The sequence below is a fragment of the Lepisosteus oculatus genome, chromosome 14, assembly GCF_040954835.1.
Source record: "Lepisosteus oculatus isolate fLepOcu1 chromosome 14, fLepOcu1.hap2, whole genome shotgun sequence".
Lineage (NCBI taxonomy): Eukaryota > Metazoa > Chordata > Actinopteri > Semionotiformes > Lepisosteidae > Lepisosteus > Lepisosteus oculatus.
The window spans coordinates 20,889,329-20,961,193 of record NC_090709.1 but is presented as its reverse complement, the minus strand read 5'-3'; the positions used below and the strand labels follow the sequence as shown (position 1 = coordinate 20,961,193).

The window sequence follows — 71,865 nt, the reverse complement described above, 5'->3', positions numbered from 1 at the left end:
CTGTAATAAAAACACTTTGGAATCCTTAGGTTGTTGGTTCAACTCCGGCTTGAAGGAAGGTGCTTCTTGTGTATTTTAATCAAAGAGTTAAAATAGTGAATCTGTTTAATTCAGTCGTTGATCAAAAGCTCAATAAACGACGGAGCAGAGGCTCCTGTTCCGAATTCAGCTCCTGTCTGATTGTCTTGTTTTGGCCAAGATCTGATCTATGAATTAAAGGACTACTCTGTCTGCTTTGTAATTCAAAAATACATTTTGTAATGCAAATGTCAAGTTTTTTGTAGATATAAAGGTGTTCTCTGTTTTCAAAGGATAGCTACTTAATTGGCTTTATGATTTGGTATTGATTTTGTATCGTTGTATTATTAACTTTGTGCTTTCTGTGTTTTTATCGTATTGTGGACTTCTTTTTTAAACAAATGTTTACAAAGGCAGACACGGCACACATCTGTTTATACCAGCGGTGAATTGTACATTTTTATTAAGTACAATCTACTGTGCATTTTTGGGAGTATAACAGGTTCGATATAAAGTGGCAAAAATCTAAAAGGGGAAAATACCCCAGACTGCGTGTAAAGCCCTTGTTGTGGCTGTTGTTTTATTTTTAGATAAAAATGGCGTAGTGTGCACGAAATGTTATAGAAACACAATCTAATATTTTAATAACTGTTATTTTAATAATTTGATAAGTATGAGGCCCCAGATCCAAATCTTCGGTTCTGATTTTTTAAACATGATATCTTCCCTTCCTCTCGATGTGAGCAATTGTTTTTTTTTTCACGTTGTGATCTAAAGAGCCTCAGACGCACAGTCTAACAGTAACCAAACCAGAATGGATTCTGCTGGGAGCCGGACTGAGCTCATTCTCACTCCCTGTGTTGAAAACAGAATTATCTCTTCCCCGAACATCGTCTTCAGATCACTTGTGTTCTTTTAACCTTCTCGCAGCTACAGGCGAGACTTAAGCTGGAGATGTGAAGGCACCCGTTGGTGCATCTTCTCCAAATTTCACTTCTCTTTTTTTTTAAAGTAGATATAGCCCTGAAAAAAGCATTAGCTTTATCAGTTTTTACATTAATCGATTTTGAAACAAATATTATATTTTTATTGCAATTTACATAATAATAATAATTATTATTATTATTATTATCATCACTTACACTTATATAGCGCTTTTCTGGACACTCCACTCAAAGCGCTTTACAGGTAATGGGGAATCCCACTACCGCCACCAATGTGCAGCCCCACCTTGATGATGCAACGGCAGCCATACTGTGCAAAAATGCTCACCACACATCAACAATCAGTGGGGAGGAGAGCAGAGTAATGAAGCCAGTTAATAGATGGGGATTATTAGGAGGCCATGACTGGTAAGAGCCATTGGAAAATTGGGCCAGGATGCTGGGGTTACACCCCTACTCTTTCAAGAGACGACCTGGGATTTTTAAAGGCCAGAGAGAGTCAGGACCTCAGTTTTACTTCTCAGCCGACGGGCGGCACCTGTTTACAGTTTAGTGTCCCTGTCATTATACTGGGGCATTAGGACCCACATGGACCACAGGGTGAGCGCCCAGCGACAGAAACCAGATGGTACTGTGTGTCGGGCTCGGCTGCAAGCAGGACAATGATGGCACAGGGACAAAGTAGAAAAAATCAAAACGGTTCTGTAAAAGACCTGTATCAGCTGTTGGTTCGCAGTCTGGACTCTAAATCCATCGATCTGATTTCAAATCTCTCTAACACCTGAGCTGTGGCTTCTTTTGAGTAGTTATTCAGGAGAACATTATGTTAATAGATGAAACGTTTAATATATTCAGGTGAATAGCTACTTCAGCATGCATATCTGCAAAGAAACAAGTAATATTGTAGGTTTAATCCATGCTGAAAAGAGAAGAGAGAAAACAAACCTGAAGAAGTTTTCATAGCTGAAACATTGTGTTTTCTCTCTTCTCTTTTCAGCATGGAATAAACCTATTACTTGTTCCTTTAAAATATTGTTCTGTTGAATTCAAAATGCTTTACTACTACAAGAGAGGATTATAGTATGGAGGATGAGACAAATTTATGATTTCTTGGATGAAAATGGTTTTACTTTGCATTCAAAATGAATCAAAACTTTTGCGTGACACACAAACCCTTTGTCTTTTTTAAAGATATCATATTTTTAAACATTTTAAAAAGTTTTTTTTTACTTAGAAATTTTGGATGGGGGTGATGCATTACTAGTAGTGGCACTGAGGTCACTATGGTGCTGTTGAGCACCATAAGGTTAGGGCCAGTGGTGTAATGTATAATGCATCTGACTTTGGATCAGAAGATTGTAGGTTTGACTCCTGTCTGACTCATGTTGCTTTTAAACCAGTAGTAGATTTTCTTTATGTAAATTAACTGCAGCTGAAAGCTATAGAAAACACGTTGGGTAAATTGCAATTAACTGTCGAACTGTTTTGCACGAAGCTGCAGACTACTTAACACGGTACTGTCTGAAGATCAGCTCCTGCTCTGAGCTCAATAGCAATGCAAAGCTGTACGTAACAAAGCTGGCGAGCAGCTGAATTTTATTGCTAAATAGTCAGTTTGGTGATGAGGGTTCAGTACTGGCGTTGTTCTAATTAGCACGAACTGCACAGGCTGAATCAGACAATTTCAAATAGTCTGATCAGTGTAGGACAAGTTAATGAAGAATTATTACTTTGTCTGTCTCTTGTTTGTATATAAATGAATGTCTCTGACAACTTAATGTTAGTTTTTAATTTAGTTTTAGTTTTACGATGTAGGTCAGGCGTTGACATATGCACAAACACACGAAATGTCTCACTCCTGATTCAGCTCATGCTTCATACGAGTGAAGCGATTCCTCCTGCTTCTCGTACAACCATATCAGAACAGAAGCCCGTGTCACCCAGCTCTGATTCAAGAGTGACTCACATCTTGACAGGGTGCTTGGCATGAAGGGGGGGTACTGTCACGCCCTCTGCAGCCAGAGGGCGCTCCTTCTCTGTTCCTGTCCCTAGTTTCCAACCTGCTGTCCTTCCTGTCCCTCTCTTTCCCTTGGGCTATATATTTCCGGGTCTTGCACTCTGTCGTTGCTCAGCATTGACGTTCGGATGTCCTGAGACCCGCCTAGCACCAGGGCGCCCCACGTCCGCTCCCTGAGGGCATAGGTTTCTATATGGCATTCCTGAACTCTTTGCACTAATGAGCCCGGGCCTTTTTCCCGTCTCGCCGCTACGCATATGGGTCTTTTTCCGCTCTCCTACTCCCCATGGTTAGTCCCTTTGGACGTCTGTGACAGGTGCCCCTTTGGAATAGTTTTCAGAAAATGTGAGAAAAGGAAAGTTATGTACAGTAAGCTCTCACACACAGCTCTCAAACACAGCATTAGAGATTGGAATCTGATTGTAAAAAAAAAACTGCCCGTCTCCCCGCCATTTAACGTTGCTGTTGTTTTTATTTTACATATTGTTAGCATTTTAATGAATTGTTAAAAGATTTATACACAAATCGCTAAATACGAAACGTAAAAACCCATCTGTAAGCAATTGACCATTCATATTCCTGAATTTTAAATCCCTGTGTTTATCTGTGTCCAAGTGCCTGGTGCAGCTATTTTGAAAGCATACCTCAAGGAGGACTTTACACGCAGTCTGGGGTATTTTCTCCTTTTACATTTTTGCGATTTTATATCGAACCTCATATACTCCCAAAAGTGCACAGTAGCTTGTACTGTGTGCCCTGTTTGCCTTTGTAAGCATTTGTTTAAAAAATAAGTTCACAATATGATAAAAACAGAGAAAGCACAAACTTAATAATATAACGATTCAAAATCAAAACCAAATCATAAAGAAAAAGAGTCAATTTCCGCCTGCACTGATATCCCTTCAAATGTTTTATAAGAACTATTGACGTTTATAGAGTAGAAGCCTGGTCCATTTCTTCTACTAAACGAGACTATGGGAGTGAGTATTTTGATGTCGAACTGGGATTTAAATAAAGAGGAACACTACACTACATTGGGCTACGCGTGTGACAAAACGTTTATTTTAGACTTCTCGATAGCTCAGTTGCTAGCTCTTAAAACTGTAGAAAAAGCAGCGAGTATGTCTTATGTCCCTGGTCTGAATCCAGTTTGAAGGATGGTGTTTCTTGTTCCTTAATCAAAAAGTGAATTGCGAATTTGTCTTTCACTTTGACGTTCACCCGAAAGCTCAGTATACAAAGAAGTAGAGGCTCCTGTTCTGAATAATCCTTACGTCTGATTGTTTTGCTTAGACCTTTAAAATGTACACTGTGGACTATTTGCTCTTCCTAACACAATTAAAAAGCCGCCGGCAAACTTATCGATCGGGAGTTTAGTTCAGTGATAGCGCGCACTTAAGACGCTACGTTTTCTATCGCCGGCATCTCTGTATTCTTTTTAAACGCGATATTTTTTATTCTTCGTGTGTGAATTTCAGGGAGACTCATAAACCCTTTCTCTGTTTTTAAGATACATTATTTTAAACCAGACATAATGAAAGACGTAGTAATTAGACACACGTACAAAACACATGAATCTGAGAAACTTTTGACCGGGGCAATGTATTACTAGTAGCGGCTCTGAACTCAATGTGGTGCTGTATAGGAATGCAATACAAACGCCAATGGCACAATGGATAACGTGTCTGATTACGGATCAGAAGACTTTAGATTTCACTTTAGGTGACAATAAGTTTTTGTTTCTTTAACGTAACCTAACTTTTGCCTGTAAAGTTCACATTATTTTCTGTAGCCGCAAATCCCCAATATTTCTGCTGTCTCCCGAGAAACACAAGCGTGGAGTCAAATCATATTAAATAACACAACACATCTATTAATTTAACACCCAGATGTAACAGAACACATGTAAGACTTACACACAGCTTTTAATATGCTATAGTGAATTTGCAGGTATCCTGGGGAGGGAAGAGAACTGATATTAAGGAAATACATATTTAAAGGGGATGTAAGTCTTAAATGTGTTTTGTCACATCTGGGTGTTAACTGAATAATTTTCTAGCATTATTTATTGTGTTTTGACTCTATACTTGTGTTTCTCAGGAGACACCAGAAATATTGATGTTAACATTTATATTCACATTCCCGGTGATATTGACTTAGGTACTCAACTATTTACTTGTAGTTTGACTCGTGTCAAAAGTTGAAAAGCTCTCCAAACATCAAGATGGCTAAGGACGTGCAAAGAAACTCAATCACATTTAGAGAAGGTAATGTTTAGATCGGATTAATTCGAAGTGTGTCTCTGGGTGCATTTGATCTACGAACATTGTATTTAACTGAAGCACACCCTGATTGAGTGTGCCATAGAAACTGACACATGTCGTATTTTTCTACATTCACAGATTTTTGGCTAAAGTAAAAAAAAATCGTTGTCATTTTCTTGCCAGCTGGCAGTAATTCTTTTGCACTGATAACAAAGATGAGCATTTTATCTTTCGCAATGTGTGGATTTCTTGAAAAACAAGTTGTGCCAAAAACTAAATAAACACCTCCATTAAACTTAATGCAGAAGCATGTTGTCTATAACAATAAACAATGCAAGGAGACAGGAAGAAAGGCACCGCTGGGATTTAAACCCAGGATCTCCTGTTAACTAAAGAGGCGCTTTAACCATCTAAGCCACAACGCCAGGAGAATTCTCCTCTTTTACTGCCACTTGGACACACCGCTCTGAGACTCCTGCGTTCAGTAAGTCTGCTGGCTGAGCAAGCTGCCTCCTTTACACGGAACAGGAGCCCTGACTGTAAGAGAAACGAAGAGAAATGGCTTTTATTGGGCACTTTTCATGTCCAATGCTCTTCACATCTCCCAAGGACGACAGAGTTCATTTACGACACTTTTCCTTTCTTTCTTCTTTCTGAACTCTTTGATGAAACAAAACGAGAAATCATGTAAGGGAAAATGTCTTTTTTTCATGGAGAAAACATGCACCAGGAAATGTTATGTTTAGAAGAAGTGAGTTAACATGAAAATTGACCTTATTTACCAGAGCAAATGCTCACCTAGCAAGATCTGCTTTACTACTAGAGAGAAGTAGAGTGAAAGACATAAATATTTCACTCCGCTGTGGAACAAAACGCTTTTTTCTTGGAATTCTAAATCAATTAGAAATTCAGAGCGACAAATAAAGGCTTTGTCTGCTTAAAAGTGATGATTTTTAAAACTGATAAAAATGTAGAAAACACGTTTCTCACTTAGAAATTTAAGATGGGGGTGGGGTATTACTAGTAGCGGCACTGAACTCACCATGGTGCAATTAATTTACGTGACGGGCTAGTGGTTTAATAGATAACACGTCTGATTTCGGTTTATACGATTGTCGATTCGACTTCTACAGGGGTCAATAAGAAGATTGTCCCTGGGTGGGTTTGAACCACCAACCTTTCAATTAACAGCAGAACGCGCTCACCGATTGCACCACAGAGACTGATGAGAGAGGCTTTTCTCCATTCGCACCTTTCCGGTCAAAAAATAAACATTGCTTGCATTTTCTTGCCAGTCGGCAATATTCCTACTGCTCTGATAGCCAAGAATTACATTTCATTTTTCACAAGCAGTATGATTTTCTTGAAAAACAAGTTGTTGCAGAAAGGAAATGCATTCATGCTTTAAACTAAATCAAGCCCTATGCGGTTGTCCAAGATGGTAGTTTCTGCACAAAAAGACAGGAAGAAAGGCACAGCTGGGATGTGGAGCCAGGATCTCCAGTTAACGAGACAGGTACTTAAACCGACTCAGCTACGGTGCCGTCAGAATTCTCCTCTTTTATAGCTACTTGGACATACCGCTCTGAGCCATCTGCGTTCACGAAGCCCTGAGTCTGCCGGCTGAGCAAGCTGCCTCCTTTACACGGAACAGGAGCCCTGACCGTAAGAGAAATGAAGAGAAATGGCTTTTATTGGGCACTTTTCATGTCCAATGCTCTTGACATCTCCCAAGGGGGACAGAGTTCATTAATGACACTTTTCCTTTCTTTCTTCTTTCTGTACACTTTGATGAAACAAAACGAGAAATCATGTAAGGGAAAATGTCTTTTTTCATGGAGAAAACATGCACCAGGAAATGTTGTGTTTAGAAGAAGTGAGTTAACATGAAACGTGACCTAATTTACCGGAGCAAATGCTCACCAAGCAAGATCTGCTTTACTACTAGAGAGAAGTAGAGTGAAAGACGTGATCATTTCACGCCGCTGTGGAACGAAACGCTTTTGTCTTGGAATTCTAAATCAATTAGAAATTCAAAGCGACAAATAAAGGCTTTGTCTGCTTAAAAGTGATGATTTTTTAAAACAAAAAAAAATGTAGAAAACACGTTTCTCACTTAGAAATTTAAGATGGGGGTGGGGTATTACTAGTAGCGGCACTGAACTCACCATGGTGCAATTAATTTACTTGACGGACTAGTGGTTTAATGGGTAACGCGTCTGATTTCGGTTTATAAGATTGTCGATTCGACTTCTACCGGGGTTGTGTGATTCAAATCAGGCTCCTCAGAAATAGATGTCTGTTATGTAAATGAACCCCACCTGAAAGCAAACGTTGGGTCTGGGTTCCTTTCTTTCCTGCATGAAATAGCAAATCGTTACAAAAAAAAAACACCAACTAATGTCCAATAGTCCAATAGTTAGTCATTCAAGTAAACATGAATATACTGTAAGGTCTTGGTACATGGGAGTGGATTTCAACCACAATTAAAAGAAGGGCAAATTATAATTACAGGCTTCAGACACTTTTTCATACAAAAGTGACCAAACACTCCCTAACTTTCAGGTTTGCTTGAACCTGTAACAGAAAAGCGGTTTGAAACTTCCATTCTCTGATGTCACTGTCTCTAAAGTCGGACGTGATGTTTCGCGGATGTGCAGTGTGCCTTTTCTCTTGTCATGTTCAAGATGAAATGCTGCATAAGCTCCTGACTGGGTGTTCTGTACTTTTCTGTTATTTCGTTCGGATTACCTAGGTGGTGTACAGCTAAAACCCGACTACATGGTGTAAATTCCGGGTTCAGCACCAGCAGCACTTGCAAACACATCAGCTGACCTCGACGTGATTTGAACACGCAACCTTCTGATCTGGAGTCAGCTACTACTACGCACTACTGTTGTGCCTCGAGGTCACTTGCGACAAGTGCTTTTAATTCCCCAAAGAGAATAACAGTAATGCTAGAATAACAGTAGTATTAAAACTACTACTATTACTGTTAATTCTCTAACAGTAACACTATAATTATAATTAATTTTAACATGAATATGAACATTAAAACTAAAACTATCAGTAGCGCTATCATCATTAATACTCACATGAACACTAGCATTAAAACAATCAGTTGTACTCTCATTAATATTCATATGAATACACTAGTATTAGTATTTGTTGCTACCCATGACGTCACATCGCTCTTTGTGACGAACGCGATACACCTAGACGCGTACAGTGACACGGCGCCTGTCCCCGTGGTTACCATACTTATGATTTATAAACACGGGAAAAAATACATGTAAACTGTTACTTACATACATTTATCAACTTGGAATATGTATTTTTAGCTCTAGGATACAGTTACCTAAATAATAATAAGAATAATCATTGTTTAATTTCGGTTTTAACATTTTTCACACTAAACGCACTACGATAATTGATCGATACAGTCCTTATTGACTGTTTTCTAGATATTTAAAACAGGATCAAAAACAGAAAAAGAATCAATACTCACCAATCGGTGAAGTTAATAATTTATTCTACGGTTTTTCAATTGAATTAATTGGTTTTCGATAGATAAGTGATCAATAACTCCATGCATGCCCTCGCTCTCTGATCCAGGCGCTCAGGCTGGTGTCTGTGACATCACAGCGCTCTTACTAACAGAGCAGAGCGCGTCTCCGCTGGAAGAGACTCCTGTCTGGAGCCTGGGGGGCTTTTCTTGCAGATATAACATCCCCCCCAAAAAAGAACAGACAGGGCTGTGAAAAGAAGCGAATCATAACAGTTGTAAAAGGAGAGCAACAAACCAAGGAATGAAATTCATAAAACAGGAAAAAAAATAGTTTACTTCGCAGATTAATGTGTTACAAGGCGTACCCGTGTGGAGCAGTAGAGAACAAGCACAAGTCCCTGTAATAAGTGCTTTTAAATGTTTTAAACGAATCATCAGAGTATAGAAGCCAGGAGGATCAGGAACCTGATCCTGGAGGTTAAAATGTGTATCCTGGTTTTATTTCCAGCCTGCTCTCAGTTCCATAGGTAGTCTGATTATTTAAATTAACTGTATAACTGTTACAATAATTCATCTAATTGTAAATTTATAAGACTGTGAGACACCTGTAAGAGACATATGAGAGCTGGTGATTCCCTGGGCTGGTGTGGAATCACACACAGACAGGTCTTCTTCTGTGTGATCTGAGTCCCACTGCTGAGAGCTACAGACTGGTCAACTGGTCACTACTGTAGACACGGCCATCGGCCCATCGGCTACTAGTAATCAATTTACAGTGTACTGACCAGAGTGTCACTACTTGTGTTTATAACATAAAAAGATAATTCCACACTCACGTGTGTTATAAAACATTTATAAAACATGTTTGGAGACTGACATACAGTAAAGAAAGTAATACTGAAGGGCTGGAGGTCCTGGAAAGGGTTAATAGAAGCTTCTTGCTTCTGACCTGGAACAGAGTCCACAGCTGACAGATCAGTGAGTCTTGAGCCCAGTTCACAGAGAGGAGAACCAGGAGCTCTTCTCTGTCTCTAAGTGTCTGTGAGGAAGGAGAAAATGGGGAGATGTGACCTGAGTCCAGGCTGTTCTGTCTGATATTATTCATGTAACAGCACTGATTGTCTGAATGTCCTCTGGTTCTGGATTGACGGATAAAAAGAAGTATGGAGCTTCTGTCCGATCGTCTCTGAGCTGTGAATCTGACTGAGAAGAGAATAATGATTTTTTTATTCTGCCTCTGATAATTTTTCTCTTTGCCAAGTGGTGTTACATCCCCTTCAGAAACTCTGCACAGACTGTCAGAGTGAGAGAAAAGTAGAGAGATGGACAGATAAGAGCACACGCGGCGAGAGATACATACGTCTTGATTTACTTTGAACCAAGTGTTCATTTCCTTTGTGGAACAAGTTGTTTCTGAACTTCAAGAAATTCATACAACTTCTGAAAGATAAAATATAAGTCTTGCTAATCAGGACAGAAGAAATACAGCAAATAAATGTCAGTGATTTTTCTCCTTTTAACGAAAAGTGGAGAAAAACAACGGCAGTGCATCTCCGTCAGCTTGATTTAGCTTAATACAAGTATTCACTTCCTTTTCTGTGGATTACAGACTGCGAAAGATGAAATAAAGTTATTGGTTATTCATGGTCAGTGCAGAAGAAATACTGCTGGCTGGCAGGAAAATGTCAGTATTTTATAATTCTTTAACTATAAATGTGTTAATGGCAAAAAGCAACAGGAGTGTGTCTCAGTGTAGCTATTAAATGAAGGGCTGGTGGTTCAAACCCACTAAGGGACGAGCTTCAGACTGTTCCGCTGTAACCATAATCTCTGCTAAAACTTGATCGGGTTTCTTCGCAAGCCCTCTTGAAATTTGCAGGAAATATGTATTTTACTCGTGTGGAACTACAAGTAAACAATTAAGTACCTGTCAATGTCCAAGAAAACCATTTTCACGTGTGGAATTTTATCTTCAACTGGCTGTCAGGAGAATTCATTTATACACCCGTTGTATCCTTAGCAAAAATATTTTAAAATTAGAACACAGATTTGTTGGAGAACTTGACAATCCTTGACAATCATTATTAAATGAGCATTATACAAATGTGCGTTGATATTTTGTATATGTACCTTAATTGTAATAAACTTAAACATAATTGCTTTGATATGGATGTTCATTTGAAGGATTTGAGGAAACTATCAAGGATCTCAGAACAATCAAAGATACATTTGGGCATCTGCTATTGGTAAAGATTAAAGAGTACTGTAAGTGTGAAGCTTGCACACACACGAGAGAAAAATCTGTTTTAATGTACTTCATTAAACTGATGGTGTGCTTATCAATCGTGCATAAAATGTACATAGCAAAGGATGGTTTCAATCAGTCGATCTTTTGGTTATGGGTCCAGCACAGTTCTGCTGCACCACTCTGCTAACAGATGTCTTAGTGTGATTCAACACAACTACTCTATCTTTGCTTTCTAAAAGTGTGCCCAAGATGGAAAAGTCTAAACGGTAAACGCAGACGTCACTTTGAGCATTCGGTCTTTTATAGTACAAATCATCACACGCTGCCTTACATGGGTGTGTCTTCAAGATCGTTGTGAACCAAACCTTCTGCCAAACTGAATCTTTCGTCGTTAATTCCCAAATCTTCAATGAGAATCAGTGAAACGAAAACCAAGCCCATGTACACAGTTGCGTCCCAGCAAAAATGATGTAAGCATTTGAGAAATAACGAGAGTAGTCTGAACATCTCCAGCCTGTCAACTGCTCTACAAAGAGATCGCTCCCTCTACACCCACTTTATAACGCTGAAAATGATTCAGGAAGCACAGCAAAGTTCTAAAACCAGCGAATGCATCTGCATACATAAAATGTCAATTTTTCAAAAGTAAAATCTTCAGCTTTGAAAGATTGTCATCTATATATTTTCGTTTTTCTCTTTTTACATAACACGCTTTCGAAAAACAAACTGTCTTGTAATGAAGGCTGCATTAGAAAATGTGTATCTAGCTTTGTTAAATTAAAATCGGCACATCCCAGTGGACAAAAGATGTAGAATATACGACTATTAAACGCATACTTTAGACGTATAAATGTGCTCCCTAACTGGTCTAGAATGAAATTCTAATATACGTATATCGTTATATGTCAATTAGACATCTATGATTATATGTTTATTATACATAAATGGTTGGAGTTCTATTATACGGATAAATTTAGAGGACTAATATACATATATAGTTAAAGGTCTATTATACATCAAATAAATATTTTATAGGTGTAGAAACTAGTAAATAAAGCCAATGATTTGTTTTAGAAATTGATTCTTAAAATATACAATTATTCACACCTGAAAAATATGTAGTTCAAATTATACATTATATACAATATTGTAATCAACAAATGGCTACTCATCATAAAAACACAACTAGTAAACTTCAGTTACAAATTCTAGTAACATGGCAATATATATAGTAATGACAAACAAACTAATTACATGATCACGCTTATATTTAACTCAAAACCACATTTCGATTCAAATATAAATTTTAACATTTACAACTTCTATATTTCCATGAAAATATAATTAATGTAGCACAAACGCTACTTTCTAAATAAGACAGAATGAAACAGTTTGTTTTGAGTTTCATGGTGATCCTACTCTCGATACTAATGACATGTTTAATATGATCCCTCGAGAAACAAAAAGGAGTACATTTCCGCCTGGAATGATTGATGCCCAATCAAACATTTTGTAATATCCCCGGAAGTTTATACAGTAGAATCCTGGTTCGTGGCTTAAATTCAAGGTAAAGAAGACTAAGGAAACGAGTTGGAAACTTGATGTCGAACTGGGATTTAAATCACCCGGAACATTTCACTACACTGGGCAGTATGTGCCAGGGAGCATTGTGTGACATGCCTTTGATAACTCAGTTGGTAGAGTGGAGGCCTGTAGTAGAGTCAGTAGGGATTCCTTAGGTCACTGGTTCGATTCCGGCTCGAAGGACGGTGCTTTTTGTGTACTTTAATCAAAGAGTTAAAATAGCGAATCTTATTCACTCAGACATTGATCAAAAGCTCAATAAACGACGAAGCAGAGGCTCCTGTTCCAAAGTCAGCCCACGTCTGATTGTCTTGTTTTGGCCAATATCTGATCTTTGAATTAAGGGAATACTCTGTTTGCTTTGTAATTAAAAAAAAACATACAGTACAAATGTCAATTTCATTTTGGTTTCAAGATCGCAATTTAGTGTGAAACATAAAAGCCAGCTGGATAAGCTTTATTAATTTCCCTCACGGGATCAATAAAGTATAAATCTCTTATACGTCATTTACAATGGCCTTTCAACTAATAGCCCGTGCAGGGATCAAACCCTAGCTGTTTGAGTTGCGTAAGGCTCTGTAACGCGCAGATGAGAAACTAACCACTGCTTCTTCATTATATACACAGTGAGCTATATATGCGAACTTACTGCCTCCTACGGGCTCTGTATTTGTTAGCGGTACAAGACCGGCCGTGGAGAAATGAAGTGAGGAGGGTGTGTACATTATAAGGCTCATAGCGTCCCTGGAAGGGCTCAAACCACCACCCTTTTGGTTAACAACTGAGCCACAAAGACGCATGTACAGTTTAACAATTCTCGGTCTCATTGAAAGTGATACAATCCGTAAAATTTCCAGAGATTCATTTATTTTAAAAGGAAAATCACCAACAGCGGCCGAGATCTACTGGAGTTTTTTCATTCTATGCTGCGATTTCTGAAGGGTACCCTGTGAAAATACGTGTTTTGACGAGAAGGGATGGACATATAAGGTCAAAAGGCTTGGGGAATTGAACTTTAAGGTGAAGACTGCGGGTTCAGTAGCAGCAGAACCTGATCAGTATCAGTTGACTCCGATATACTTTGAAAATAAACTTGGGGATTTAGAGTCAGACGTGCTACCGTTGCACCATGGGGTACTTAATTTAAAAAAATAGAAAAAACAATCAGTGTTTCTGGATCTGTAATTGAGAACAACACCTGCACAAGAGCTGCGCAGGAAGAATAAAATGTGGTCTGGGAAGAAGAGACTCTCTCCGGAAGAGCTGCGCTCTTCACAGGAGATTTTTTTTTTGTGAAGCTAATTTGTCTCCTTTGGGGAATTCAAAAGCACGGACAGCCGTGATTTCATGGCGCAACGGTAGCGCGTCTGACTCCAGATCAGAAGGCTGCATGTTCAAATCACGTCGAGATTAGCTGTTACTTTTTCAGGTTCTGCTGGTCCTGAACACGGAATTCACACCATGCAGTTGAGTTCTATCTGTACACCACATAGATAATCAAACAAAATAGAGCAGTACAGGACCTGCAGTGTGGAGCTCACACAGGCTTACAGTCTCTAGCATTGGAGTGAAGGGGAAAAAAGAACTTTGTTTTTTTTAAGAGAAAAGGCACAGTTCACATCTGCTTAACATCACGTCCAACTTTAGAGACAGCTACTGTACATCAGATAATGGAATCCCGGAAGTTTCAGATAACTTTTTTTAATACAGGTTCAAGCAAACCTGAAAGTTAATGAGTTTCCGGACACTTTTGTTTTATTAAAAAGTGTCTGAAGCCTGAAAATGTAATTTGAAAAAAAAACATTAGCAGGTGCTTTTTGTAACGATTTGCTATTTCATGCTGGAAAACAAAGGAAACAGACCCAACGTTTGCTTTCAGGTGCGGTTCATTACATAATATACATCTATTACTGAGGAGCTTGAATAAAATTTACACGAGCCAGGTAGAAGTCGGACCTACAATCTTATGATCCGAAATCAGACGCGTTGTTTATTAAACCGCTGGCATTTCACAAGACCTGAATTCCCCCATAGTGTGCTCAGCGCCACTACTAGTAATGCACAGCTCCGTCTAAAATGTCAAAGTGAGAAACGTGTTTTCTGATTTTTTATGAGTTTTAAAATATAATCTCTTTAAATCAGACAAGGGGTTTATGTTTCGCATTGAAATTCCGATTGACTGAGAATTCAAAGAAAGACTGTTTTCTTCCACAGCACCGTATAATTATCACATCCACCAGACTCTCCAACCTCTCCAGACCTTGCTGTTAAGCAATTGCTCCGATAAATTAGGTCACGTATCATGTTAAATCATTTCTTCTCAACACAACATTTCCTGGTGCACGTTTTCTCTATGAAAAAAAGACATTTTTCCCTTGCACGATTTCTCGTTTTTTATCAAAGCGTACAGAAATAAAAAAGAAGAAGAAATAGTGTCGCAAAAGAACTCTGTCGTCCTTGGGAGATGTCTAACGCATTGGACATGAAAATGCCAGATAAAAGCCAGTTCTCCTCGTTTCTCAGTGTCGGGGCTGCTATGTAAAAGAGGCAATTTGCTCTGAGCGCAGGTTCAGCGCTTACTGAATGCAGATGTCTCAGAGCGGTGTGTCCAAGTGGCTGTAAAAGGTGATGGTTGTCCTGTCACCGTAGCCTAGTTGGTTAAAGTGCCTCTTTATTAAACAAAAGAACCGAGATTCAAATCCCAGCCGTGTCTTTCTTCCTATCTTGTAGTACAGAACGTACCATTTTGGGCAATCACAAAGGGCTTGATTTTGTTAAATGCATGTGTTTATTTCCTTTCTGGAAAACTTGTTTTTGATTAAATTCACACAGCTTGCGAAAAATGAAATTCAATTCTTGGTTATCAGTGCAGAAGAAATATTACCGTCTGGCAAAATAAACGGGAAGAGATTTTTTTTTTTAACCGAAAACTTGTGATTCGAGAAATGAACCTACCAGTCAGTCTCTGTGGCGCAATCGGTTAGCGCGTTCGGCTATTAACCGAAAGGTTGGTGGTTTGAGTCCACCCAGGGACGGGGTTCTTTTGCGATGTAAACGCTGTCTTCAGTCGATTGGATTTCTTAGCGAAACCATAACCATTTTAATATTTGCAGGAAATGCGAGTGTTTAACACGTGTCAGGGTCACCGGGAAATGTCCAATAATGTCCAACATTGTAACTCCCCAGAAAACCATATTCACTAAAAAAAAATTATCGTCGAATCTTCATTTATACTCCAGTTGAATCCTCTGCTGAAATATTTTAAAAATACAATGCAGGTTTGTTTGAGAACTTGACAAGCATTGTTACAATAGCACTGTGCAGTTGGATTTGGATATTTTGACATATTTACCTTAATTTTAAACATAAATACTATACAGTCTATTGTAATTTTAAAATATGTTAGCTGAGGATGCAAAGGGGTGAAAGGGAAAGGTCAGAAGGTATAGTAAAAACAAGGTTAGGATTGGTGGTAGGGGTGTTGATGGTTTTTCTCTGTAGAGGATGATTGAGTTTTTTATCCTTCTCTGAAGTGAGAAATTGGAAGAGTTGGGAGTTGAGGGATCTGATGAGGTTAGTTATAAAAGGAAGTTGATGTGGAGCTGTTAGCCGTAAAACTTCCTAACGTCTTTGATGTTGTCATCAAAGATAAACTGCAGTAAGCAAAGATAAAAAGAAAATTATCTTTTCTTACTGCTCTGTCTTGCTCACACCTGAAGAAGGCTCTAGGGCCAACATGTTATGTTTCCTTTCTTCTCTTTTCAGCATGGAATAATCCTTTAATTTTTCCTTTGCAGCCTACGCATGCTGACACAGCTACTCACCTGATATATAACATTCCTATAATCGCAACTATGAATGTCCACTGTGGGTATTTTTTCCATTATTATTTATTTTGGCATTGAAGCATATTTTATGTAATACCGAAGTGTCATTATCACTGAAAAACATTTTTTTTTCATTTAGAAAGAATTAAAAAAAATATAAATCACTATGAATTACATTTAACCTGTTCTGATCTAGGTTTTCTATATACTTTAACATGCCATGTTCAGAATGTCACAACACAGAAATGCAACAGTGAAGTTTTGTAATTACAAATGTTCGTGATGAGTGATTTTGTCTCTCTTACCTTAGTGTCGGAATACTAAGATGTTCTGGTAACGAGGAAGGAGGGAATAAGTAATTCAGCAGAAGGGGTGCTATTTTGTTGACTATAAATCCTCACATGCCATGTTCAGAGGGTCATATTAAAAAATGGTACAGTAAATTTTCTTATACTTCATGATTTTCATAATTTGTTACATTGTGTCTCACACCTTTGTGTCAGAATTCTGAGATGTTTTTTTTCTAAACAGGGGCCATCGCAATACAACAGAAAGAGCAATTAGCTTTTCCCTATGAATTCTCTCATGCCATATTCAGAGGGTCATATTTTAAAAATGGTACAGCAACATTTCCTGAAGTTCAGGATTTTGAGAGTCTGTTACATTGTGTCTCACACCTCAGTGGCAGAATTGTGAGACAATTTTATAATCAGGAGGGAGGGTCATAGCAATAAGCAGAAAGTGTCATCACCCTTTGCTCATCCTCCGTTAACCATATATTCTCATATGCCATGTTCTAAATGTCCCATTGTAAACTGCTATAATAACATTTCTTGCAAAATGCAAGATTTTGAGACTTTGAGAATTCACGTTTTGCCTTTGTCTTATTTACTTGTTGTCTAACATGCCAGTTTGTGTTATTGTGAGTTTTGAAAATTGGTTTTCGATTTTCTGAAATGTGTTTCATACAAAAATGCAATTTGGATAATCATTACTTACATATTCCCCTTTACTGAGGATATATACAGTAATCAACTCGGATAAGTATTTTTAAAAATGACTATAGAGAGCCATCTACAGGCGAAAGGCGGCATAACATCACAGCAGCAGCACTTAAGGTGGAACGAAAAACGCGAATAAGAAGCTGGCGAATAAGCAGCCAACTTCAGCCTCGTTAATGCAGCAGGATTGGGTGAGGTAGAAAAATATTTCTTCCTCTGAATCCTAACATTTTTGTTGGTGTTCTAGGACTTCTCGCCTCAGATTAAGCTGCCAATACATCACTTATTTCTACTCCATCAATATCAGCAGTGTTATCAGTACTGAGCCCTAAGTGTAGGTCCTGTCATCATATAAAAACTTGAACGTATCGACTGCATTCACCTGAAAAAATCTGATAAAATTGAAAAATACATCGGAAACAAATTTGCACTGTTTTTTTTTTTCAGATCCAGAAGAGAATCATCATGAGACTCAAAACAGACCTGTTTTTAATTGTTTCCAGGAGGAAAGATTATTCAGATGCAAACATGGGTCCAAAATCAATGTACTCACCTATCGCTGTTGCTTCTTCAAATCCTTCAACTGAACGTCGATATTGAGGGATGATTTCATACAAATTTTGGTTTTCTTTTAAAGCAAATTTTATTAAAATATGAGCCTCTATTATAGTTGTCTTGGATGTTTCGCAAGGTATAATAGACCCCCTTGTGCCCTCTGCTAAAATATTATAAAATACAACAATCTTTATATATATAGAACAGCATTTATGGTTACATGTATATTAAAATTAAGATAAATATACAAAAGTATTGAAATACAAATGTACAGTCCTAACATAATCATGCTGTCCAACTGTCTTTTTTGCTTTTCAAGTTCTCCAACAAATCTGTGTTGTAATTTTAAATATTTTAACTAAGGGTGCAACGAGAGTATAAATGAATTCTCCCGCCAACCATTTGAAGGTCAAAGTCCGTGACTGAATACGATTCCCTTGAATGTTGGCCATGACTGGTCATTCCCAGTGATAATGACTAATGTACTCACTTGTTTACTTGTTGTAGTTCGTCACACAAAAAAACTGCATTTCCTGCAAATATCAAGTGGGTTAAGGTTTTACTAAGAAATCCAATTAAGTAGAATAATGAGAAATGGGCTCGAACTACTAACCTTTCAATTAACAGCTCCCAGAGACTCACATGCATCCCTTTTCTCCATTTGTAAGCTTTTTGTAAAAAAAAAGACTTTATTCTTGCCGGTCTGTGATATTTGTTTTGCACTGATAAGCAAGATCTGTGTTTCATCTTTCGCAAGCTGTATGAATTTCATGAAAAGCAAGTTGTTCTAGAAAGAAAATGAAAACTTGCATTTAACAAAATCAAGCCGCACATGATCATCCAGAGTGATACATTCTATAAGACAAGACAGGAAGAAAGGCACCACTGGGATTTGAACTCAAGATCTCCTGTTTAATAGGAAAACACATTAACCAAATCAGCCAAAGTGCTGTCAGAGTATTAACATCATGTCTGATGTCAGTGATTGCAGCTGACTATCACTGGAGGACAGTTCACTGTGAACAAGTCAGCCTGCATAATGAGGGGAAGAGACCGGCCTCTGTGATGCACTATAGAGTTACACTAACCTTCTGCCCTACTGTTCTCTGCTGCATTCTACCCTAGCAGATAAATATTGGTTTCCATGCGTGTAAGGTTTCTTTTTTTTGTCAAATATTTTCAAGCATATTTTTGCTGTTGAAAATAAGTGGTTTGTGGTTTTGAGTGTTGTGTTCCTCTTCCCTTAGTGTCACCCAAAGTGATACATTGTGCTTTGGCAATTCTTCAGGCTATAGTGTTAAGAGGAGCTCAGTTGAATTAGTTTGCATAGATAAAGTATTTATTTTCCTTTTAATCCTTTAAAGCATATTACATTGTCAATACATTGTATCTTTATTCTTACTAATTGTCATCATTTTTTTTTCTGGCTTGATCTCATAATCAGATATTTCAGAATCTTCCTTAAAAACTAGTAAAAGAAGTGGGACAGATTCATGCACATTAAAAAATATGAAAGGGTAGCAGGACACAGTTACCACCAAACATCTCGTAGATTATGAATGTGCCTAAAATATTTCAGTACTTTAGAGGGTTCTGCCATTTTAGATGTTGTACTGTGCCTGTCTGATTCATCAAATGTGTCATTTAAATCTCCCGTCAATTCTATATCAGTCTTGCAGTAAAGATTGCAATTCATCCCAAAATGCCAAGTTTCCCACTGATGATACGTACAAAGAAATTAATGTACATTTTCCCCTAAAATCAACCAATTTAAAATCAAATGCATCCCTCCTCATCTGCTGTTGGAGAGAAAAATGTCAGAATAAATACAGGTTTTAGAAGTCAGGAGCATTGATAGTCCTATTTTAAAATTATGCTAAAATGCTCAATATATTAAAAAAGTTCTATAAAATGCAAAAATAATTAAAACATATTAAAACAAGGTAAAAAGAAATGATACACAGTTATAAAGATCAGGAATTATCAATTTGAAGTTACAATCCACTTACAATATGCCAAAAATGGCAAGGATATGTAAAACAGGTGTATACATTTTTTTAAAAATAAAACAAGTTAAAAATAAATACTAAATACTTTTAAAATTCAGGAATGTGATTGGTCAGATGCTTATGATGAGTGTTGTTGGTGTTTCGTGTGATTTAGCGAAATGAAAAAATATTCAATTTTAAAACGGCAAGAGCTCGTATGAAAAAAATAGTTCGTAAGTATCTTTGTTGTAACAGCTGCGCCAGAACTAGTGTATTCATATACATCAGAAAAGTACCTGAACTTGACTGGTTTATATTCAGTTATGTGCATTCGGAACAAAAGGGAGACTTACATGGATTTTATTAGGTTTTAGGAATCAGAAAATGTATTTTTACACGTTTATGCCTACGAGCAGAAATAACTTCCTGCTTTCAGCGCTTTAATTGTTTCCGCTTGTAATCTCGAACAGAGAAACCCAGTACTGACTCACAGAAACGCCCCGGAGTTTCTGTGTTCCTGGGATTTAAGAGGGATGTATGAAGACAGTAAAGGGGAGTTTTTTTTTCCCGCTGTAGAAGGCGGTGTGACGAGTCTGGAGGGAGGAGACGCGCATTCCGCACGGGGAGCGCAGAGCAATGAGTTTCACCTGCAGCTCGCCGAACACTGCTGGGCAAAGCTTAAATTAAAACCCTTTTTCTGAAACATTGAGTGTGAGGGGTAACTGGTGGAGTTTATAGCCAAATAAAGGGCTGTATTGGATGAAAGTAGTAGATTGCGTGAGTGACGAGTAACGAGCTCGATCAGACCCAAACTCCATACGTGCGGTAAAGTGAAGAGTACAGATGCAGCCATTCAAAATGGGTGGGGTATTCCGCGGCATACCCCGGTGGGCGTGTCGCGGTATCACGCGGTTAATCGCGTCATTTGATGCCATGCCGGAAACTATCCGCGTCACCTTGTAAAACCGCCGGGGGGAGCTTAACCTCTCATGTACAGCATTTGAGCTTTTAATTTTGAACTGTGTATTACAGTATGTTAATCATCAGTCATTAAAATGTTGGTATATTTTATTAAAGCAAGATTGCTCAGTTGGACAAAAGTACACAACCTACCTTTATCAGAAATATTTATGCATCAAAGCCTTTACTGAAGATATTACTAATAGTATTAATAATGGATGACTTTGGACAAGCTGTATACTCAAAGTATAATTTCTTTAGCACATTTGTACAAGCACTTGCAATCTGTCCAAGCCATACTTTGTCAGGCATTTTGTTTTACTTCAACGGGCATAAAAACTTCCTTGCTTTTAACAGGGCGTTTCATAATTTCTAACTATGAAAATGATTTAAAATGCGACACCTATCATTCAACTAGAGCTCAAAATATCACAAGGATCCTCAAGAGCACAGCAAAGACTGTATTAAAAGATACTTGTATGTATCAACATTTTCTTTTCCGTATACCAGATTTTATGGAATCACTTCAGAAGGGTGTCAGCCAGTCAGATTCCAGGAATCGGTACTTTAAAGGAAAAATACACACTGGTATTCCATTTCTCCCTAACGATTTTAAGCATCCAAGTATTTAACTAGCATGTGAAATAGCATGTGAAAAAGTGGTAGTTTTAAGCTTTTCTGCTAATATAATATGGAATCGCGTATCTAAAAAATTGAATAACGATATGATTATATTCGTGTACTGCGACAGGGCTGTGTAGGGCTGTTTCGCCTCTTTCTTCATGTGACTTCCCTTGTAGCCTACTGGTCTACATGCCCGATTACCAACTCACGGGTTGTGTGTTCAAATCCAGCTGGTGCTGGACTTTTCTCTTAAGAAACATTTCTTCGAAAAAATAGAATAGCGATAGTATGGACAGTCAATTGACTTTTTTATTTCAAAATATCACAACATGATCGATTCTAAGTCATTTTTGATAACAATGAATAGTCACCTTCTTGCCTTCTGACAACGGTCCCTGCTTCTGCTTCCTGGTTCTATTGTGTGTGTGTGTAATAGAGTAAATTTTTATAGAGAAATGGAGGCTGGACAGTATGCGTTACAATATAAACATTTATATTGATTTAAATCGCAAACGTGTGTTTAATTATGTGTTTTTTTATCATAATCAGGCTAATGCAACATAAATTGATACAGTATCTTTGTCTTCTAAGTATCTTAATAAACTTTCAGCATAACTTTCTACCCGTTTAGATTTATATCTCTTGGGATTTTGGGATCAAACGTGGAAGGATTAGATTGTAATCATTTTTATTTTTCAAGTACGTTTTAGAAAAGTGTAATCTATACCTGCCCAGACTGAACGCCTTCCTATACCCCGCCTTTCATTCCTGTAATGCTCTTCCCCACGCACACCAGCCGGGTGCTCTTCGGCCTCTGCCTGGGGCGAATGTATATTTTGATATTTACACCCGGCGCGGCACAGAGGGAGTGTCTGCATTTAAAACTTAGTTTTTAAAATTAGTCAAGCAATATGAAGCATCTCCTTTTACTTTTAAGTCCCTTAAATACATTGAGCACAGCTTTCTCACCACTTAAGATTGCTTTTTCATACCATCCTTACACAAAGCAGAAACTTTCCGATGACATACAGTACAAGTGGAAAGATTACAGATGTTACGTTATACGTTTCATCTAAACAAACACCACAAAACTATTCTTGATTGTATGTCTGAATGTTATGTTACACCTACAGTAGTTCACTGCTTTAAATACATCGAATTAAGAAAGTTATGTGTAGCACTTTAGATCTTTTTTTCTGAACCAGGGAAAATCTGATCATGTTTCTCTATAACAATAATAAAAAACTTTATTTTACATATCACTTTTAAAAGTGGCATCTCAAAGCAATACAGTAGATCGAAAAACAGTTAAAAGGGACCAAAGTAAATACCAGGCAAACGCGTTTTTAATAAAATGCTTTTATTCATTCAGCAGAGAGAGACACACACACCGGTTTCCATTGACAAAATTGTTTTTTTTTCAATTCTTTTTGTCTAACAGGAATGTTTTGTTTGTGGTTAGACTAGAGGAAAAGAGCTCCTCCTTCTACGAAGCATTTCGTTGATCCGATCACAAATTATTTTCCAGTCGCACGCAGTAAGGGTTGTAAAGCGCTGATTCTTATGGAATGTGTTCCGCCGGGGATTAAAAAAAATATATTTTTTTTAATCGCGTATCTAAGGAAAATTGCAGTATAACTTTGTTCATGCACATCATTATACAGTATCTCATTTTGTATTTCGATAAAAAAAAATCGTTTGCCCAGCCACTATTGTTGTTATTGTTTTTATCCTGTAAAGCGCTTTGAGGAGCACAGCTTTCTCACCACTTTCTCACCTTCTCACCACACCATCCTTACACAAAGCAGAAACTGATTGTATTTTCCGATGACATACAAGTGCAAAGATTACAGATTTTAATCGTCTTTTTTCTGAACCAGGGAAAATCTGATCATGTTTCTCTATAACAATAATAAGCTTTATTTAACATTTCACCTTTAAAAGTGGCATCTCAAAGCAATAAAGTAGATGGAAAAACAGTTAAAAGGGACCAAAGTAAATACCAGACAAACGCAAATGCATTTTTAATAAAATGCTTTTATTCATTCAGCAGAGAGTGAGAGGGACATCCAGCAGAGAGAGACACACACACACCGGTTTTCATTGACAAAAGTAATTGTTTTTTTTACATTTTTTTACATGTTTTGTTTGTGGACAGACTGTCCACAAATGTGAGACTCTCTCTCAGACTTACATTCCCGAATGTCCTCCGCCCTGGTCAACAATCCTAGGAAGAACACGAAACAGCCTGTTAATAAAATTGTTACAATTTTGTTCAGTCAGTTCTTCCTCACAGAATTTATAGATCGCATCGATCAGTTCCTGCTTTGTGACGGGCTTAGCAGTTTTCCGAACGTAGTCTTTCAACGAATGCCAAACCATCTCTATCGGATTTAGATCTGGTGATTCGGCTGGAGTTTTTACCCAGTTCACTCCTTCTGCTTTAAGCCTCGCCCTTGCTGCTGTGTGTTTCGGTTCGTTGTCTTGAAAGAGACGGTGCCTTGATCCAAACTGCTCCCTGATATATGGGGCGGCATGGTGTGTGACCACGACTTCCTCGAAGAATACACGGTCCATAATTCCTTCGAAAATAAGAAGTGGTCCCGGGCCTCTTCTAGATATACCCCCCCAGACGTGAACCTTCAGTGGATGTTTGGGCTTTGGCTTGTCCACATGTCTCCCCTTTTTGCAAAATGCCATTGTTGAAAACTGTTCCAGAGCCACTGTTGTTTCGTCGGTAAAAAGTACATCCTGAAATGCCTCCCCCTGTTCAATCCATTGGAGCGCTTGCTTGAGTCTTTCCTCTTGAGTTTTTCTGTATCTCCATCCAAGCCTCCTGCGTACTCTTCTTATCGATGTCGGGCTAATGGTCGCACCGAGGTCAGCCCAGAGCCGTCTTTGGACTTGCATCGCCGGTAGCTCATCATTTTCATCAGTCAGTTTGTCGATAGCTCGCACAATAGGACTTGAAAAAAAAGAGATCAACAGTTAGTTTTAAAAATAATGTGCGTAGTTGTATTTACATGCAAGAAAGGTATTTTTAGAAATTTATTTACCTTTGAATCGTCCTCGGTTTAGATTCTCTTTGCCTCCTCTCCCCTTTATAATGCCTTCTCACTGTGCTTTCAGAAACGAAGATGTCCATCAAAGCCAACTGCTGTACAATGTCCCGTGTTGACTTCCCATTTCTTTTCATCTTCATTATTTGGTGTGAGAGAGTCTTCATGATTTTGGTCATTGTCTATCTCCTTACCAGAGCGATACAGTGGTGCAGCTTGAATTCTGTACCTATATACTGTATGATATGGTACAGATAAAACTTACACTATACCGATGAGCTAATGCCAGGGAAAGACACTCCTATTTTATTTAAAACACAATACGCCAGGAAATGTGTCTGATGCATTAGCAAGTTAAAACAATTGGGTCGAAAACCTGGGCGTAACACCATTTCCTTTTTCTGATCACTCGCTTTCTGGATACACGTCTCACCTGTCCTGTTCTTTGTTTTCCTGGTTTGCTGATTAAGCCTGCTGCGGTCCACTCCTACCCTCACACCTAAAGAATACTATTTTAAATTTCTTGGCGCAGTTCATTAACCATTGTATGTGCTGTCCGTGCCCAAAATGCAATTTTAAAAAAAGTCAAAAACCGCGCTCAAAATGCAAATTAGAGCTCTCTGGCAAGAGGAGACACCCGAATCAATGTAACATGCCACAGTTTGTGCATGAACAGGGTAATACTGCCTATTCCCTTTGATACCCGATTAAAAAATAAAATAAAAAATGTTTTGAATCCCCGGCGGAACCAGGCATCCATATGAATCAAGTAACAGGTTTATCCCATGCTGAAAAAAAGAAGAAAGATAACACATTCCATAAGAATTGACTGAGCTCCTATTCTTTTTATGCTCAGCTACTAAGATTTCCCTTCAGTGGTAAAATTCAATATCTACAACGGGCACAGTAAAGACGTTTACTGTACTGTAAGTCTTTCTACGACAGACCAACGGACTACGAGTGCCCCCGTCGGTCAACCAATCACATACCGCGGTACCCCGCATCATCATGCGTCACGATGCGCGACGCCGTAGCCAATTACTTCCGGTACGTGTCTGTACTGCGCACTTTGAATGGCTGCATCTGTACCTCCTTGTGATGCATCAAGAATACACAAAACTACGGAAGTCCGTTTCCGCCAGGAAGTGGAAAAAAAATGCGCTATGGTATCTCAAATTTGCGATTTCGAAATTAACCCCATTTAATTCTGTCCTTTTGTTATTGTAATGGATTCAGGTTCTAGGGCTTGTGCACTTGCCGCTCCCGCCCTAGTTCGTGCCTCACTGTATAGGCTCGAACCCAGGTCTTGCCAACTAAGTTACGGCAGCGTGGGGAGTCTGGTGAGTGCCACAACTTCCCGGGGTGTGAGCGCCAGCCGCGGCCGGGTATCAGACTGGTTGTCCGGCCAGCTGGCTTATATTCTACACAAGCCGGCACGTGTGAGCTTTAAGAGAAGCAGGACGCTGGTACCTGAAATGGACTGGCAGTGGCAGGCCGACTTGGTGAACATGAGAGACTACAGTGAGTTCAACGATGGTTTCTGTTACATCTCCTCACATATAGACATGTTGTCTAAATATGCCTGGGCCGTGCCACTGAAAAGTCTGGAGGTGTCGTGACAAGTGATTTCCGAAATATATTTCAAGAGGGTCGTACTCCTAAAATGCAAACTGATGACAGAAAATAATTTCTTAACAGGACCTTCCAAAATTTTCTCAAATGTGAGAATATTGAACAATTCATTATGTCCAGTGATGTGAAGGTTAGTGTAATAGAGAGGTTTAACAGAACTTTTTCCACTGCACGTTTCATTTCATGTATGAGCTGATCGATGTTGCAGTAGTACCCTCTAGGTAAGGTACATGTTCATCAGCGATTAGACTATATGGACAGAAAATCTTCATCTTGATCAAACGTGTTTAGCGTATGCGGATAGTGCAGCTCGACCAGACCCACTTCCCAGCTCCTGTCCAGGTCAATCGCCTTTGCCAGATGCTCTGTGAAGCACGCGCTGGTGTTCTTTGGAAACATCTTTGAGGATGAACTACTGGCCAGCGTAACCTAGAAGACATTGGGGTTCATTTTTCAGCACCTCTATATTTCTTTGACCTCGGAAGCCTTTACCCAACTATTGAATTTATCGCTTTATCTGCGCCACTTTACCAAAATCTGTTTGTTTTTTTCACGCCCCCTGGCTGCTTTAATCTTTTGGATGCGATAGACGCTCTCAGAATTGGGGTTTATCTTCTGTAGCTGTTCTGTGTAGAAAGAGCCCTTAATGTCATCGCCTGCGTAGTCCTGCAGTTTGTAATAGAGTCTCAGAGCTGTGGTCCGCTCTTTGACAATGAAAATTTCATCTGTGAAGGTCTGTTCATACCCCTTCTCAAACATTCCCTTTTATTTTGGACACCCGCACATGATCACCTACATTAAATGAAAACTTTGACGGTTTTCGCTTAAAGTGTTCGCCATAGACGGTTCTCCACATCTCAAGGGAGTTATCAGTCGTAACAGAAGCCGTGGGTCGTTTAATAGTCATGTGGTAACTATGATTATAAAAGTAAATAAGATCAGACAGATCGATATATCGAAAGGTGTTTTTGTGTGTCAGGTACCTCCACATTTTTGTTTTAATAGTTTGGTTAAACCTCTCTATCACACTACTGCTCTGTGGGGGAAGGAGGGACATCCACCCTATAACAACACCATTGGTTGAAAAGGGGGTGGGACATGGGGTTTTAAAGTTTTGACAGACGCTGCACACCACAGTGGGGCAGACTTGAGTTTTAGTAGCTCTCAGTTACCAGCATTGGATAGCAAGGTGCCCGGTACGTTGATTTCAGTGTGGTCCATTATCGGTGTTGTAGAAGCTCCGTAATCAATGGTACTACAATACTCAACAGTGTCCCGATAAAACTGCCGGACTGGTTCACCAAGAGTCTCTTTCTTTTAAGAGAAAGACCCCTTTGACTCAAAGTCTTTAAAAGCTTATGCTTTCTCTTCAGGGTCCCAAACTGCTTAGCAGGCTTAGCTATTGCCTGTACAAGATCATCTGAAGCCCCACAGAGAATAGCTTCCCGGTGACTGGGGCTGGCTTTTACCAGAAAATGTAAGTGTTAGGTTTCTCCGAACGTGTGAAGACATGATGACGGCCCGAACGTGTTTTTTTGACTGAGTCTGTGGTTGCGAGATCACCGACTTTTAGATTCTTTAAATACATAAGCCACGGGTACATCTGGGGGGAAAAGACCTGTTCACAAGCGATAGTCATCTGGGGTGTCGGCATTTAAATCCACCAACAAGTAACCGAAAGGTTTTTTAGTAGCGTCCTCAAACGCTTCCAAAAAAATCTGGCTTTACCGGGATACATATGCCGTGACAGGGTTGTAATCTGTAGTTTATCTCTAGGGTTTTTAAACAGCACCATGTACTTTGTATTTAATGCTATGGTTCTACTTTTCCGGCCTTGACAAAACACATTTTGGATGATATACATGATGCTGAGGTTTCGGTGGTGTACGTATTTGGTGAAAGCTTTTTCTATCTCATTATTTTCACACGCAGACTCCATCAAATCATCAACTATAATCAAATTTACTCTATCCGGTGGCAGTAGCTGGTCATCGGAAAACGACGTCGGTAGCCCTTCTATAAAATGAATGTATGGAAATTTCACAAGCAACTCAGCGTATAGAGGTTGCCAGCAGCTGTAACACCAGACTATGTTTTCGGGTTTACGAGTCATAACGGTATCACTGTTCTCCAAGAGCTGTTTTATAAAAACTTTTACCGCAATTCGAGGGTCAGGACAAAATGCATGAAAAAGGGTGTTTTAACCTGACATCCATCGTGTCAATATCCGTAGGGCAACGATGTCAAATTTTCTTGCAGCACCCGCTTGTCGTACACCACCTTCTGGGTTTTCTTTAAGGTCCGGGTCTCAATGCGCCAATCCTTTTTAACACGCACGATCATCGGCTGTTGAATAGAAATGTGTTTAAATTCCCGGCACTCTGCATAAGGGTTAACGCCATAGTCAAAAACCAAGTCCCGCAGACTCTCAAAGTTAACTTTTTCACAATTGTTCACATTGAGCGTAATGCCTTTCACCTTTAAACAGGCTTTCCCACCAGACAGCTTGTACCCGTACGACTTGGGTCCTGTTGATACAAACTCGGTGATGTGTTGTCCAGCATCGATTTCGCTGGTCAGCTCACCCAAATAGTCACCCAGCCCCGGATTCCACTCACCCTCCCGGCTCACAAAGATAACGGAATCTGTGTCGTGGTACAGACAGTGGCCTTGCAAAGCGTTTAGCAGATTGTATAACTCCCAGCGGGCAAAGGCGGTTGTAAAGCTAGCAATGAAAATGTTAGTGTTTGAATGGCCTGTATAGTGGTGTTTAGTGTTTAGTGTGTTTCCACATAACACAGGCTGTGTTTTCATTGATAAACTTGCAGGCTGACACCTCATGATATGGCGTAAATAAGTACTTGAACAATTCATCGGGGTTTCTCACAATGGTGGTCTGTGGTAAATTGTCTCTTTGTCCATACTTCCCCCACAAACTGTTCAAGGCAATTTTTGAAAGCTGTCTTTTGGCCGGATTCTTTTTAATGTTGCCGGGGTCCAGCCGGACACCCTCTTTTTCATAATATTCGCTGATATATTTTTGTTGTTTCGCGACATCTGTACACCCCTCTGGAAACCCCAAAGCTTCCTGTTTCCCTTTCAGATGCAGTTTGATGTAGTCGGTAAAAAGATTGTGTGAGGACTTTTCGAAATGTCAAATTTCATAAATTTTACCCACTCTATACCCCAGATCTAAGGCCATAATTCAGGGGCGCACCAGACACCAGTCAAGGCGCGATCTTCATCACCGTGCTCACAGGGGGTGGTCTGTTTTGTTTCACCACATGTACGACAGTGTTGACAGTTTTTTTGTCAATTTTGGTTGGAAGAACTGGAAAGTACAAACATCTGGGTGGGTAACCTTTCACCTTTGCTAAACCGAAATATTGTTTTAAATCTCCAAAGTTTTTATAAATTATTCGGGGGTGCCCCAGTGGGTTTTTTTAGTTTTGTTCACAAATGGATACAGACTGGTGAAATCATAGTAATGGATTTTTTCACCGGGCTGCGCTGTGTAATGCAAACAAATCTCATTTGTTCTCCCCCCAAAAAGCGACTCGTGCGGTTGCAGAGGCTCTGGTAACTGCGCAGCTGTTAGAAATTTACCCAAGTCTCCATTTTCAACAAGCATGTCTCTGAACTCGTGCTCCCACAAAACACGCACGTTAAAAGCTCTCATTTTGAGAAAATTAATTTTCACCATCGTCTTTCTGTACAACCAACCAAAAGTAGTGTTTGTCATCGGATTAAAATCGTTTTTACAATAACAAACGCTACAACCGTGAAAAAAGCAACCGTTGAACTCAAAGGCTGTCGGCACTCCGTCAATTACAGCATAACCATCCACAAAATATGGGCCAACCTTGAACTCACCGGCCGTGGTTAACGCGTGTTGGATTTTAACGGGCTCTGTGCGTTCGATGTACATAAGCCATTGAATGCTGGGTGTAGAAAATCGTTTTTGCTGGCGGTGGTAATTTTCATGGGGTAGCAACGCAATCGTCTCTTCCTGTAAAAACATAAGTCTGAACATGGCCATGCAGACACTAGCGATGGTCACAAACTGAAAGGGGTCGATGCAGACAACGCAGGCGGCCCCTGACTCAGTCACGCGTGTCTGTCTGGTCATATTCATGACCTCGTCCCGAAACCTGATACAGCCTTCTCTTAGAATTGCCACATCCAACTGGCAGTAACGTTTCAACTCTCTCTGTAAGTTAAACACACTTCCCCTGCATTCTTCTTACCAAACCAAAAACTCGGCTTTCTTGCTCGGCAGCATGTAGTTAATGCCGTAAAGTTCTGGCGGCGGCATCGGTCCGACATAATTTTGGTTTTCTGAAGTGTTCATCAAGTGTGGAAAATTCCCCTTAGCCCCAGGGAACCCCATGGCGGCCGGCAGTTTGCTTAATTTCATAGGTAGAACGTTTAAAGAATCGATAAATCTGATGTTCAGAGCTTTTACAGTCATACACATTATCTTACCACCCTGATTAATTAGTTCAACGTCCATCTTTTCAGCTAACAACTGTCTGATTACTAGGTAATTATCATATCCCTTGCCATTGTGCGATATGAACGTATGGTTTTTAAAACGTCTATCGATAAATTTACACACAAAATCCTTTAGACAAGTTTCACCATAAAATTCCCAGCTTCGTTTATTGTCAATATGAAGGGCGTGGACGTTATTTTTGTATGTGTGTCCCCGGTTCTTGCATGCATTCAAAGTACAAAAAAATGTACTTGTTTGAAATTTAGGGGTTGTCCAAAGGCGGTATGTAGCACAAATGTGTGTCTGGGGTGTCGATCATGTTGTTACAACGCGAGCAGTTTCTCTTTACATTTGTGACTTGCGAGGTTATAAACCCCACATTTCTCACGAAAGACCCTGCGCTCACACTTACTCACACCCGTCGCCTCATTCCGCAAGTGTCTCGCCAAACACCGAGAGCTACGACAAAAGACCTTACAGGCCGGGCAATTCTGAATTTCGGCATCAATTTTGCAACACTGGGGATCTAAACAGGTTTTACAAGCTTTACCACAGGCGTGTGCGTTCTTGTGGCTATACGCCACATGGCAGTTAGTGCAAAAATACGCCGCCCCCACAAAAGCTTTAATATTTAAAACCCCATAAAAATGCTCTTCATGCAGTAGAACAAAAAGTATTTTAGAAATTTGGTGGTGTGGGCCCCGTTGTAAAATATTTCCAATCACCCTGGTAGTGGTACAAAATTTTAATGACCACCTTTAAATGTTTTTCAAAAGCGGTAATGTCTGACAAACTAATTTTCTGATTCTCTGGAAAACCCAACTCTTTGTGCATTCGTTTAGCACCCTGTAACATTTCCCCATGGGTACAACCTTCATTCAACAAACCGTACACACACCCGGCGAAACACAGATTACCGCCCGTGTACTGTAAGTCGATAAGGTGCGCTTTTTTCTGAGCAATTACCCGGCTGTACAGACCGAATTTAAATCTTCGGCGGGCACCCCCCTGCATATTCCTAACTATCTTTACCACTAATCGGTGTCACGACCACCAGGCAGTCAAGACCAACTCGTAAGTGAGCTAATCAGCCCCAGCAGCGGGTGATTAATTACAAACGCCGCCGCACGAGTTAAACCACCTGCTCACACTCACCGTGCGGTGCGCAGTGCTATTTATACCATCTTCACCTGCGTCTGCACTGGATCCTTCGGAACAATCGGAGGCTGTCATCAGTGAGAACCTCTGTGTGGCTCTGTAAGAGGTCTGAGATGTGGCTTAAAAAATCAGCAGCATTTAATTCTCCGGGTTGTCTCCTGCGTGAGAACAAGGGTTTGTTAAAACCACCTGCAGTCAAACGCAGCTGTACAAAATCATTCACCCCGATGTTTGGAGAAAGTTCATCCAATATTCTCTGGACTGCACCATGCACAGTGTCTATAGCCTGTACATACGAGGCTATTCTGTGGAGATTAACAAAATGAAATTCTTCATGGTGCTCTGTTGCTCTAAAATTATTATAAGACCTGTTATAACTACGTATATGCTCCAGGAAAACTAAGGGGTCTCTATTCGCCCCTGCACCGCCACCAACCCGATTCAGATCGTTCAGTACAACCGGTTCTCGGTTACCAACATCCTGTTCTGCTACAACACCCTTGGGCCTTAAGTTATTTTCTACCACTGCATTCTCATTGCATGGTTAGGGCGGCCCTTTGGAAATCTGATGCCTCTCTCTGAATCTTTGATGACGCAACAAACATGCTTTTGCCAGTTTAATTCTTTTATTTATGTACAAACGATGGTGGCAAGCAGTCAGTCTTTTAAACACTTTTTAGACCGCATGCTTAGTCATTTATCACCGGGGATTTGCACCAATGAAGCATGAAATATCATCATCATCATGGTCTGAAATCCTGAGTTTAGAGCGGCATCTTCTGTAGAAATTATATCCAAGAGGTTAGTGGTGAAAACCTGGGTCTGTTTTGGAAACAAGGTCTGTACACCGGCTAAAACCGCTCTTAGACGCTCTAAAGCTTGTTTTTTGGACACCTCATTAGTGATTGCCGTTGATAGTGACTGTGTAATACCGCGCACTGTATCTAGCACATCACCCAACACCGTCTTTAGGCGGGTTATGATTTCTCTCCGCAGGCTTGACACGTCTGGCTTTGGTCAGTGTCTTGACAGCCGTCTCCAATGCAGTCACAACCTTAGGGTCAAGGAACAAGTTACCCGGACATTTTGTTACACCGGTTTCCTTTACAACTGTGGTGGCGCTACTGGGTCAAGCGGCGTGGTTAACGGCCTATAGACCCTCGCACAGACCAGTCGCTTTTAACTTTAAAAGCTAAGCAGTTTTAAAATAAGGTTTTTTAACACTCCCAAACAGAAAACTACTCGAAGTAGGATCTTTCAGCGAATTAACATCCTAACAAAAGAAGTAACGTTTGCCGTAAGTGGATCATAACACATCTTGACCACGCTTAAATTATATTAACCTTTGATTGTTGATTTCAGACGTTTTGAGCTCGTTGACCCAGTTAACGTGTTGGCTCGTCGCAGTTTATTTTTTGAAGGTCCGGGGTCTGCACGGAGTGGGAAAATACCATTATTGAAAGAACTCAACACCGCAAATTACCAAAAAATAGAAAAACGGTGGGGATTTTTATTATAGACATGTTTAAATGGCCATGCTAAAAGAATGTTTTATATAATAGCGACCTCTTCTCTCAGGCGATCTGATAATATGCCCCGCACCCCCTGGTATGACGTGAACATCTGCATGTTTTTTGCGGTGGGATTGTAAACCCCAAACAAGGTTTTTTAAATGTGTAGCGACTTGTCCCTTCTCCCGCGTCTGTGGAATAGACACATACGAGTTTTGGTGTGGAGTATGTACCCCGGTGTCTTTAAGACTCACATGGTCGTAAAGCGTTATTCAAAACATTGTCGTAAATACTCACCAGTGTTGGGCTGCGCCATAACTGGCCTTTTTACAGCTGTGGTTTTCGGGGCTAGTGGAAATGAATGGATACACACAGTCACGACCACATTACGGAACAACTCCCTGGTATTTCCATTATAATAATTCAATATTGCCTAGTATACAACTATTATACAACGTTTTGTAACTACAGCAAACATGAGACATGCACCGTGACGTTGTAATTGTCTCACAAAAAGCCGGATATACATACCGCTGAAATTCGTGGAGTCTTCGTCTATCAAGTCGAGCAATGTTAAGTCTGTAAATAGAATATCTTCAGACCGTTGAAATTGATCGGCGTGATCCATTCTGACGAGTTAGGCGATAACGTGAGACTGTAAGAAATGGAATGCAGCCAAAACTTCGCCTGTTAAACCGCTGGTACTTATACACAAACCGATAAACTCTTCTAAGAAACCCCCTACATAAAACCATTAATCTTCGGTATCGTTGGGTGTGCACGTACTGGGCTGTAGAAATTAAGAAACATTTTAGAAAACGTTTTAGTCCGATATAATGTTAAAATCTATATTATTTTAAGGCATACAACGGTGTCTAAATTTCATAGCTGTTAAAACGTGTTGAAAATGTGCCACGGTGTCTGTGTTTGATTCACCAACAGACCGCTAAGAATATTATCAAGCAAAATGTTTTTTATTAACGCTATAAGAAAATGTATCTGTTCTTTATAGGGACGTGTTCACAAACCAAGCTTGACGTTTTCAGGTTTTATTTTTTCGCGCTGCGCTGTTATGAACATTTTTGCGTGAAATACATGTGGTGCTTGTAAATTAGAAAACTTTACATGAATTTAAAGTGTTTGTAAACTTTCCCAGGGGGTCAATTTTACCTCCCCCCTCCACTCTGCATTCCAGAGCCTTTAACTAAGCTCCCCACACACCGCACGTCTCCAAAAATCACAAATTATCTCTACAAAGTAATTTTAGAACTTTAGGGGCAATCCGTTAAAGTATGAAGAACAACACCCCATCAGTTGTTGCCTGTTACTACCTTAAAGACTTTTACGCTTGCGCTGTGTGGAAATTTATCTCAAGCTTTCGAAAAAGCTGTCGCGAATGTGTTATTAAAAATAAACTGTGTCTTATTACATTATTTTAAAAACTTTAAGACCAACCCCGCGTGTTTAAAATTTATTTTCTGGGGAAACACAACATTTGTGTTTGCGTTCTGTGTTAATACTTTAAAACTTATAAACTGATATGTGAATACTTTTCGCTCTCGATAAATCAGGGGGTCATCACAACCAATGTTGTGATGCATTTTAAAGCATTTTAAAGATAGATGTGTATGTCGAGAACTTGAGTGAAATTATTGCAGATCTGATGTTTTCAGATCAGAAAAGGAAGCCTGGGGGGGTTCTACAGTGTGTATTCCAATATAATGCGTGTTTTGCACAGAACCTGTGGTAACACCATCCCGCTGATTACGCAGGCAAATTTTTATGCCCTGCTAGATCAGATCGCCCAGTGTGGTTTGCATGGCTTTAGACATGGGGAGCGGAAGGGGGTTATGAATGCTTTTTCAGATGCCGCAAAGTTTCTCGGCAATGTCGGGGTGGTGGTTACGTGTACCGAACTAATTTTCCGCACCAACATTTAATTGTTGAATGCAAACAGGAGCTGGTAACGCGTGTGTGCTGCGTTGTTTCAGTGTTTGAAAACCCCCTCTTGAAATAAAACGGTTCACATTTCACATACTTGCAAACTGGAGTCTGTAACTTGTGCAAAAAGTGCTGCTGCGCTGTTTCTGTGTTTGAAAACCCCCTGTTGAAATAAAGCGGTTCACATTTCACATACTTGCAAACTGGAGTCTGTAACTTGTGTAATAAGTGCTGCTGCGCTGTTTCTGTGTTTGAAAACCCACTGTTGAAATAAAGTGGTTCACATTTCACATGGTGTTTGTCCTGCAAATTATTTCCGTGAGACTTTACGCAGTCAGTGTGTATGTGTGTACTTACACCCCTGCTGCTTTTGAGACACGGCTTGTGCAGCGTATAAGCAGCCTGGCCGGACAACCACTCGGCCACCCGGCCGCGGCTGGCGCCGCTCACACCCCGGGATCTCGCGGCCCGCACCAGACTCCCCGCGCCGCCGTAACTACCTGATTTCCTAGGGTTATAATAGAGTGCACTCATCCCCGCGGCAGACATGGTCCCCTTCCAAACCAATACACACTTTCACACACCTAAAGCACGGGGATGCACCGGCTGGGGGCTTTTGGACCCTGAGGCGCCGGGCCGACCGGCCGGGGGGGTTCCGACGCACACCATTGGCTCCTGAGGGGGCGGGACATGCACAAATAACAACACGCCATTGGCTGGCAAGGGGGCGGGACAGCCAACCACCGCGGACGACCATTGGCTGGAAAAGGGGGCGTGGTACCTGTCAAAAGTTTGACGAAAGGTGTCGCTTTATACTACTCATATTCACCCATGGAAAAGTATCTTTGAATGGCTGGCGGGAGATATAATTTATATTGCTGTTGCGTCCTCTGCTAAAATAGTTTAGAAATACAACGCGGATTTGTTTGAGAATTTGACAAGCATTGTTACGTTAGCACTGTGAAGTTGGATGTTGATATTTTGATATATTTACCTTCATTTTAACATAAATATAAACATCAATGCTGTACAATCTACGATGTACAAACACAGGTATATTTTGAGTCTCATGCTGATCATCCTGTGGATCCAAAAGAAAATTTTAAAGCTGATACATTTTCGATTGTTATTTGCATCTAACTACAACGTCCCTGGAAAAGAGATTTTATAAGTTGCGTGCAATCGGTATCGTTTACTTTACGTATGGAAGTGGAAATAGTTTTAAAAATGTTTTCTAAAGAAGATTGTATTGCCAGGACCTGCCTTTAGCGCTCAGTAGCGATGACGCTGTTGATATAGATGGAGAAGAAATGTAAGATGAATTGATGATCTAAGCTAAAATAGCCCTAACACGCCTCCTGTAACAGTGTTTGTATTCATAGCAAGTAATATTCTTTTTCAAACCCGAACGTTGCTTTTGCATTAAGTGTTATGTAACCACAAGAGAGAATGAATAAAATCTTTTTCAGGGACGCTGATTGTTTTCTTTGGGGGAATTAAAAGCACTTGAGGCGAGTGACCTCGTGGCGCAACGGTAGCGCGTCTGACTGCAGGTGCTGCTGGTGCCGAACCTGGAAATTACACCACGCAGTCGGGTTTTAGCTGTACACCACATAGGTAATCTGAACGAAATAACAGCGCAGTACAGAACACCCAGTCAGGAGCTTATGCAGCGAATCATCTCGAACATGACAAGAGGAAAGACACACTGCATATCCGCGAAACATCACGTCTGGCTTTAGAGACAGTAACATCAGAGAATGGAAGTTTCAGACCTCTTCATTATTACAGGTTCAAGCAAACCTAAAAGTTAGGGAGTGTTTGGTCACATTTGTATGAAAAATTGTCTGAAGCCTGTAATTATAATTTGCCCTTTTTTAATTGTGGTTGAAATCAACTCCCATGTACTAACACCTTACAGTATATTCATGTTTACTTAAATGACTAACGCTATTGGACATTAGCGGGTGCGTTTTGTAATGATTTGCTATTGCATGCAGGAAAAAAGGAAACCAGACCCAACGTTTGCTTTCAGGTGCGGTTCATTTACATAACGGACATCTATTTCTGAGGAGCCTGATTTAAAATCACACAACACCGATAGAAGTCGAATCGACAATCTTATAAACCGAAATTAGACACGTTATCCATTAAACCATTTGCCCGTCACATAACTGAATTGCACATGGTGAGTTCAGCGCCGCTACTAGTAACACACCACCCCATCTAAAATTTCTAAGTGAGAAACGTTTTTTACATTTTTATCAGTTTTAAAAAATCTCACTTTTAAACAGAGAAAACGTTTATGTGTCGCTCTGAAATTCTGATTGATTTAGAATTCAAAGAAAAAAGTGTTTTCTTCCACAGTGCCGTGAAATTATCACGTCTTTCACTCTACTTCTCTTTTGTAGTAAAGCAGACCTTGCTGGGTGAGTATTTGCTCTGGTAAATTAAGTTGCGGATCATGTTAACTCACTTCTGCTAAACACAACATTTCCTTGTGCACGGGAGTGTGTCTCTGTACAGCTGTTAAACAAAGGGCTGGTGGTCAGGGACGCGCTTCGGATTGTTTTGATGTAAACATAATCTCCGCTAAAAGCCCTCTTGAACTTTGCAGGAAATGTGCGTGTTTTAAACAATTTTAACGTGTGGAATTTTATCTTCAGCTGGCTGTAGTTAGAATGCCTTATACACCCGTTGTGTATCCTTAGCAAAAATATTTTAAAATTATAACACAGTTGTTGGAGAACTTGACAATCCTTGACAATCATTATTAAATGAGCACAGTACAAATGTACATTGATATTTTTGTTGTTAGTACTTTAATTTTAAAATATATAAACATAATTGTGCTGATATGGGTGTTCATTTGAAGGATTTGAGTAATCTATAAAGATGTCAGAACAACCAAAGAAACATTTGGGCATCTGCATATTTGTAAAGATTAAAGAGCACCGTAAGTGTGAAGTTTGCACACACGAGAGAAGAAATCAGTTTAAATGCAGGTCATTAAACTGATGGTATGCTTATCAATCGTGCATAACAGAAGATGGCTTTGATCCATCGATCTTTGGGTTATGGGCCTTGCACACTTCAGCTGCGCCACTCAGCTATGGTTAACACCTGAGATGCACCTGAGATGAAAAGTTTCAACGGTAAACGCAGACGTCACTGAGCACTTGGTCTTTTGTAGTACAAATCATCACATGCTGCTCTACATGGGCGTGTCTTCAAGATCGTTGAGAACCAAAGCTTCTGCCTTCCTGGCTACTGATTCTTTCTTCGTTAATTCCCAAATCTTCAATGAGAATCAGTGAAACGAAAACCAGACACATGTACACACTCGCATACTAGCCTGAAAGAAAAATGATGGAAGCGTTTGAGAAATAACAAGAGTAGTCTGAACAGCTCCAGCCTATCAAGTGCTCTACAAAGTGATCGCTATCTCCACACCCAGTTTATAACACTGAAAATGATTCAGGAAGCACAGCAGAGTTCTAAAAACAGCGGTTGAAAAGCGTCTAGATACGTAAAACGACAATTTCTCAAAAGTAAAATCTTCATCTTTTAAATATTGTCATCCATATATTTTTTACATAACGCTTTCGAGAAATAAACTGTCTTGTAATGAAGGCTGCATTAGAAAATGTGTATCTAAATTAAAATCGGGTTTATTCTGCGTATTTCAGCTTTCTTAGCGCTTGGGTCTCGATTCAGATATTGCAATGAAAGCAACAGGGGAGTAAGTTTTCCTTTTCTAAATCAAAGGTGATCTGCTTACAAGGAAGTATAAAAACTTCAGCGTTTACGTTTTGAAGACCGCAAATTGTCGAAACAATATTGCTTCATAAGCTAATAAGTAACATTTCTGAGCACGCATTGTATTACTAATGCTGTTATTAATAAAAAAAAAAAGCTTAAATTCACATAATGGAATTTGGACGGCTCAAAGTAGTCTATTCCTTGTACACCTTTACTTGCCCGCTGAGTAGAGTTTAAAGCAACGGCAGCAGAAGTAGCAGTAATAGTAACAACGTGGTTAGAGTGTCACAATACACTCTATGAAAGAATTGCGGCTTCAGATCGTTTTCTTCTGTTGAATCTGCCTACAGGCTCCGATGTGCTGACATTGGCTGTGATCTTTTTCATGAAATTCTTCACATATTTGAAATATTTAATTCGGGTTCGCCTAATACACGGTGCAAACAGTACCTGCAGCAGAATGCTGTGGCACATGAAGTCGTTTTGTTTATCGGTTGTAAGGATTGAGGAGCGTACTAGAAATCGAGGAAGCGAAAAGAAAATTAAATAGGAGTCACTTTTTGGATTGCTAATCCATTGTGCTCTGCTCGTCTAGGTTCAAATCCCATCCTTGTCATGGTTAAGGCCTGAGACGTGTGTGTTTTTTCTAAACGGTGTTTGCATTTGTTTCCTCTTTTACTCCTGTAAACTCAGGATTTTTTTTCCTTGGTGGCAACAATACGCTTCTGCAATACAGTAAATGGTAGACTCTGCTTTCAAATTAGCTGCACCAGGCATTCGTATACAGAAAAACACAGGGATTTAAAATTCAGGAATATGAATGGCCAATTGCTTACAGCTAGGGTTTTTACGTTTTCTTATTTAGCGATTTGTGTATCAATCATTTAACAATTCATTAAAATGCTAACAATATGTAAAATCAAAACAACGGCACCGTTAAATGCTGGGGAGACAGGTAGTTGTTTTTTTCAATCAGATGCCAATCTCCAATGGTGTGTGTGAGAGCTTATGTACCTTTCCTTTTCTCACATTTTCTGACAACTATTCCAAAGGGGCATCCTGTCAGCTCCTAATACTTTTCAAAAGTCTGCCTGCATGTTTGATTATTGTCGTTTTATTTAGAAAAAGTTCAATATTGATCATAACTAAAGAAAATTAGGATCACGAATAAAAAAAGGGCTGAAGATGCGAGTCGCTCTTGAATCAGAGCTGGGCGACACGGGCTTCTGTTCTGATATGATTGTACGAGAAGCAGGAGGAATCTCTTCTCTCCTATGGAGCATGAGCTGAATCAGGAGTGAGACATTTCGTATGCTCGTGCATATGTTAACGCATGACCTACATCGTAAAACTAAATTAAAAACTAACATTAAGTTGTCAAAGACATTCATTTACATACAAACAAAAGACAGACATAGTAACGATTCTACATTAACTTGTCCTACATAGTAATGTATCACAGAATTCCGACTAAGTAACTCAGAATTGCGACCTAAAAACTCAGAATTTTGACTTTATCTCTCACATTTTCGACTTCGAAATAGCCCATATTTCATTGTCTGTCCTTTTGTTATTGTAACGGATTCGGGTTCTAGCTGGCAAGTCCTGGGTTCGAGCCAATACAGTGAAGCACGAAGTAGGGTGGGAGCGGCAAGGGGACAAACCCTAGAACCCGAATCCGTTACAATAACAAAAGGACAGACAATGAAATATGGGCTATGTCGAAGTCGCAAATGTGAGAGATAAAGTCAAAATTCTGAGTTTTTAGGTCGCAATTCTATGATTCTAAGTCACAATTCTGAGATACCATAGTGCGTTTTTTTTTTACTCCCTGGCGGAAACGGGCTTCCGTAGGTTCTCAGTGCTGCGAAGCAAAAGCAATCTCTGGAAAATCAGACAAATTATTATCAGATCATGTCAAAAGCTGATCAGTATTTCTTTACTGGAAAACAAAGAAATGCTTGTATTACACATTTTAATATGACATGCAATTACACATGAAAAATAGTAAAATTATTGTTGGTACATGTTGATAGAACAGCCCCCTCGATAAAAGAAAGTGTGGACGGACGTGTCGCATGTTCCGTACTCTGTATGACAGCGAGTTTAACACACTGTCCTTGGAAATTAGAAACTAATTGAACAATAAATTAATCTGAGCAAATTTTACACGTGTGGGTGATTTAATTCTGTCGAAATTGCGTGGAACTCCTCCGCTGAGGTCAGATACACACGGGAAAGTGTTCAGGAGGCTTCACGGAGTCCCGCCTCAGACTGGAATCAGGTCCTAATTAGACCCTGAGAACAATCCGAGTCTCTGTGTGTAATTGATTGTGTTGATTGAGCGGTAGTGTGACCAGGTGTGTGGTAGCAGGTCCTGCCAGTATAAAAACCTATTCACCGCATTCACACTTTATGCTTTCTTGCTTCAACACAGTTTATTGGTTTACTTATTTTACTCCTGTAGCAATTTAGCGGGACGTTAATTTGGCAATGCGCTCGTTTCTCTTTGTGCTGTGCCTGTGCGCAGGGGCCGGGCTCCCTGCACTGATCTCCGCCGGGCCTGCTGGCTGGGACTCTCGGGAATTGGCGCTCCAGGCCGACCTCTCGGCTCTCGAAGACGCAGCCCAGTAAGAGGACTTGAACCTGGCAGATGCGCCCTCCGAAGACCTGTCTGCAAGCGAGAACGACTCGCGGTCCTTAGCTCCCGACTTCCGCAGCCTTCCCGTATCCAGAGACGCGTACTCGCCCTACTTTGACAAGGAGAAGATGAAGCCGGCAGCCGCCCCTTACCCGCCTACATCAAGAGCGTCCTGTTTCCTCCCCAGCGAGGGCGGCAGCCGGCTCGGCCGGCCATCGGGGGCACCCGAAGAGTGGTTGTGTGGTGCGACTCCAGCAGGATGTACGTGAGGGTCAGTCGGCTCCTGTTCGGCTTCAGCTGTCGGCCATCGGAGGTGACCTTGGGCAACTGCAGCGTCAGCCGAACCACACGCAGTTACTTCTACTTCATCTACGGGCTTCACGAGTGCGGCACCGAGCGATCGGTAAGCGGGTCTTCATCTACAGGCAGTGTATCGATGTGAGCAGTAGGGCCAGTGTCGGGGTTGCCTTTTCTGGGAATATCCCTTCCTCTGTGACCCTGCAGGTTGTCCAGGGCCGCCTGGTGTACTCCAACACTCTCCGCTATGCCCCGCCCTCCTCCAGTGCACCTGTGTATCGCTTCATTCCCTTCTGTGCCAGTCAAGTGCTCCTACAACAGGTAGGCAGGGCTCTGCTGCTGCGGAGAAGCTGCTGGGGAAAGTGTCCAGATGCCCCTCATCCCCTCTGTCCTGCAGGTTCCACTACTCCTACAAGGTTGGCTATGTCCCCACGTGGGCCAGGAGAAGGACCTTCTTCAAGGACCTGAAGAACAAGCACAGCTTTGTGCTGCTCACCACCAACTGTAAGCTCCTTGAGTGAGTGGCTCCTCCTGCCTGCAGGGGGTGCTGTGTGCAGGTGTAATGCTGCCTCTCTCTCTCTCTCTCTCCAGCCCATTGGGTCCGGCTCTCTCCTAAGGATGAGTACTTCCTGGGTCAGCCCATGTACTTCCAGGCCACTGCCTACTTTGCCACAGTGGAGCAGAGGCTGTACATCCACTCGTGTTACGTAACGGAGAAACCGGACCAGCATTCCCAGCCCCGTTTCCCCGTGATTGACAACTTGGGGTACGGCCCCTTCTGGGCGGAGAGGTGGGCAGGAGCCCCAAGAGCCTGCAGGGGTTCATCCTTGTCCCCAGGTGCATGGTGGACAGCAAGGCAGATGGCTGCCTGTCCAGGTTTGTCCCCTCCAAGCAGAAGGATGTGCTCCGCTTCACAATTGATGCCTTCCTCTTCCAGAAAAAGCTGTCCAGGAAGGTACTGCTCTCAAAGGCTGCTCAGCCTTCTTGCTCTACTGATCCATGGTCTGCTTTCACGTCCATGATCTAGATGTGAACCAGACTGTGACAGCTGTAGTGCCTAGAGCTGCCAGCTTGCCTTCATTGATGGCAGAAGGTCCTTCTCTGTCCCTCTATTGGCCTTGATCCCTTAATGCTGTAACCTTCCCTCTTGTAGCATGAAGTGACTGAGCTGTACATGCACTGTGTCATGGCTGTGGCTCCTGCTAAAGCAACACCAGGGACCAAGTCCTGCACCTACAACAGGGAGGTGAAGAGGTACTTCTGCAAGGAGCCTGCTGAGGGTGCTCTGGGACATGCCAGGTGGAGGCCTCACCTGTCCTCCTCTCCTCCAGGTGGGAGGAGCTGTATGGTGACCATGAGGTCTGTGCCTGCTGTGAGTCCAGGTGTCCTGGCAGCTGTAATGAAGGTGGGTCTGGTTCTCTATCCCTTGTGGATGCATCTCTGCCCAAGAGACAACTGCTTGGACAACTGAGGAATGATCCTGTGCTGGACAAAAGGACTGTGTAGATGAGTAGACTGTGGGTCTCTGGGTATAGCAGATCCCTCAATCCTGGGTGTTGCTTGTCCACAGGTACCAGGAGCCTGGTGACCAGTAGTCGGGTGGCTGTGGCACCAGTAGAGGGTCCTCTGGATGTGGGAGCTGACTGGAATGAGGATGAGGAGGGAGACCCTCAGAGCTCCAGTGAAGATGCTGAGAGCACCAGTGAGGATGTGGAGGGAGCAGAGGACTTTGGAGATGTTGGCCAGTGGACAGGTAGGGTCTGGCAGGAGGAGCTCCTGTAGGGGTGGTGTCCTGCAGTGCAGCTGGATTGTTCTCCTTCTTCCTCCCCAGGTGCCTGAATGAAGGCTCCAGCCTGGCCCTTGTGACTCTCCTGCCTCCACTTGCCTTGTAATGGCAACACCTCAATAAAGCTGTGAAAGACCCTTCTGCTTGCCCTTGTTTCTTTATGGTTTATAGGTTTGAATGGGATGGAGGAATTCAAGGGAAGTGAGACCCATTAATCAATGGAAGTATTTGTGGGGGGGGGGGGGTTCCCCTTTCAAGAATGCTTCTTGTATTGCTGCCAATGAGGACTGAAAATGGCTGGAGTAATAAAGCATTGTACTGGGGGAAGATGGCTGCATTATTCCTTGGGCAGGGCATTGTGACTTTTTTTTACTGGGGGAGAGACAGAGGTGTTCAATATACTGGAAATCCTCCCATTTCCGAGAGGCGTAGTGCTTATGGAGTGTGAGTTGCTACTGTAGTGCCCAGTAAGAGTGAGATCTGGTGTCCTATTCTAGGCTGCACAAACTGTCTAAAACTAAACACAAGGAAGGAATTGTCAACAGGGGCTTGGTGTAAAGTAGGCCTTCCCTTCCTTAGCAGAGGAACAATACTGGTGCACAAACATCAGTGAATAATGGTGCAGTTAGAATCTCGGAGGTCTTGTCTTATGGGCGTTGGTTTCACAGCAGTGGTATTGGACAGTCATGAGGAGTATTAGGATTGAGACTGGAGATCCCAGCACTTGATGGGGAAGACAGGTGTTCACAACCACCTCTACCAGCAGCACAGACTGTGTAGATTGAGCTTGAACACTTACTACACAAAGCCTCTCCACTGTTTCAGTGTCCCGTGTCATGGATTTCAAGTGAATCCTAGTCTTCCTTTGTGACTACCTATAATTTGCACAAATCATGATGGCCCACTAACACTGTCAATTTTTAGCCCTACTGCACTGCCCTATTAAAGCTTCAAGGTTTTAGGACAAACTATTTTATATAATGGTTCCAAAGGTGGCTTCTCAAAGTACTTGACATAATTACAATTAGAATACACAGGATAAAACAATTCCAATAGACAGGAGACCATGGATGGTGGTACTAAGGAAAGTAGAAGCAGAGGGGTAAAGAATGGAACCAGTTCAGTAAAGGCTCTTCTACAGAAGGTGTTGAGTCTGAATTTGAAGGAGTTTAGGGAAGGTGACTCTGGTATCCTTGGGGAGAGAGTTCCAGAGCTTGGGGGGCATAACAGGAGAAGGCCTTGTCACTCACACAGTGTAGATGGGCTTGGGGGACAGTTAGGAGACCAGAATAAGAAGAGCAAAGGTTATGAGGTGGGGAGCAGGGTGATAATAGATCAAACTGCTACTGAGGTGCAACTGAAATGTGACGGCATGTTCTACGATTTATGCAAGAAAGGGTAATGTTAGGCTTTTATGGACCGTTGGTACAACAGCAGTGCTCAAGGATTCATTTCTAATATTGAGGACAATGGGTTATATACCCCTCGTTCTTACCAAAGGATCAGAGACCTTTTGCTATATAAAAAGACTCCTTTCCACCACTAATTTATACAGGTTTGGTTCATTTGGGTTTTATCATTTAAGTGAAGTCAATGTCCTGCTCGCAGCTGAGCCCGACACACGGTACAGTCTGGTTTCTGTCGCTGGGCGCTCACCCTGCGGTCCATATGGGTCCTAATGCCCCAGTATACGGCAGTGGCAATTTCCCTAAGGAAACAAATACTCCACATTAGTCTGAATGCCACATTCTTCATTGGTCCCATAACATCACAGAAATATAAAAACAAAACTACTCACTCTTTAATCTCGTCTAATCCAAGACACACCAAATATCACAGTCTTCTTTAAACACGCGTGCTGTGATTCCTCTATGTAGCAGAAATAACAACCGAGGAGCCAAGAGATCATTTCAGCATTTCGCGTCTGAACGGAAAACACAAACGACCAACTTGGAATGACTTGCTTTTGACGCTTTTCAAAGCGTTCTTTGTGCACGACAACTGCACCACCAAGCAAACTACATAAATATGAGAAAACACGCAAGAGAGTTGTCACTCAGAGTGTCGAAGGGTCGATGTATACTGGGGCTCAGTTGAAATACAACGTCAGGACTTTTCCGAATTATGTCACACAAAGAGAGCACAGCCTTTTCCGCCCTGCCACATGTAACTTGGTAACTCGCCGTGATCGTATAGTGGTCAGTACTTTGTGTTGTGGCCGCAACAATCCGGGTCACGGCAGAATAGGGGCGTCTGCTTTTACTACTTGCACGAATTAAGGCAAAAAAAAGCCAATCGATGTGAACGAACGGCGCTTTGCAGAGGAGTACTGCCTGACTGGATCGTTGATGAACGACAGAGGCCACTCCGACCTCTTCTTGGTTTTCTTCAATGACTTACAAAGGATCTTCTTCACATTGGCCCATGCAAAGCAAACACAGGAAAGTGCAATTCAAGCAGAGACCAGGAGGGACTTGTTTACACCGAGAGTGGTCGGAGAATGGAACAATGCGCCCAGCCCTGTTGCTGGAGCCGATTCTTGATGAGATCTTGGGCTCACTAAGAGGCCCCCGCTGGATGCTAATCTTTCTGTTGTTCTTGCAGGTCCTGCGCTGCTTTTGAGCCGACAGAGCTCGTCCTGGTCTGTCGGCACAGCCCAATTGCAAATGATCGGCTCCGCGTACAGAAGGAACGTGCGTTTGGTACAAGAGTGCACGAAGGCACCGGAAATACATTGAGAACAAATGACCAGTCGCTCAAGACCTCTGTGAAGTACAGGAGCATGCAAAACGAGGCTGTTTCCACCCGGTCTCGAACCGGGGACCTTTCGCATGTTAGGCAAACGTGATAGCCGCTACAGTACGGAAACCTGCAGGGACTGCTGCTGGTGTCTCGCTTGCGTTTCGGGCTGAGAAAGGGACGCGTCACTTTAGGCAGGGTGGGCTGGAGAGAGGAACAAAGGGCGCGATGAAACAAAATGCCGAAACCCGGGATCGAACCAGGGACCTTTAGAAATTCAGTCTAACACTCTCCCAGCTGAGCTATTTCGGCGGTGCGCAGAGCCCACAGCCACCTGCTCCAGCCTTCCTCGGTTGCGGCATGAGCGCACCAAGAGTAGCGGGAGAGTGTTGCAGGAACGTCACTCAGAAGGAAAGCCACCCAGCTGCGCCCTCTGAGCTCTGTCCAGCGCATCTTCCTCGCATGGATTCCTGCCTGCGATGGGCAGGAAACAATTAGCAAGAACAGAACGACACCCCATGGGTGTCTCATGACCACACCTTAGGTTGTGACACGTGCAGGTGTGAGGGGTTGCCGGGCTACTCTGGAGCAGAGCTTGGGTGGAGGGGGGGCTGGAAAGCAGACAAAGAGGTGACACCTCAAGGTCTGCACGATCACAGCTCTCCGCCGCCCCAGGCTTCCGCTCGATAAGCTACTGGACACACCCGCCCCTCCTCACACAGACCGTGGAAAAGCCCCCGAGTGGGAGGGCTCTCTCTTCCTCCCAGGAGCTCTTGGACACGACGCACAGACAGAGCGTGGGGAGCTGCCGCTTGCAAACACGGCTCCAGGCAGGACTCCACTCCGCAGGAGCAGTAGAGCAGAGGAGATGGGGGCAGCTTAGCTCCTGTGCAGAGACCTGAGCTGTTGTTGCTGTGGATGCTGTCTTTTCTGCACTCGGGGTAGGAGTGAATGTTGAGTTGCCCTTAGAAATGAAGCAGAACACTTCAACGGCACGGGTGTGTGTGTGTGCGTGCGCCCTGGTGATTCTGGGAGACAGATCGAACCTGGGCTAAAAGAGAGGGGGCTTAGCCCTCTTCCATTTGCTAGTTCAAAGTTGTACAACCCATTTGTATCTGCTAGGCGGCGCAGTCGTCGTCAACAAAGAAGGCTTTGAAACCCACCCCTCCACTCTTTGAATAAAGCAGTGTCGTCAGGCCCTGACATCCCACCCCCGCCACTGTCTACGTAAAGTAGTATCGTCAGGGCCTGACATCCCACTCCCGCCACTCTCTGTGTAAAGTAGTGTCATATGGCCCTGACACCAATCCCTCCACTCTCTGCATAAAGCAGTGTCTTATGGCCCTGAAACCCTCCCCTCCACTCTCTACATAAAGCAGTGTTGTCAAGCCCTGACATCCCTCCCCCGCCACTCTCTGTGTAAAGCACTGTCATATGGCCCTGACATCACACCCCCACCACTCTCTGCGTAAAGCACTGCCGTATAACCCTGACACCCACCCCTAAACACTCTGCATTAAGCTGTGTTGTCAGGCACTGATATCCCACCCCCACCACTCTCTGCAGAAAGCACTGTCATATAGCCCTGACACCCACCCCTCCATTTTTTGCATAAAGCAGTGTCGTCAAGCCCTGCCACTCTCTGCGTAAAGAAGTGTCGTATGGCCCTGACATCCCACCCCCACCACTAACTGTGTAAAGTAGCATCGTCAGGCCCTGACATCCCACCCCTGCCACTCCCTGCGTAAAGAAGTGTCGTATGGCCCTGACATCACACCCCCACCACTCTCTGCCGAAAGCACTGTCGTATAGCCCTGACATCCCACCCCTCCACTCTCTGCATAAAGCAGTGTCGTCAAGCCCTGACATCCCACCCCCACCACTCTCTGTGTAAAGCAGTGTCATATGGCCCTGACATCCTAGCCCCGCCACTCCCTGTGTAAAGCGGTGTCATATGGCCCTGACATCCCACCCCCACCACTCTCTGTGTAAAGCACTGTCGTATAGCCTTGACACCCACCTCTCCACTCTCTGTGTAAAGCAGTGTCATCTAGCCCTGACATCCCACCCCCTCCACTCTCTGAATAAAGAAGTGTCGTATGGCCCTGACACCCACCCCTCCATTCTCTGCATAAAGCAGTGTCGTCAGGCCCTGACATCCCACCCCTCCACTCTCTGCGTAATGCGGTATCGTCAGGCCTTGACATCCAACCCCAGCCACTCTCTGCGTAAAGCAGACATGTTACAGACATTTACAACAAAGACATATTATAAAATATTGACATATACTGTAGGTGGCTGGAGCATTATTGGGAGACAGACTCACTGTTCCTCAGGCTGTGACAGGAGATCACATACTGGGCTCCCAGATCAACTGAGTTCCCTCCTCCCTCTCCCAGTAGGATTGGGACCCGTTGTGATTCTGGCAGGTGTGGGAACTCTGGGATTAGATTTCTGAATTTCGGGAAGAATGTTTCTCTAATCCCAGAGTATCTGTCACAGTGCAGTAGGAAGTGCACCTCTGTCTCTATTTCTCCCCGCTGGCAGTGGGAGCACAGCCTGTCCTCTCTGGGCAGCCAGGTCTGCCTGTGTCGCCCAGTTTCTATGGCCAGGTTGTGGTCACTGAGCCTGTAATTCGTCAGGGTCTGTTTCTGTTTGTTATTTTTAATTTTGGTCAAATATTCAGCTAGTGTGTATTGTCTGTTTAAGGTTCTGTAGCATTCCAGTTTATGTTGTGTTTGTGTGTGTGTGTCCCAGTGTGTGAGATATTGCTGTTTAATCTGTGCTGTGATGTGGTTGAGTCTGGGTTGTGGTGCTCTAGCAGTGCTGTCCTGAGGCTGGTTAGTGTCAGTGTCACTCACTGCGAGTGTGATTTCAGCAGAGTCTCTGTACTCTTGGGACACTTGACTCACCTGTCTCTTTCTTTCTCTCCCTGTGCTGTCCCTCTCCTGCCCCCTCTCTCCCTCCTCAGACTCCAGCTGGAGGAGGTCCAATCACCACCTCCTGTGAGACAGAAGAAAAATAAGGTGGGTAATGCTCTGATCCTCTCTTTACTCCTGTCCAGTGTCCAGTCAGTGTCCAGTCAGTGTGTCTGTATGAACCCCTCTCTCTCAGTGCAGTGTTCATGTACTGGAGTGTCCAGTCAGTGTGTCTGTATGAACCCCTCTCTCTCTCTCAGTGCAGTGTTCATGTCCTGGAGTGTCCAGTCCGACTCTTAACGTGACTCTCCTGTCTCTGCTGCAGAATCGCTGGTGCGTCTTTTTAAACTCCCTGAGCTGTGTGTCGGTGGAGACAGATGATCAGGACGAGCCGATGGAGGCGGCGGAGACCGTGGGTCAGGAGAGGAAGAGCGAGGGAGAGGAGGAGCAGGCTGCCGGGAAGGACAAGAAGAGGAAGAGGAGGTGCAGGTGAGCAGACAGGGGGGCGCCGCTTGGTCGTGTCTGTGATTCAAGGAGGAGTCTCCTCTTGCTGTTTGATGTCATGGTGACGTCTGTGTCTGTGTCCCTCACACCTGCAATAACAATATTCTTTCCAGGTTCCTTTCCTGGTTCTGTGCCAGCTAAGATCTGGACTGGACTAGACTGGACTGGACTGGAGCTGAGGGACGCCAGACTGGACTGCACTGAAGCTGAGGGGCCCCAGACTGGACTGGACAGGAGCTGAAGGACACCAGACTGGACTGGACTGGAGCCTAGGGACACCAGACTGGACTGGGCCGGAGCTGAGAGACACCAGACTGGACTGCACCGGAGCTGAGAGACACCAGACTGGACTGGACTGGAGCTGAGGGGCCCCAGACTGTACTGGACTGGAGCTGAGGGACCCCAGACTGTGCTGGACCGAAGCTGAGGGACCCCAGTCTGGACTGAAGCTGAGGGACCCCAGTCTGTGCTGGACCGAAGCTGAGGGACCCCAGTCTGTGCTGGACCGAAGCTGAGGGACCCCAGTCTGGACTGCACTGGAGCTGAGGGGCCCCAGACTGGACTGGACTGAAGCTGAGGGACCCCAGACCCCAGTCTGGACTGAAGCTTGTAATTTTTGTTCTTTTGTTAAGCATCAATAAATTTTTTTTTAAAAAAATCTGTTCAGCTTTTGGTTTTTTCCCTCCCCCCCCCCCCTAAGGTTGCTGCTGGGAGAGGTGTGAGTGGGGCCAGCAGGGGGCGCTCTCACCCTGCGGTCTGTGTGGGTCCTGATGCCCCAGTATAGTGACGGGGGACACTGGACTGTAAACAGGCGCCGTCCTTCAGATGAGACGTCAAACCAAGGTCCTGACTCTCTGTGCTCGTTAACAATCCCGGGGTGTCTCTGGAGAAGAGTAGGGGTGTTACCCCAGTGTCCTGGCCTGATTCCCCCCCTGGTCTTGACCCATCATGGCCTCCTAATCACCCCCCTCTCTGAACTGGCTCCATCCCTCTGCTCTCCTCCCCACTGGATCCCCCTGACCTGGGAAGAGCTCTGAGTGGAGAGTCCAGACGGATTAATTATTATTATTATTATTCGTGCTGCACTGGGCTTCAGTTCTGGCAGTGAGAGGGAGACTCTGTGATCAGTACAGATACTTATGACTGTATAATAATACACGATACAAATGGAAAACAGGGTAGCGCTGTAGTCCCTTCGAAACGTTTTGAACTGCCAGAAGAAGTTTTCACAACCCGGACTCGTGAAGGTACAGGTCTTCTCCCATCGTCCGGAGCAAGGTGTATGGTGTCCTGGTGATTTCTCCCGCTTTGAACGGAGTTTAATGTCTTGTTTCTACTTTATTAGAGAGAGGCACTGAACATCCTGTGATGGACTGGTGTCCTGTCCAGGGTGTGTGAGTGTGTGTGTGTCCTGTGATGGACTGCTGTCCTGTCCAGGGTGTGTGAGTGTGTGTGTCCTGTGATGGACTGCCGTCCTGTCCAGGGTGTGTGAGTGTGTGTGTGTCCTGTGATGGACTGCTGTCCTGTCCAGGGTGTGTGAGTGTGTGTGTCCTGTGATGGACTGCTGTCCTGGCCAGGGTATGTGAGTGTGTGTGTGTCCTGTGATGGACTGGTGTCCTGTCCAGGGTGTGTGTGTGTACTGTGATGGACTGGTATCCTGTGAAGGACTGGTGTCCTGTCCAGGGTGTGTGTGTGTGTCCTGTGATGGACTGGTGAATCACAATATTAATTCTCCTCCTTGATTCCCTCCTTTATCGCCAGAGTGAAAGCGGGACACGGCAGTAAAAGCTCAGCCCTGCGGGTGGTGGTCCTCTCGGCCACACGGGGGCACTGTGGCTCCACGGGGGAGGGTTATGTTCAAGTCCCGCTGGGAATCGCACCGACGCGGCGGAGTTCGTGAACGTCCCAGACACCAAGAAAATGAGAGAGAGAAAAAAGGTCGTTTTCGGGGTTCAAGAAGCAACCCCGAGATTCAGGGAGTTTCCCCGCTGAGCTTACTCTGCCGAAAACACGCAGGATTTATTTTTTTCCCGTGCCCCCCCTCACACAGGCCGTTTCTGTAGCGTGAAGTTGTGTTTTTTTGCGCGGCGGTCGGTGAGGGGCGAAATTGTATTTATTTTTTTACCACGGTCTGAAACAGAAACGGCCGGGTGGTGTTGTAGAGAGGTCGACGTGCCTGGTTTTCCTCGTCTCCGAAGCCCGTTTTTTTGGGGGGGGTCGTGAGGTCCCACGCAGCGCTCGGAAAAGAAAATGCCGTCTCTTTTCCCCGCAGGACGGGGGGGTGGGAACCCGTGTTTTTTGGACGTGGCGTGGCCCGAAATTTCCGCCCTTGGCCGCTAAAGGGGGGTGGAGGTTGGTCTTTCTTTGACTTGGGGGTAGGGGGGGTGCTAATTTCACTGAACCATACCTAACGGAAACCCGTGTTGGACGTGGGGGTGCTGAATGCGCCCTTCGACGTGATTTTGTTTTTAAATTCAAGTGCAGCTTTTGTAACGCTTGGGCCGGAAACACCTGGACCCGTTTCCTCTGCCTGTCCGATGTGGCGACTACCGGGGTCGTACAGGGACACCCGGCTGGCCGCTGAGAGTTGGAAAAATAAAATGTCCACCTAAAAAAAAACAACCGCGAAAAATGTCGGCCATTTTTGTTTCGCGGCCGAGCCGTGAGCGCGTCGGGGGCGACATCACGGGGGCGTCACAATGAGCCGCCTGACGTCACAGAGCGGCGGAATCTAGCGGGGGGCGGCGCTGGAGCCCCGTGAGCTCAGAGGAGTGAAGAGAGAGGAGGAGGAAAGGACTATATAGCGCTTTCTAAACACGTGTTGACTCCAGTAGGAAATGTCACCTGGAGGCAACACACCGGCTTCTTTTAACAGATCACCTCGGGAATCGGGAACAACGGAGCTGTGTGCGGACGTCTGTACGGAGGGGTTCAGCGCGGGGGGGCTCCGGGCTCGGGTCTGGACCGGGGGGGTGGGGACTGTCTGTGTGGAGTCTGCATGTTCTCCCTGTGTTCTTCGGGTCCAAAGACAGGCTTTTGGGCTAATTGGCTTCTGGGAAAACTGGCCCTGGTGTGTGTGTGTCCTGTGATGGAGTGCTGTCCTGTCCAGGGTGTGTGAGTGTGTGTGTGTTTGTCATGTGATGGACTGGTTCCTGTCCAGGTTGTGTGAGTGTGTGTGTCTGAGTGTCCTGTGAGGGACTGGTGTCCTATCCAGGTTGTGTGTGTGTGTCCTGTGAGGGACTGGTGTCCTGTCCAGGGTGTGTGAGTGTGTGTGTGTCTTGTGATGGACTGGTGTCCTATCTAGGGTGTGTGTATGTCCTGTGATGGACTGGTGTCCTGTCCAGGGTGTGTGAGTGAGTGTGTGTGTCTGTGTGTCCTGTGATGGACAGATGGTACCAAGCCTGGACACCCATGAGACACTGGCTTCCTCAGAAGACTCTCACGGAGGGCACACTGTCCCTAACCCGGGTCCAGAAGAAACTACCGTGATCTATAATTCCTGCGCCTCGGAAGGGTTTATGACGTCTATGTCCGGCGCCCGCGCCCGTGGACCGGCGGTTTGGCGTCGCGCTCCGCAGCTCGAGCTTTGGTGCGAGGCAGGGCGGGAGGGAGTCGATGTGGCCTCGGCGCCATCTTTGCTGGTGAGTCAATTGTGACCGTTGCGGTACAACAAACCATCAATCAAGCTTTTCCCACCCCGTCCAGTATTTCTGTCGCGGCCCACGTCCCTTACAATCGACAAACTATAAAAAAAACAGTAGCCCTTCGCAACATTACACGCCATTTTTTTTATTTTAAACGTCCGCTAGATACGCAGGTGGCTTGATACCTGTCTTATCCTCGCCGGCGTCTTTATACCGGCAAGTGAATTTTATTTGGGGTCCCTCAGAATTGTGACAGAAATGTCAGTGAACCACAATAAAAAACGAAACTTTTTTTTAAAGGCGGTGAATGGATTTTTTGAGTAACCGTGTAGCGACTAACGTAAGGAAAAAAAAAGTTGTCTTTCCCAACGAAGACGTTTTGGTACAGGACTTTCTTTAAATATCAGTTGTGCATAGCGTTTTACAAAAAGTTGATGATGATCTTGGAGATAATTGCAAAGGAACATTGAGATAACTACCAAAACATTACGTGTGAAACGACAGGACAGAACTTTGAACCCACAAAGAAACAAAGGTATGAAATATTGCCTCGTCATGGGGGGGTTGATAATTGTAGTAAGTGTTCCTAATTTTCGTAAAGAAATGTATATTATGGGAGTCACACGTGAGATTTAGTGTATATACGTTTCATATTGTGCATATATACGTGGTTAAAAAGTGGAATGAGTATGATTATAAACTCGTGTGTCCTATAATCAGATAATTTTTGAACAAGCTTTGATTAGACAGGTGAAAAACAACATCAGATCCTTTTTTTTAATATATTCTCACATCTGAATATCAGCTTCTCCCCTCTGGCCAACATTTCAGGGCTCCCAGGTGTAGATCCCAAATTGAAACAAATATTAATTTGTTACCCAGTTAAACAGTTAATAGAAGTGAGTGACCAGGGTAAATAAAGGTGGGTCAGTATAAACTGTTTATTCTGGACCAGACTTCGTCATGTGTGATATGTCATGACTTCTTATAGATAAATATAAAATATAAAATAGATAAAGTTTTATCTTTATATTTAGTTCTACATGTGTAATAGATGCGATGTGTGTCCATAAAAAGGTTTCTCCAGGGGAAAATCAAGTTCGTTTTAAAACCGTGTTTCCTTTTTAGGGTACGTTTGCATTCCAAGTGTGGGGTTTTTGCCTTTTTATCATATTTTGGATGTGAATCCGTGGTATTTTTGCTGAGACAAGTTGCCTTTCTTATACGCGGAGGGATCTGCTCGTGAGATGTCCGCTTGGTCCATTTCTGAGCTCAGTATAAGGTGTAGAAAGCATGACTGTCATCATAACCCGCATCTCACCCAGGTGTGGAATAATGTTGTGACTATTGCTTCAGCAATAACATGCTGATTGCATGTTTCTAGATGGGTATAACAGAGATCTCAACTACTGAGGGGCCTTATTAATAAAGTCTCCACAGCCGAAGCGCTGTGTCTCTTTTCAGCTGGCGATAAACCTTTCCTCGATCCTTTGCGGACTTGTAAAACTGTTCCTGATCAGAATAAAAAACGCTCACGCTAATACACAAGCACCCGTGTCTCGCCAAAGCTGACAAATAAACAGACGGACAAGCCGCACTGCACGTGTGAACAGGGGAATGAGCGAGCGAGCGGGGATAGGGCGTCTCCTGCGCTTAAAAGCTTACAGCACCTGGTATTCCCAGGCGGTCTCCCATCCAAGTACTAACCAGGCTCATCCCTGTTTAGCTTCCGAGATCAGACGAGATCAGGCGTGCTCAAGGCGGTGTGGCCGTAAGCGAGAGCAAGGCTCGCTGGCACCCTTCTTATTGAGAGGACAGCTCCGTCACCTCTTTTACGACGCTGCTTTTTTTCCCTTGCGTTTTTCTCTTCTTCCCACGTTCTCTCTCTTCACTGCCTTCGTCCCCGCTCTATTTCACTTCAGCCTTTCACTCTTGCTTCCTTCCAATGAGGACGGAGCAGCGGGAGAAAGGGCGCTATAGAGGTTCGCTGTGGAGAGCTGCTGCTGTGCTTTGACATCTGAGCTCTGTGGAAAACGATCTCAATACAATTCTGAAAAACGCGACTCTCCGAACGCCAGCCGAACAAGTCTCCGCAGACGAAGCGCTGTGTCTCTTTTCGGCTGGCGATAAACCTTTCCTCGATCCTTTGCGGACTTGTAAAACTGTTCCTGATCAGAATAAAAAACGCTCACGCTAATACACAAGCACCCGTGTCTCGCCAAAGCTGACAAAAAAACAGACGGACAAGCCGCACTGCACCTGTGAACAGGGGAATGAGCGAGGGAGCGGGGATAGGGCGCCTCCTGCGCTTAAAAGCTTACAGCACCTGGTATTCCCAGGCGGTCTCCCATCCAAGTACTAACCAGGCCCATCCCTGTTTAGCTTCCGAGATCAGACGAGATCAGGCGTGCTCAAGGGGGTGTGGCCATAAGCGAGAGCAAGGCTCGCTGGCACCCTTCTTATTGAGAGGACAGCTCCGTCACCTCTTTTACGACGCTGCTTTTTTTCCCTTGCGTTTTTCTCTTCTTCCCACGTTCTCTCTCTTCACTGCCTTCGTCCCCGCTCTATTTCACTTCAGCCTTTCACTCTTGCTTCCTTCCAATGAGGACGGAGCAGCGGGAGAAAGGGCGCTATAGAGGATCGCTGTGGAGAGCTGCTGCTGTGCTTTGACATCTGAGCTCTGTGGAAAACGATCTCAGTACAATTCTGAAAAACGCGACTCTCCGAACGCCAGCTCTGTGGAAAACGATCTCAATACAATTCTGAAAAACGCGACTCTCCGAACGCCAGCCGAACAAGTCTCCGCAGCCGAAGCGCTGTGTCTCTTTTCAGCTGGCGATAAACCTTTCCTCGATCCTTTGCGGACTTGTAAAACTGTTCCTGATCAGAATAAAAAACGCTCACGCTAATACACAAGCACCCGTGTCTCGCCAAAGCTGACAAATAAACAGACGGACAAGCCGCACTGCACTCAAGGGGGTGTGGCCGTAAGCGAGAGCAATGCTCGCTGGCACCCTTCTTATTGAGAGGACAGCTCCGTCACCTCTTTTACGACGCTGCTTTTTTTCCCTTGCGTTTTTCTCTTCTTACCACGTTCTCTCTCTTCACTGCCTTCGTCCCCGCTCTATTTCACTTCAGCCTTTCACTCTTGCTTCCTTCCAATGAGGACGGTATAAAGGGCGCTATAGAGGATCGCTGTGGAGAGCTGCTGCTGTGCTTTGACATCTGAGCTCTGTGGAAAACGATCTCAATACAATTCTGAAAAACGCGACTCTCCGAACGCCAGCCGAACAAGTCTCCGCAGCCGAAGCGCTGTGTCTCTTTTCAGCTGGCGATAAACCTTTCCTCGATCCTTTGCGGACTTGTAAAACTGTTCCTGATCAGAATAAAAAACGCTCACGCTAATACACAAGCACCCGTGTCTCGCCAAAGCTGACAAATAAACAGACGGACAAGCCGCACTGCACGTGTGAACAGGGGAATGAGCGAGCGAGCGGGGATAGGGCGCCTCCTGCGCTTAAAAGCTTACAGCACCTGGTATTCCCAGGCGGTCTCCCATCCAAGTACTAACCAGGCCCATCCCTGTTTAGCTTCCAAGATCAGACGAGATCAGGCGTGCTCAAGGGGGTGTGGCCATAAGCAAGAGCAAAGCTCGCTGGCACCCTTCTTATTGAGAGGACAGCTCCGTCACCTCTTTTACGACGCTGCTTTTTTTCCCTTGCGTTTTTCTCTTCTTCCCACGTTCTCTCTCTTCACTGCCTTCGTCCCCGCTCTATTTCACTTCAGCCTTTCACTCTTGCTTCCTTCCAATGAGGACGGAGCTGCGGGAGAAAGGGCGCTATAGAGGATCGCTGTGGAGAGCTGCTGCTGTGCTTTGACATCTGAGCTCTGTGGAAAACGATCTCAATACAATTCTGAAAAACGCGACTCTCCGAACGCCAGCCGAACAAGTCTCCACAGCCGAAGCGCTGTGTCTCTTTCCAGCTGGCGATAAAACTTTCCTCGATCCTTTGCGGACTTGTAAAACTGTTCCTGATCAGAATAAAAAACGCTCACGCTAATACGCAAGCACCCGTGTCTCGCGAAAGCTGACAAATAAACAGACGGACAAGCCGCACTGCACGTGTGAACAGGGGAATGAGCGAGCGAGCGGGGATAGGGCGCCTCCTGCGCTTAAGAGCTTACAGCACCTGGTATTCCCAGGCGGTCTCCCATCCAAGTACTAACCAGGCCCATCCCCGTTTAGCTTCTGAGATCAGACGAGATCAGGCGTGCTCAAGGGGGTGTGGCCATAAGCGAGAGCATTGCTCGCTGGCACCCTTCTTATTGAGAGGACAGCTCCGTCACCTCTTTTACGACGCTGCTTTTTTTCCCTTGCGTTTTTCTCTTCTTCCCACGTTCTCTCTCTTCACTGCCTTCGTCCCCGCTCTATTTCACTTCAGCCTTTCACTCTTGCTTCCTTCCAATGAGGACGGAGCTGCGGGAGAAAGGGCGCTATAGAGGATCGCTGTGGAGAGCTGCTACTGTGCTTTGACATATGAGCTCTGTGGAAAACGATCTAGTTTGAATAACATATCTAGTGCTTCTTCTTTTGCTTTTTGATGTTTTCTCAATTCAATACACGAGATACATTTATTCATATAAATTGTGCACCAAACATATACTAGTCTGCCTGGATACGAGCGGCAGACCTTACTGTGAGGGTTATCAATATACAAGGTATATAATCTCGAAGAGATGCCAACACAAAGAGATACACAACAGAGAATATATGTCAATATCGTTCGGTTACTAAATCGCTAATCAGTGTTATTACCCACTGTTACTCTAAACTCGGAAGTAAATACACTACTCATGAATTAAATTGATAACAACTTGTGTTGAAGTACAATTGAATTCTCGAGACACAATGTAGAACATGGGGTTTACTTATCCACTGTTTATGGATTTGGAATTTCCCGGCACGAACACCAAGCCAGCTGACAGGCTGTGTTGCAGCCTATGTTCCAGCGGTTGTCCAATGGGCGTTGTCCCGGCGTCCTCTGGCTACCGGCCAACCAGTTGAAGTACAGCTCGGAGTAGGACGGGTGGAGAAATCTGACTGCGGCGCGCAGGGCAGTCGTTGCTCCAAGGAGATCTACCAGCAGTCCAGCTGGCTAGTAGAAAGTCTCTATGCACAGAGTGTGACCGCGAGTCCTCACAAGTCACTCTTTTGCCTGGGAAGAAGCTGGTTCGTTCCCGGTCCAGCGCTGCTTCTGAATAAGCTATTCAGGTTGTCGACGAGGGTCCAACTGTAGGCTGCTTGATCAAGCGGAGCATTCACGTTGGTAGAACTCTGAGTACGTACGGGATCCTCGGCCTTGCGCTTAGAACAAAGTCCAAGTCCCTTTGCAGACAACAGCAGTTGTCACATGATTGTCTCTGAGGATGCGCGAAAATGGCCAAGGAGAGCCCCGATCTGAGCTTGCGCTCCCTTTTTGACCAAGACACAGATGTGTGCTGATTGGTTGAGAGTTTGGCGGGCATTCGAGACCCACGTGGTATTACCACGCCCTGCCAGTCCCTGATTGGTTGATCAAGGTGAGATATGAGTCACTTACTCTTGACACTTAGGAATGCAGTCCAGATGTCCATTTGGCACTCCCTAGACAGATAGGCGCCAATGGATGACCATTGATCATGATAGCCAGGCTTAACTAAGTGCATCCCCATCTGGCTGTCCCTTATCAAAAGAAAACATCTTAAATCAGCCTGCATGAATACTTTCTCTGTGGCTGCACCACAAAGATGGAGGGTGAGATGGGGCCTCATTTAGGACAGAATACCACCGCTTAATTCTGTCTTATTAACAAGCATTGCCGCTACAACGGCATCTCTCCTGTCAAACTTCCTCCTGACGTGTTTGACAGGATCTGGGCCGTGGTGAACAGTGGGAAAGACGCCCTGTGGAGAGTGAGGAACATGGGGCTGTTCAAAGGCATCGAAGTCCCAGTCAAGGCAGCAGGTAGCCTGGCCCTGTTCATCACCCGAGAAAACTATTACCTCAGAGATCTGTGGAGAGAAAGGAGGGAGGAAACAGAATATCTGTGGGAAATAGAGAGCATAGGTCAATATCTCAAGAAACTGTGAAAAACATTATCACGTTTAAGTAAAGAATGTGATTTGCACCAGAAAAAAAGAAATTGTTGCTATGTAACTGGTACCGTGTCAAAATGTAATGAGATGTGATCATATCTACTGTTTTAAGTATGTATATTAATGTAAAGCTTTCTAATTTGTGATGTCCTGTATTTTTTTGTGAAAAGAAAATAAAGTTCTTAAAAAATCGATTCACCCAGGGAGGAGAGCGGGGCATGCCCAGCGCCAGACATTCAAGGAGAGGGCTGTGCGAGGTGAGGTGAGGTGCGACACGCCGGAGCCCCGACGCTGCTAATGCGGAGCACTTGTTGAACTGGCATTGAAAGGACGTGTGAGCACGGAGCGAGCCTTCCCTGCGGCGAAGCGTTTGAAACTTTCTCCCCACGCTGCAGGAGTTGTGTGCGCTGCAGCGGTGCCGAGAGAACAGCACAGAAGGCAGCAGGCTCTGGAGAGCGGGTAAGAGACGGAGCCTTGTGGGCAGGTGAGCAGGTTTTTTGGAAATTGCTGAAATGGCTCCAGTGTTTGTTCGGTGTGTGGCAGGCGCACGACGCGAGCTTGCGTAGCGATCTGCAAATGAGGCCGAATTGCGTCCCGGGACATGCTGCGAATGGGCATTGGCGACTGCAGATGTGTAGGAAACGGCGCGCTCATTTTCTTGTTTTGCCCACCCTTTTGAGTGTTAGTGTGGCGTGTGAGTGTGCGAAAGAGTGGGCCCAGCAGGAGGCGGTGGTGTGCGGGGCGAGGAGCTGGCCTCGGCTGCGCGCTTTGTGCTGTGGGTGCGGGCCGCTTGCAGGGGCTTGTACAGCTCATACGGAAATATATAGCCCAAGGGAAAGAGAGGCACAGGAAGGAAAGCAGACCAGAAACTAGGGACAAGACAGAGAAGGACTGCCCTCTGGCTGCAGAGGGCGTGACACTTCTACTCAAGACTGTACAGCTCTACAGAGGTAAAGGATGAAGAAATTCATTTTTTTACCTCAAAGCTAGAAAACGTTTTGAGTGAAAAAGATAGGGAAGTACTTGAGGGGGATTTGACAGTAGAAGAGCTGAGAGGCTATGGAGAGCTTACAGAAGGGGAAAACTCCAGGTGCTGGCAGGCTCCCTAAAGGGGCGTCTGCTTTTACTACTTGCACGAATGAAGGCAAAAAAAAGCCAATCGATGTGAACGAACGGCGCTTTACAGAGGAGTACTGCCTGACTGGATCGTTGATGAACGACAGAGGCCACTCCGACCTCTTCTCGGTTTTCTTCAATGACTTACTAAGGATCTTCTTCACATTCGCCCATGCAGGGGAAGCCAGTTACACCAAAGCAAACGCAGGAAAGTGCAATTCAAGCAGAGACCAGGAGGGACTTGTTTACACTGAGAATGGTCGGAGAATGGAACAATGCGCCCAGCCCTGTAGCTGGAGCCGATTCTTGATGAGATCTTGGCCTCACTAAGAAGCCCCCGCTGGATGCTAATCTTTCTGTTGTTCTTGCAGGTCCTGCGCTGCTTTTGAGCTCGTCCTGGTCTGTCGGCACAGCCCAAATGCAAATGATCGGCTCCGCCTACAGAAGGAACGTGCGTTTGGTACAAGAGTGCATGAAGGCACCGGAAATACATTGGGAACAAATGACCGGTCGCTCAAGACCTCTGTGAAGTACAGGAGTGTGCGAAAAGAGGCTGTTTCTGCCCAGTCTCGAACCGGGAACCTTTCGCATGTGATGCAAATGTGATAACCGCTACACTACGGAAACGGTGAGAATACAGCCCCAGCGGCAATGAATATTCAACTTCATTGCATTACTGCTCCCAACCAGTTGATATCAATTTAATTCCTAAGGGTTATGTACTTGTTTTGAGTATCTAATGTAGAAGTTGTAAACAAGTTCAATTACGAAACGGTCTAAATGAATGATATACCGAACTTATGTCCTCTTGATATGTGTAACTCTTTGTAACTGAATGAATTTATATCTTTTGTATTCTGATAACCCTTATGATAAGATCTGTTAGGCTTACATGCATATTCTATATATTAATAAATGTATCCTCGTGTATTAGTACCTGTGTATGCGTTGTTTGAGTTATATCGCATGGTTGGATTCTAAGACCATTAAAAGAATCAATTTTGTGATTTACTGCCACAAAAATAATTGTCCCAGTAAATGCCCAAACCCCTACAGAACTAGTGTCTCTTGAGAGCACACTGCAACAGTGTGTGATCTCCTGTGCCAGCCTGAGGAGCAGACAGCGAACCTGTCTCTCAATAATACTAATAATACAGTGTGTGATTCCCTGCCCCAGCCAGAGGAACAGACAGTGAGCCTGTCTCTCAATAATAATAATACAGTGTGATCTACTGTCCCAGCCCGAGGAACAGACAGTCAGCCTGTATCTCAATAATAATAATACAGTGCGTGATCTCCTGTACTAGCCTGGGGAACAGACAGCGAGCCTGTCTCTCATTAATAATAATACAGTGTGTGACCTCCTGTCCCAGCTTGGGGAACAGTGAACCAGACTCTCAATAATAATAATACAGTGTGATCTACTGTCTCAGCCTGAGGAACAGTGAGCTTGTCTCTCAATAATAATAATACAGTATGATCTTCTGTCCCAGCCTGAGGAACAGACAGTGATCCTGTCTCTCAATACTAATAATACAGTGTGTGATCTCCTGTCCCAGCCTGGGGAACACTGAGGCTGTCTCTCAATACTAATAATACAGTGTGTGATATCCTGCCCCAGCCTGAGGAACAGTGAGCCAGATACTCAATAATAATAATACAGTGTGTGATCTCCTGTCCTTGCCTGGGAAACAGTGAGTCAGACTCTCAATAATTATAATACAGTGCGATCTACCGTCCCAGCCTGAGGAACAGACAGTGAGCCAGTATCTCAATAATAATAATACAGTGCGTGATCTCCTGTACTAGCCTGAGGAACAGACAGCGAGCCTGTCTCTCAATAATAATAATAAAACAGTGTGTGACCTCCTATCCCAGCTTGAAGAACAGTGAGCCAGACTCTCAATAAAAATAATACAGTGTCATCTCCTGTCCCAGCCTGAGGAACCGTGAGCCTGTCTCTCTATAATAATAATACAGTGTGTGATCTCCTGTCCCAGCCTGAGGAACAGACAGTGAGCCTGTCTCTCAAAGATAATAATAAAACAGTGTGTGACCTCCTGTCCCAGCCTGAGGAACAGACAGTGAGCCTGTCTCTCAATAATAATACAGTTTGTGATTTCCTGTCCCAGCCTGGGTAACAGTGAGCCAGACTCTCAATAATAATAATACAGTGTGATCTACTGTCCCAGCCTGAGGAACAGACAGTGAGCCTGTCTCTCAATAGTAATAATACAGTGCGTTATCTCTTGTACTAGCCTGAGGAACAGACAGCGAGCCTGTCTCTCAATATTAATAATACAGTGTGTGCTCTCCTGTCCCAGCTTGGGGAACAGTAAGCCAGACTCTAAGCAATAATAATACAGTGTGATCTACTGTCCCAGCCTGAGGAACAGTGAGCTTATCTGTCAATAATAATAATACAGTGTGATCTCCTGTCCCAGCATGAGGAACAGAGAGCTTGTCTCTCAATAATAATACAGTGTGATCTCCTGTCCCAGCCTGAGGAACAGACAGTGAGCCTGTCTCTCAAAGATAATAATAATACAGTGTGTGACCTCCTGTCCCAGTCTGAGGGACAAACCGTGAGCCTGTCTCTCAATAATAATAATACAGTGTGTGACCTCCTGTCCTAACCTGAGGAACAGACAGGAGTGGGCCAGTCTCTCAATAATAATAATGCAGATTATGATCTCCTGTAACAGCCTAAGGAACAGTCAGGATAGAGCAGGTCTCTCGATAATAATAATACACTGTGTGTTCTCCTGTCCCAGCCTGAGGAACAGACAGTGAGCCTGTCTCTCAATAATAATAATATAGTGTGACTTCCTGTCCCAGCCTGAGGAAAAGACAGTAAGCCTGTCACTCAATAATAATAATACAGTGTGTCATCTCCTGTCCCAGCCTGAGGAACAGTGAGCTTCTCTCTCAAGAATAATAATACAGTGTGATCTCCTGTCCAAGCCTGAGAAACAGAGGGCCTGTCTCTCAATAATAATAATACAGTGTGTGATTTCCTGTCCCAGCCTGAGGAACAGACAGTGAACCTTTCTCTCAATTATAATAATCCAGTGTGGAATGTCCTGTCCCAGAAAGAGGAACAGACAGTGAGTCTGTATCTCAATAATAATAATACAGTGTGTGATCTCCTGTCCCAGCCTGGGGAACACTGAGCCTGTCTCTCAATAACAATAATACAGTGTGTGATCTCCATTCCCAACCTGAGGAACAGACAGTGAGCCCATCTCTCAATAATAATAATACAGTGTGTGATCTACTTTCCCAACCTGAGGAACAGACAGGAGTGAGCCAGTCTCTCAATAATAATAAAGCAGATTATGAACTGCTGTCCCAGCCTAAGGAACAGTCAGGAAAGAGCAGGTCTCTCTATAATAATAATACAGTTTGTGATCTCCTGTCCCAGCCTGAGGAACAGACAGTGAGCCTGTCTTTCAATAATAATAATAGAGTGTGACCTCCTGTCCCAGCCTGGGGAACAGTGAGCCAAACTCTCAATAATAATAATACAGTGTGTTCTACTGTCCCAGCCTGAGGAACAGTGAGCTTGTCTCTCAATAATAATAATACACTGTGTCATCTCCTGTCCCAGCCTGAGGAACAGTGAGCTTGTCTCTCAATAATAATAATACAGTTTGAACTCCTGTCCCAGCCTGAGGAACAGTGAGCCTGTCTCTCAATAATAAAAATACAGTGTGTGATCTCCTGTCCCAGCCTGTGGAACACTGAGGCTGTCTCTCAATACTAATAATACAGTGTGTGATATCCTACCCTAGCCTGAGAAACAGACAGTGAGCCCGTCTCTCAATTATAATAATACAGTGTGTGATTTCCTGTCCCAGCCTGAGGAACAGACTCTGAGCTTGTCTCTCAATAATAATAATACAGTTTGATCTCCTGTCAAGCCTGAGGAACAGTGAGCCTCTCTCAATAATAATTATACAGTGTGTGATCTCCTGTTCCAGCCTAAGGAACAGACAGTGAGCTTGTCTCTCAATAATAATATTACAGCGTGTGATCTCCTGTCCCAGCCTGGGGAACAGACAGTAAGCCTCTCTCAATAATAATAATAATAATAATACAGTGTGTCATCTCCTGTCCCAGCCTGAGGAACAGTGAGCTTGTCTCTCAATAATAATAATACAGTGTGATCGCCTGTCCCAGCCTGAGGAACAGACAGTGAGCCTGTCCCTCAATAATAATAATACAGTGTGTGATCTCCTGTCCCAGCCTGAGGAACAGACAGTGAGCCTGTCTCTCAATAATAAAAGTACAGTGTGTGATTTCCTATCCCAGCCTGAGGAACAGAGTGTGAGCCTGTCTCTCAATAATAATAATACAGTGTGTGACCTCCTGTTCCAGCCTGAGGAACAGTGAGCCTGTCTCTCAATAATAATAATACAGTGTGTCATCTCCTGTCCCAGCCTGAGGAACAGTGAGGTTGTCTCTCAACATTAATAATACAGTTTGATCTCCTGTCAAGCCTGAGGAACAGTGAGCCTGTCTCTAAATAATAATAATACAGTGTATGATCTCCTAATCCAGCCTAAGGAACAGACAGTGAGCTTGTCTCTCAATAATAATATTACAGCGTGTGATCTCCTGTCCCAGCCTGGGGAACAGACAGTAAGCCTCTCTCAATAATAATAATACAGTATGTGATCTCCTGTCTTAGCCTGAGGAACAGGCAGTGATCCTGTCTCTCAATAATAATAATCCAGTGTGGGATGTCCTGTCCCAGTCTGAGGAACAAACAGTGAGCATGTCTCTCAATAATAATAATATAGTGTGGGATCTCCTGTCCCAGCCTGGGGAACGGTGAGCCAGACTCTCAATAATAATACTAATATACTGTGATCTACTGTTCCAGCCTGAGGAACAGACAGTGAGCCTGTCTCTCAATAATAATACTACAGTGTTGGATCTCCTTTCCCAGCCTGGGGAACAGTGAGTCAGACTCTCAATAATAATACTAATATACTGTGATCTACTGTTCCAGCCTGAGGAACAGACAGTGAGCCTGTCTCTCAATAATAATACTACAGTGTTGGATCTCCTTTCCCAGCCTGGGGAACAGTGAGTCAGACTCTCAATAATAATAATACAGTGTGATCTTCTCTCCCAGCCTGGGGAAAAGACCGTGAGCCTGTCTCACAATAATAATAATACAGTGTGTGATCTCCTGTCCCAGTCTGGGGAACAGAAAGTGAGCCTGTCTCTCAATAATAATAATACAGTGTGTGATCTCCTGTCCCAGCCTGAGGAACAGACAGTGAGCCTGTCTCTCAATAATAATAATACAGTGTGTGATCTCCTGTCCCAGCCTGAGGAACAGTGAGCAGTCCTTATAGTTACCGCTTTCCTGATTTAGCTCAGCAGCTTTTATTTCGCCTGAAGTGCCAGCAACTTGTGAGAACAGGTTGGGTTTGCTGTGCTCAACTGGCTCGACGTCTTCGTGTTGTAGCGCCGCAATGCTGTGTTTTCCTTCCTTCTCTTTTCAGCCCGGAAGAAACATTTTACTTGTTCCTTTTGTAGCCCACGCATGCCGACGCCTGTGTTGTGTTGTGGATTTTCTCCTTCTTGAATTTGTACTCCTCCTCCCTCTCTCTACCTACCTCTACCTCTCCCTCTCCAGAAATCCAGCTCCATCCCTCCTGTGGAAGATTGGTGATGCAGGATGAGAGCCCCTAACCAAGAGCATTGCAGCGGCAGGTTCTGTGGTCTATTTCAAATCCGACTGTGATGAGACACCGAGGAGAAATTAAGAGCCCCAGTCGCGCTAGAAAATCACCCGGGAAAGAGACTTTCAATTTAGGAAAAAAAAGTCGTTAGTAACAGACATAATATTTGTTTTTTTTTTTTAATTCTCTGTGATGTGTGACTAAGCTCATACGACTAAGAGTTGCCCCATTTGTCTAGATCTGGTAACCTGCTCGTCGCTGGTGGGCCAGATCGTGTCCCCCGTCACTATACTGGTGCATTAGGACCCACACAGACCGCAGGGTGAGTGCCCCCTGCTGGCCCCACAGAGAGGGAGAGGTAGAGGTAGGGAGAGAGGTAGGGAGGGGAAAAGGAAGAGGTAGGGAGAGAGGTAGAGAGAGGGAGAGGTAGAGGTAGGGAGAGAGAGGAGGAGTACAAATTCAAGCAGAGGCCTGAGTGGAGCACTGTCGTATGGCCCTGACATCAATCCCTCAACTCTCTGCATAACGTAGTGTCTTATGGCCATGACATCCCACCCCCACCACTCTCAGTGGAAAGCACTGTCGTATCCCACCTCCTCCGCTCTCTGCGAAAAGCAGTATCTTCAGGCCCTGACATCCCACCCCCGCCACTCTCTGCGTAAAGAAGTATCGTCAGGCCCTGACATCCCACCCCCGCCACTCTCTACGTAAAGAAGTGTCGTATGGCCCTGACGCCCACCCCTGGACTCTCTGCGTTAAGCTGTGTTGTCAGGCCCTGACATCCCACCCCTGCCACTTTCTGTGTAAAGCAGTGTCATATGGCCCTGACATCCCACCCCCACCACTCTCTGTGTAAAGCACTGTCGTATGGCCCTGACATCACACCCCCGCCACTCTCTGCGGAAAGCAGTGTCATATGGCCCTGACATCCCACCCCCACAACTCTCTGTGTAAAGCACTGTCGTATGGCCCTGACATCCCACCCCTCCACTCTCTGCGTAAAGAAGTGTCGTATGGCCCTGACACCCACCCGTCCACTCTGTGCTTAAAGCAGTGACGTCAAGCACTGACATTCCACCCCCTCCACTCTTTGCTTAAAGCAGTGTCGTACAACCCTGACATCCCACCCTTATCACTCTCTGCGTAAAGCAGTATCATCAGGCCCTTACACCCCACCCCCACCACTCTCTGTGTAAAGCACTGTCATATGGCCCTGACATCCCACCCCAACCACTCTCTGTGTAAAGCACTGTCATATGGCCCTGACATCCCACCCCCCCCACTCTCTGCGTAAAGCACTGTCGTATGGCCCTGACATCCCACCCCCGCCACTATCTGCGTAAAGCAGTATCGTCAGGCCCTGATATCCCACCACTGCCACTCCCTGCGTAAAGAAGTGTCGTATGGCCCTGACACCCACCCTCCACTCTCTGCATTAAGCAGTCTCATCAGGCCCTGATATCGCTCCCCCTCCACTCTCAGCGTAAAGCACTGTTGTTTGGCACTGACACCCAACCTTTCATTCTCTGCATAAAGCAATGTTGTCAAGCCCTGACATCCCACCCCTGCCACTCTCTGCGTAAGGAAGTGTCGTATGGCCCTGACACCCACCCCTCCACTCTCTGCGTTAAGCAGTGTTGTCAGGCCCTGACATCCCTCCCCCTCCACTCTCTGCGTAAAGCACTGTCGTCAGGCTCTGACATCCCACCCCCACCACTCTCTGCATAAAGAAGTGTCGTATGGCCCTGACATCCCACCCCTTCATTCTCTGCATTATGCAGTGTCGTCAGGCCCTGACATCCCACCCTTGCCACTCTCTGGGTAAAGAATTGTTGTATGACCCTGACATCTGTCCCCTGCGTAAAGCAATGTCGTATGGCCCTGACATCCCAAACCCGCCACTCTCTGCGTAAAGCAGTGTTGTACGACCCTGACATCCCACCCCCACCACTCTCTGCATAAAGAAGTGTCGTATGGCCCTGACACCCACCCCTTCATTCTCTGCATAATGCAGTGTCGTTAGGCCCTGACATCCCACCCTTGCCACTCTCTGGGTAAAGAATTGTTGTATGACCCTGACATCTGTCCCCCACCACTCTCTGCGTAAAGCAATGTCGTATGGCCCTGACATCCCACCCCCGCCACTCTCTGCGTAAAGCAGTGTTGTAAGACCCTGACATCCCACCCCCACCACTCTCTGCATAAAGAAGTGTCGTATGGCCCTGACACCCACCCCTTCATTCTCTGCATAATGCAGTGTCGTCAGGCCCTGACATCCCACCCTTGCCACTCTCTGGGTAAAGAATTGTTGTATGACCCTGACATCCGTCCCCCACCACTCTCTGCGTAAAGCAATGTCGTATGGCCCTGACATCCCATCCCCACCGCTCTCTATGTAAAGCACTGTCTTATAGTCCTGACATCCCACTCCTGCCACTCTCTGCATAAAGCACTGTCGTATGGCCCTGACACCCACCCCTCCACTCTCTCCGTAAAGAAGTGTCGTATGGCCCTGACAACCACCCCTCCACTCTCTGCATAAAGCAGTGTCGTCAAGCCCTGACATCCCACCCCCGCCACACTCTGCGTAAAGCAGTATTGTCAGGCCCTGACATCCCACCCCTGCCACTCTCTCCGTAAAGAAGTGTCGTATGGCCCTGACACCCACCCTCCATACTGTAATTGATCAATCCAGGCGGTATTGACCGTTTTCTAGATATTTAAAACAGGGTCAAGAACGGGAAAAGAATCAGTACTCACCAATCGGTGAAGTTAATCGTTAATTCTACGGTTCTTCAGTTGAATTAATAGGTTGTCAATAGATAAGTGATCAATAACTCTCCGCGCACCTCCCGCGGTCTCGCTCTCTGATCCTGGTGCTCTGGCTGGTGTCACACGTCACAGTGCTCTTTCTGACATATATAACATCTCCACAAAAAAAAAAACACACCGGGCTTTGAAGAGAGGCGATTCATAACAGCTGGAGAAGGTGTAATATTTGTGTGCATCAGCAGTGAAGCTGCATGTTGATTGATGGAGGGCTGAGCGGGGAATAACGGTTTCTCAGGGTCACAGGTCATAGTGAATTTAGGAGCTAACTGGTTCGGAGTTACAGGTTAAATAATAAAGAGTTTCTTCGAGTGTCACATCTTCGTCCTGGGTTCTTAATTTTTACACTATACGTGTACATTAAACAAGACAGTGTGTGTGTGTCCTGGTGATTCTGGGAGACAGATCAAACCTGGGCTAAAAGAGAGGGGGCTTAGCCCTCTTCCATTTGCTAGTTCAAAGTTGTACAACCCATAAGTATCTGCTAGGTGGCACAGTCGTCTTGCACAAAGAACGCTTTGAAAAGCGTCCAAAGCAAGTCATTCCAAGTTGGTCGTTTGTGTTTTCCGTTCAGACGCGAAATGCTGAAATGATCTCTCAGCTCCTCGGTTGTCATTTCTGCTCCGTAAAGGAATCACAGCACGCATCGCCTTCCAGCACGGTGGGTCTGGACACGATGCCGGGGGTCGGAGAATGCGATGTCTTCCTCGTTAGTATAGTGGCAAGTATCCCTGCCTGTCTTGCGGGAGACCGGGGTTTGATTCCCGGCCGGGGAGTAGCTTTTCTCTTACCTCCTTATAGAAAGGACTGCCTTTCACTTCTCTGTTTTCTTTCACAGCGTCGTGCACCTTTTCATTGCTCTCGCTTTCAGAGTCTCCGCACGGCACACGACTCGACATCAGGAAGCACATTGAAGTGAAAGCAGGGAGCGCTGCGACATGCACTGTGCAGATCCCGCCACACTAAGAGGTGAGTGGGTCTGTTCGATGCACAAATAACGCTTTGATAAGCGTCAAAGGCAAGTCATTCCGAGTTGGTCGTTTGTGTTTTCCGTTCAGATGCGAAATGCTGAATGATCTCTCGGCTCCTCGGTTGTCATTTCTGCTCCGTAAAGGAATCACAGCACGCGTCGGCTTCCAGCACGGTGGGTCGGGACACGATGCCGGGGGTCGGAGAGAGCGATGTCTTCCTCGTTAGTATAGGACCTGTCACGCGGACCTGTCACCTGTCCCCACCTGTCACGCGGGAGACCGGGGTACATCAGGACGCGCATTGAAGTGAAAGCAGGATGCGCTGTGCAGATCCCGCCACAGTAAGAGGTTAGTGGGTCTGTTCGATCACAGTGCTAGGCGAATCCCCAATCCCCTTTTGTGCCTGGCGACAAAAGAAGTGTGTTTCCACCCCGTTTCGAACCGGGGACCTTTCGCGTGTGAGGTGAACATGATAACCACTACACTACGGAAACGGTGGGAAGATCTGCCCAGCAGCCCAGCGCTGAGCTTCGCCAATGCGATTCAGCTGCGTCCAATGCCTTTATTGGAGTGCGCTGATGGACCGTGCTCTCTCTCCAGAGACCAGTACGCCTGTCATGGACGGAGCAGGAAAGGCGGCGCCACATTCTACAGCCCTCTCCACGCAATCGACAAAATCGATCTACTGAAGTGGAGAAAATTGCCTCTCCAGAAAGTGCAAATATCATCTTGGAGAGTATAAATCCTATTGCCGAGAGTATAAATCCTATCAGCCCTGTCTACCAGAGTAACCTTCCCACCTCCTGCAGCGATGATCAGCTCGTCTCACACGCGAGAAGTCTTCGGTTGGAAAAAAGCGCCCCCCGGGTATACTGAGCTTTCGGGTGAACATCAAAGTGAGAGACAAATTCGCAATTTTCACTTTTTGATTAAGGAACAAGAAAACACCATCCTGCGAGCTGGATTCAAACCAGGGACATAAGAAATGCCCGCTGTTTCTTCAAATCTTTTAACTGAACGTCAATATCGAGGGATATTGACGGTAAAATCATACGGATTTTGGTGTTCTTTTGATTGAAATTGTATTTAAATTCGAGCCTCTTTCACAGTTGTATAATACTTTCCCCTGCATCCTCAGATAAAAATTCGAAATACCACAAAGTTACAATATATGGAATAGCATTTATTTTTAAATGTATTTTACAATTTGCATTTATTTAGAGCTACACTTAGTGCTAGGTAAAGATAACATTGCTAATACTAATGGAGTAGAAATTTAAGATGAATTTATGAGCTAAAAGTCCTAAAACGCCTCCTGTAACAGCTAAGGACTCATAGCAAGATTTTTTTTTTTCAAATCCAAACTTTGCTGTTATGTAAACACGACCAGTTCCGGTTTCTGGTGAGTGCATTTTTTCCAAACTGAAATTAACAAGAACATTTTTCAAGATGTGCCATGTCCCAAAACCGTTCATCAGGACTACTATTAA

The 71,865-nt window shown here is 44.0% G+C and overlaps 1 protein-coding gene and 6 non-coding genes across 7 annotated transcripts; 2 read left to right on the top strand and 5 right to left on the bottom strand.

Annotated features, from left to right (window-relative positions):
* The first annotated feature begins 15,544 nt into the window (after window positions 1-15,544).
* On the top strand, window positions 15,545-15,618 carry trnan-auu (transfer RNA asparagine (anticodon AUU)). The gene has a single exon. It is a non-coding gene; the product is annotated as a tRNA-Asn (tRNA).
* A 27,013-nt stretch (window positions 15,619-42,631) lies between these two features.
* LOC138242524 (zona pellucida sperm-binding protein 3-like) lies at window positions 42,632-43,629 on the top strand. The gene is made up of 5 exons (XM_069198058.1): window positions 42,632-42,800; window positions 42,872-42,989; window positions 43,188-43,288; window positions 43,366-43,443; window positions 43,605-43,629. The coding sequence occupies exons 1-5, from the start codon at window positions 42,676-42,678 to the stop codon at window positions 43,627-43,629; spliced, it is 447 nt and encodes a 148-aa protein (XP_069054159.1). The 5' UTR covers window positions 42,632-42,675.
* A 3,169-nt stretch (window positions 43,630-46,798) lies between these two features.
* Window positions 46,799-46,871, bottom strand: trnaf-gaa (transfer RNA phenylalanine (anticodon GAA)). Its single transcript has one exon. It is a non-coding gene; the product is annotated as a tRNA-Phe (tRNA).
* An 8,412-nt stretch (window positions 46,872-55,283) lies between these two features.
* LOC138216598 (5S ribosomal RNA) lies at window positions 55,284-55,402 on the bottom strand. Its single transcript, XR_011180310.1, has one exon. It is a non-coding gene; the product is annotated as a 5S ribosomal RNA (ribosomal RNA).
* A 537-nt stretch (window positions 55,403-55,939) lies between these two features.
* Window positions 55,940-56,058, bottom strand: LOC138245176 (5S ribosomal RNA). The gene has a single exon (XR_011193790.1). It is a non-coding gene; the product is annotated as a 5S ribosomal RNA (ribosomal RNA).
* Window positions 56,059-57,147: 1,089 nt separating this feature from the next.
* Window positions 57,148-57,266, bottom strand: LOC138217249 (5S ribosomal RNA). The gene has a single exon (XR_011180961.1). It is a non-coding gene; the product is annotated as a 5S ribosomal RNA (ribosomal RNA).
* A 537-nt stretch (window positions 57,267-57,803) lies between these two features.
* LOC138244853 (5S ribosomal RNA) lies at window positions 57,804-57,922 on the bottom strand. The gene has a single exon (XR_011193468.1). It is a non-coding gene; the product is annotated as a 5S ribosomal RNA (ribosomal RNA).
* Between the last annotated feature and the right edge of the window lie 13,943 nt (window positions 57,923-71,865).

Excerpts from the sequence above, each read along its gene's own strand:
- LOC138242524 (XM_069198058.1), top strand. The coding sequence starts at position 42,676 with ATGTACTTCCAGGCCACTGCCTACTTTGCCACAGTGGAGCAGAGGCTG. Across the intron at positions 42,801-42,871 it reads CCCGTGATTGACAACTTGGG|GTGCATGGTGGACAGCAAGG; the intron begins GTACGGCCCCTT and ends CCTTGTCCCCAG. Across the intron at positions 43,289-43,365 it reads TACAACAGGGAGGTGAAGAG|GTGGGAGGAGCTGTATGGTG; the intron begins GTACTTCTGCAA and ends CCTCTCCTCCAG.